At 45.0% G+C, this 72,089-nt stretch overlaps 1 long non-coding RNA gene across 1 annotated transcript; it reads left to right on the forward strand.

Annotated features, from left to right (window-relative positions):
* Positions 1 to 22,371: 22,371 nt before the first annotated feature.
* Positions 22,372 to 57,270, forward strand: LOC132536608 (uncharacterized). Its single transcript, XR_009548115.1, has 2 exons — positions 22,372 to 22,417; positions 57,150 to 57,270. It is a non-coding gene; the product is annotated as an uncharacterized LOC132536608 (long non-coding RNA).
* Positions 57,271 to 72,089: the final 14,819 nt, after the last annotated feature.

Here is a 72,089-nt window from a genome sequence, read left to right on the forward strand (position 1 = left end):
TCCCTGGTCCAGCCTCAGCCTGTCCTGTGTGCAGGGAACTGAAGTATGTCTATTTCTTCTTTGATTTACAGTTTTGGATAGGACACGGTGGACAAAAAGTACAAGAGTGAAGTAGATGATTTGACAGTTGTAGTTTGTGCTAAGAGAGATTTGTAGAGTGACAAGAGGTAAACGAATGGCGTATATGTATATGTATATGTATATGTATATGTATATGTATATGTATATGTATATGTATATGTATATGTATATGTATATGTATATGTATATGTATATGTATATGTATATGTATATGTATATGTATATGTATATGTATATGTATATATAGAGAGAGACAGCAAGACACTGATGTAGTCATTTTCTTTTTTTTAAATTTTTTATTTAAGAAAGGATTAGTGAACAAAAGCATAAGGTAGGAGGGGTACAACTCCACACAATTCCCATCACCCAATCCCCATATCCCACCCCCTCCCCTGGTAGCTTTCCCATTCTCTATCCCTCTGTGAGCATGGGCCCAGGGTCGTTGAGGGTTGCAGAAGGTAGAAGGTCTGGCTTCTGTAATTGCTTCCCCGCTAAACATGGGCGTTGACTGGTCGGTCCATACCCCCAGTCTGCCTCTCTCTTTCCCTAGTAGGGTGTGTCTTTGGGGAAGCTGAGCTCCAGGACACATTGGTGGGGTCTTCAATCCAGGGAAGCCTAGCCAACATCCTGGTGGCATCTGGAACCCAAGTAATGAAGCTGAAGGGTTGTCATTCCACACGTGAAGTCTCTGGATACAGTCTGAGGTGAATCATGTTAAGATGGCAATCGTTGCTTTGGTTAGGTTGTGATCGGCGGATGCAATATTATTTGGTTTGAATTGGGAGATGCATACGGGAAAGTGGGCCCTATCCAAGGGTGCCATGAACATAGGAGTACACACTTCTTTTTGGTTGGGTGTTATGGAGTCCTTGGGGTATAACCACAGGAGAGGAATTATTGGGTCATATTAAGGTCCATGTCTAGCCTTCTGAGAGTTTTCCAGACTGCTCTCCACAGAGGCTGTACCAATTTACATTCCCACCAGCAATGTAAAAGGGTTCCTCTGTCCCCACATCCTCTCCAGCATTTGTTGCTGCTGTCCTTTTTGATGTATGCCATTCTTACAGGAGTGAGGTGGTATCTTAGTGTTGTCTTAATTTGCATTTCTCTGACAATCAGTGACCTAGAGCAGTTTTTCATATGTTTGTTAGCCTTTTGGATCTCCTCTGTGGTGAATGTTTTGTTCATTTCCTCTGCCCATTTTTGGATGGGGTCATTTGCTTTTTTGCGGCTAAGTTTGCTGAGCTCTTTATATATTTTGGTGATTAGTTTATTGTCTGATGTCTGGCATGTGAAGATCTTCTCCCATTCTGTGAGGGGTCTCTCTGTTTGTTTAATAGTTTCTTTGGATGTGCAGAAGCTTTTCAATTTGATGTAGTCTCATTGGTTTGTTTCTGCTTTGGTCTTCCTTGCAATTGGGTTTGATTCATCAAAGATGTCCTTGAGGTGTATGTGGGAAAGTGTTTTACCAATGTTTTCCTCTAAGTATTTGATTGTTTCTGGTCTGACATCTAGGCCTTTGATCCATTTGGAGTTGATTTTTGTTTCTGGTGAGATAAGGTGGTTCAATTTCATTCTTCTGCATGTTTCAACCCAATTTTCCCAGCACTATTTATTGAAGAGAGCCTCCTTTTTCCATTTAATACTTTGGGCCCCTTTATCAAATATTAGATGCCCATAGGTGTTGGGATTTACTTCTGGGCTTTCAATTCTGTTGCACTGGTCTGTGTGCCTATTTTTGTTCCAGTACCATGCTGTTTTGATGATGATGGCTTTATAATATAGTTTAAGGTCTGGGAGTGTGATGCCTCCATTTCTGTTTCTTTTCCTTAAGATGGTTTTGGCAATTCTAGGTGTTTTCAGGTTCCAGATAAATGATAGTAGTGTTTGTTCTATTCTCTTAAAGAAGCCTGGTGGAACTTTGATGGGTATTGCATTACATTTGTATATGGCTCTGGGGAGAATATTCATTTTGATGATATTTATTCTTCCAATCCATGAGCATGGGTTATCTTTCCATTTCTTGGTATCAGTTTCTATCTCCTTGAGTAGCGACTCATAGTTTTCAGCATACAAGTCTTTCACTTCTTTGGTCAACTTTATTCCTAGGTATTTGATTGATTTTGCTGAAACAGTAAATGGGAGTGATTTCTGGATGTCTTCTTCTTCAGATTTAGTGTTTGCATAAAGAAATGCCACTGATTTTTGTACGTTGATTTTGTAGCCTGATACCTTGCTATATTGCCTAACAAATTCCAATAATTTTCTACTGGATTCTTTAGGACTTTCTATGTATACTATCATATCATCTGCAAATAGTGAGAGCTTGACTTCTTCCCTTCCAATCTGTATCCCTTTGATTTCTTTCTCTTGCCTGATTGCTATGGCAAGAACTTCCAATACTATGTTGAAGAGTAACAGTGACAGTGGACAGCCCTGTCTACTCCCCGATCTGAGGGGGAATGATTTCAGCTTCTGTCCATTGAGTATGATGTTGGCTGTAGGTTTGCTATATATAGACTCCACTATCTTGAGGAATTTCACATCTATTCCCATTTTTTGTAGAGTTTTGAGCATGAAAGGGTGTTGGATTTTGTCAAAGGCTTTCTCTGCATCTATTGAGATAATCATGTGGTTTTTGGCTTTGCTTTTATTGATGTGATGAATGACATTGATTGATTTACGGATGTTGAACCAGCCTTGCATTCCTGGGATGAATCCCACTTGGTCATGATGAACAATCTTTTTGATGTGTTGCTGTATCCGGTCGGCCAAGATCTTGTTTAATATTTTGGCATCTATGTTCATCAGAGATATTGGTCTGTAGGTTTCCTTTTTTGTTCTGTCCCTATCAGCTTTTGGTATCAGGGTGATGTTGGCTTCATAAAAGGTGGAAGGGAATATTCCTGTTTCTTCAATCTTATGGAATAGCTTAAGAAGTATGGGTATTAACTGTTTCCTGAAAGTTTTGTAGAATTCGTTTGTGAAGCCATCTGGTCCAGGACTTTTGTTGTTGGGGAGATTCTTAATAACGGTTTCAATTTCTTTGTCTGTGATTGGTGCATTTAGATTTTGTAGTTCTTCTTGGTTCAGTTTTGGAAGTGCATAGGTTTCTAGGAATTGTTCCATTTCTTCCAGATTCTCTAGCTTGGTGGCATATAGTTCTTTATAGAAGTTTCGCAGAATTCTCTGGATTTCTGTGGTGTCAGTTGTGATATCTCCTGTATCGTTTACAATTCTATTAATTTGAGTCTTCTCTCTGTTTTGTTTGGTAAGTCTGGCTAGGGGTTTGTCAATTTTGTTTAATCTTTCAAAGAACCAACATTTGGCTTCATTGATCTTTTGTATGGTTCTTTTATTTTCGATGTTGTTTATTTCTGCTCTAACTTTAGTGATTTCTGTCATTCTGTTTTCTTTAGGGTTCCTTTGTTCCTCTTCCTCTAAGTCCTTGAGGTGTGTAGTAAGTTCGTTCATTTGGGCTTCTTCTTGGTGTTTAATATGTGATTGTATGGCTATAGGTTTCCCTCTCAGTACTGCTTTCGCTGTGTCCCAAATATTTTTATAGGTTGTGTCTTCATTTTCATTAGTTTCCAGGAGCATTTTAATTTCCTGTTTGAGTGAGTCTCTGACCCAGTGGTTCTTAAGGAGCATGTTGTTTAGTTTCCAAATTCTATGTCTTTTAATAATCTTCCATTTGTTGTTAAAAGTTAGTTTTACTCCACTGTGGTCTGAGAAGATACTTGGGATGATTTCAATGCTCTTGAATTTATTGATGCTGTCTTTGTGGCCTAACATGTGGTCTATCCTTGAGTATGTGTTATGTGGATTTGAAAAGAAGGTGTATTCCAGTTTTTTGGGGTGGAGGAGTCTGAAAATGTCCAAGAGGTCTAGTCTGTCAATCTCTTCATTCAATTCTCTTGTATCTTTATTGGTTCTCTGCTTTGTTGATCTGTCTAAGTGTGAGAGTGAGGTATTGAAGTCTCCCACTATTGTTGTATTACTATTGATGTATTTTTGAAATTCTTTCAGTAGATGCTTAATGTATTTAGATGGTCCCTCGTTGGGTGCATAGATGTTAATAATTGTTAAGTCTTCTTGGCTGATTGATCCTCTAATCATTATGTAATTCCTTGCCTATCTTTTATTACTTTATTTAATTTAAAATCTATCGTGTCTGAGATGAGAATGGCTGTTCCTGCCGTTTTTTGTGGACCGTTAGCCTGTATGATAGTTTTCCATCCTTTCACTTTAAGTCTGTGTTTATCTTGTTGTGACAGATGGGATTCTTGCAAGCAGCATATGGTTGGGTTATGTTTTCTGATCCATCCCCCCACCCTGTGCCTTTTGATGGGTGAGGTTAAGCCATTGACATTTATTGATATTATGGATTTAATGTATTGTAGTGCCATTGTTCTAAAAAACGATTTGTTTACTCTGATATATTGTAAGTATTATAGTCATGTTCTTGTTTATAAGAGGTCTTTTAGTACCTCTTTCAGGGCTGGCTTGGTGATAGTTGCCTCCTTTAACTGTTGTTTGTCTAAGAAGGTTTTGATCCCTCCATCTAGCTTGAATGAAAGTCTAGCAGGATATATTATCCTTGGTTGAAACCCTTTTTCATTCAGGGCTCGATAGATATCTTGCCACTCCCTTCTGGCTTTTAGAGTTTGCGTTGAGAAATCTGCAGATAGTCTTATGGGTTTTCCCCTGTATGTGACTTTTTGTTTCTCTCTTGCAGCCTTTAGGATCCTTTCTTTATCCTTACTTCTTCTCATTGTGACTATGATGTGTCTTGGTGTCTTCAGGTCTGGGTTTATTCTGTTTGGTACTCTCTGGGCCTCTTGAACCTTGATATCCTTTCTGTTATTCAGGTCTGGGAAGTTTTATTGTATTATTTGCTCTAGAATGTTTTCTTCCCCTTCCTCTCTTTCTTCCTCTGGCAGGCCAATTATACAAATGTTACTTCTTTTGAGATCATCCCATATGTCTCTGTTGTTGTTTTCAGTGTCTCTCAATCTCTTTTTAAGCTCTTTCACCTCTTTCTTAGTTTCCTCTAACTCATCCTCTGTCTGACTAATTCTGTTTGCTGCTTCTGTTTGTCTGCTTTCCTTTGCCTCAGCTTCTTTCTTCATTACAGCTATTTCAGCTTTCAGTTCTCTAATTGTCTCAAGATAGTCAGTATTTTCCTTGGGGGTCTCAACCGTTGTTTCCCTAATACTGCCATTCCTTTCCTCCAATGTTGTTTTCATTTCTGTGATTAATAAGTTTATTATTGCTTGCATAATTTTCTTATCTATGGTTACTTCTGACTGATTTGTGGTTTCTTCTGGGCTATTGTCTTCATTCATTGGGGTAGCAGTTTTATTTGTTTTTAATCTACCCATTTTTATGTGTTTCTCTCTTTTTTAATGCTCTGTTGTTCCTCAGTTGTTGTGTTTTGAGCACAAGTAACACTGTACTAAATACCTTTATGACAATTGCACTCACCAACCTCCAGAATAACAGTAGCAACTGAAGTAAGTATTGAAGGAGTTTAATCATTACCAGTTAGCCAAATGGCCCCTTATTGGCTGGCCTGCTAAAGGCAGAAAATCCTATTGTTTACACGAGATGTGTCCGGAGCTCAAAGGCTAGCCGCTTCTCAATCCGCCATCTTCCGGGAAACCCCGCCCTCCAGACTTTTTTAAAGGATTTCTCAAAAATGAAAACTAGCTCCAAGTCCTTTGATCCAATGAGAGCTATACTCAAGAAGTCTTTGGATCCGCCCTCAGGGTCGTGGTGGACCCTGGAGACTCCCAAGAGGCAGCCCCCGAGCTAAAGTGCTCTCTCCGGGTCCTCTGCCCGACACTCTCTGCAACAGGCGGAGGAGCCGCCTTCCCAGGCGGGCGGAGGACAATGCCCGGCGCACTCGCCTTTCCCTGTGCTGCCTGGGAATTCTGTTGCCCCTCTAGTCCGTGTCACCTTTAAGCTAATTCTTAACCCGAATTAAATTGTAATCACTTCTTTGGTGTCCCCCCTTATTGACTGGCCTGCTAAAGGCAGAAAATCCTACCATTGCCAACGATGTGATCAGAGCACTCGCTGTTAGCGACTTCTCAGGCCGACATCTTCCTAACTCCCCGATGGGACACTTTTTTTTAGCAATGAAAAGAAATTCTCGTGGCAAGATAATAAATAAATGAAGAAATAAATAAAAGTGCATTTACATTAACTCTGTGGAAACACACAGGGACATATACATCTCTGTTACGTGTATTACTTATTCAGTTATGGATTGATAGCCTCAAGGGGTTATTGCCTCAGCTGAGTGCCTGCACCACGAATAATCCACAGCTCCTGCACTCCATTTGTTCCCCTTTCGCTGCCCTTGTTGCTTGGTCACTGTGGTGGTTATTGTTGCGGTTGTTATTGTTGTTACTCACCTTGCATCAGACAGAGAGAAAAGGAGAGAGCAGGGGAAATACAGAGTGGGAGAGAAAGATAGAGCCCCTAATGACCTGCTTCACCCCCTGTAAAGTGACTCCCCTGCAGGTGGGGGTCTGGGCGCCAGACCCCAGACCCTTCCACCTGTCCCCTCTTTTCGTGAGCGCCACAAGCCCTTAACCCTATGACATACTGCCAAACCACCCTGGATTTACTTTTGAAGGCAATATGACCTGCTTCGTTTTGAAACCTCATTATCCTGAGGGTCAGTCCTGGAGACAGTGTCATGACACGACACACGGAGATCTCTGGTATCAGAGAACACCTGGAACAGCAGCTGGGGCTCTAGTGCCAGGGCAACTCCCCATCCACCCTCCACGGAGTCCAACTGCCTGCATTTTGGTCCTTTTCCCTCCAAAAAAGATTTTTCCCTTTTTTCACCTAGAAACAGGCAGCAGACAGGTTACCCAGGCAGGGGGGGAAAATAAATAAAAAGCCTTTTTTTTTTTTAACCGTAGCAAATGACCATCTTCTGGGAAGTACAGGTTTTGAAACTGAAAACTCTGTCTGTCTGTCTCCTAGTCCACAGAAAGAGCCACTAGCCCAGCCAGATCTCACTCTCAGATGGGGTGTTTTTGCCAGTCAAAAGTCTGCACAGTGCACTAGGGATTGGACGGCCTGAGACCCAAATGTTACATTGTACATGGACTGTTTGCAGTTCTTGCTCCCCAGGACATTGGACTTTCTCAACTCCCTCCCCTACAGCATGAAAAAAAGACTCTTGACAATCTTAGAGCAAATGGAGTGGGGGCGAGTGGAGCTTGTTGCATGTCTGGGCTGCTGATGCCCAGGTGTCTGTGGCGGGCCGTGGAAGAGGCTGTAAGGGGGGTAGGGGGCAGAAGGAGACAGTTTGAGAGGCAGGCTGGATGGTGAGATGGCAGCTGGGCTGGCCCTGGGCCCCCAGGGCTGAAGGGCAGAAGCAAGGTGGCAGTAAAGTAGCACAGGGAGGCACACAGTAGATGTTATTTAGGGAGCTGGGGGACAGAGGGCAAGAGGAAAGGGGGCATCCTGGAGGAGTGGTCTGAACTAGAGAGAGGGGGGAGCTGGAGGCATGGAAGGTCCCAGGAACCAGGAACTGACAGGAACAGATTCCTGCACCCACCCACTGGATAGAAGTTTCAGCAGCCAGAGAAGCAGCCCTGGCTTGCCTAGGCCAAGGGCCCTGAGTGAGTCCTTATGAGGAAGAGTAAGAGGAGGAGGAGGACGAGGAGGAGGAGGAGTAGGAGGAGGAGGAAGAGGAGGAGGAAGAAGAGGAGGAGGAGAAGGAGGAGGAGGGCCAGGAGGGCAGCTGTCATTAGGCAACAGGATTAATAGAGGTCTCCATTGCGGAGGCATGTGTCCAGGCAGGCAACCAGAAAGAGCCACTAGCCCAGCCAGATCTCACGCTCAGATGGGGTATATTTGCCATACAAAGGTATGCACACCTCACTAGGGATTGGGTGGCTTGAGACCCAAATGTTACATTGTAGATGGACTGTTTGCAGTTCTTGCTCCCCAGTACATTGGACTGTCTCAACTCCATCCCCTACAGCATGAAAAAAAGACTCTTGACAACCTTGGAGCAAATGGAGTGGGGTCGAGGGGAGCTGGTTGCATGTCTGCGCTGCACAAGCCCAGGTGTCTGTGGGGGACCGTGGCAGAGGCTGTAAGGGGGCTAGGGGGCAGAAAGAGACTGTTTGAGAGGCAGGCTGCAGGCAGGGGACCCAGTGAGTGTGTGCAGGGCTGTGTGTGGGTGTGGTGGCAGGGGGTTAGGACAGGTCCCCCTGCTGAATGGTGAGATGGCAGCTGGGCTGGCCCTGGGCCCCCAGGGCTGAAGGGCAGAAGCAGGGTGGCAGTAAAGTAGCGCAGGGAGGCACACAGTAGATGTTAGTTGGGGAGCTGAGGGACAGAGGGCATGGGAAAGGGGGCATCCTTGAGGAGGGGTCTGGACTAGAGAGTGTGGTGAGCTGGAGGCACGGATGGTTCCAGGAACCAGGGACTGACGGGAAAAGATTCCTGCACCCATCCACTGGATAGAAACTGCAGCAGCCACAGCAGCAGCCCTGTATTGAATAGGGCAAGGGCCCTGAAGAAATCCCTCTGAGGATGAGGAAAAGGAGGAGGAGGAGGTGGAGGAGGAGGAGTAGGAGGAGGAGGAGGAAGAGGAGGAGGAAGAAGAGGAGGACAAGGAGGAGGGGCAGCTGTCAGTAGGCAACAGGATTAATAGAGGCCACCATTACGGAGGCATGTGTCCAGGCAGGCACCCACCAACCCTCAGGGGCAGCTCAGGCCCCCCAGGGACCTGGTGTGGGTATCTCTGGGGCAGGGACTGTCAGTAGTCAGCAAGACTGTGTGTCAGAGCTCATGGTGGAACATGGGCCTGGCGGAACTTGGTCCCCAGCCCTGGGCTGTCAGATGCCAGCCCCTTGCCCAGACACACACCAATCTGACCATATCCCCTTGGCCCGGCCGACCTGCACATGATTTGGCCTGGGGTTCGGACTCTGGTGGCTGGCCACCACCCCTCAGGTCAAGTTCAGGGTGAGGGTCATGGCTGCTTGTAAACTGGGTGGGCGGCGTCCCCGTGGCCTAGCAACCACAGGAGCCCTCTGTGATGTCCTAGCCCCTGGCATTCTGTGCTGGCCACACTGGAACTGGGCAGCCCAACTGCCCTGCCACTAGGTTAGTCAGCAGTGCCCAGATGCCTGGGCCCTAGCACAGAGGGACGGAAGGATGGGAAGATATTACTGACCTACGAGGGACCTCAGGGACCTCTGGCATCCAAGAGAAGACAGGTGGAGGTGTGCCCGGGATCCAGGGAGCCCAGGCAAGAGATGCCTGCATGCCTGCCTGCCTTCCTGGATGTCTGTATGCTGCCTTTGTCGAGGTAGTTTTCTCAGGTCCCCTCCACTCCTGTCCTCTCCTGTCCTCACCATCCATTCCACTCTACTCTCCTCTGCACTTTGCTACTCTCCTTTGTCTGTCCTCTCTTCCTGGTGCCCTGCTCAATAGCTCCAGCACTTGTGATGGTTCTCCAGTTACAGCTGTTCGCAATCCCTTCCACCCCCTACCTTCCCCTGATGTGACCCAGCTCACAGGGTCTCCAGCTCACCCCACCCACACCCACACCACCCAACACATTCCCTGCTTCAGCCCCTTTGCCCTATTCAGCCGAACTGGCCCCTTTGCAACCTAACTATGCATCGTTGTTGGTCTTCACCATTCAAGGAGGGATCTCCTTTTTTACTTAGCTTGGTTAACTGGTGGATGGATGGATGGATGGATGGTTGGATGGATGGATGGATAGCTGGATGGATAGCTGGATGGATAGCTGGATGGATAGCTGGATGGGTCGATGGATGGATGGATAGGTCAATGGATTGGTTTTGTACAGGCAGTGTACCATCTAGAGGTACTTGAGACCGCTGGTGTCAGAGCCGTTGTCTATGTGAAATGGAAAGCATGAATTAATAAATAACAAAAATGAATAACCACCTAAATAAATAAATAAATATAAAAACTGGGTTAAAAATACATGGCGTCCTTGGCTTTCTGCATATGGTATGCTGTGAGTATCTTAACAAGGAAAGCATTGTCCTGAGTAGCCCCTTTGAAGTAGTGGAATATTTCCTTTTCCTTTTTCTTTTTTGACTTTCTATTTTCTTGATTATTTATTGGAATAAAAAGACAGGAATTGAGAGGGAAGGGAGGCATAGAGAGTTTGAGACACAGAGAGAGACAGCTGCAGCACTTCTGCACCACTTGTAAAGATTTCCCCCATCAGGTGGGGACCAGGGTCTTGAAGTCCAGTCCTCCGGCATTGTAACATGAGTGCTTAACTGGGTGTGGCACCACCTGGTACCCTTGATGGGACACTGTTTTTCGCAAGGAAAAGAAATTCTCGTGGAAAGGTAATAAATAAATAAATGAATAAATAAATAAAAGTGCATTGACATTAACTAAGTGGAAACACACAGGGACATATACATTTCTGTTACCTGTATTACTTATTCATTGATTGATTGATTTCCTCAAGGGGTTATTGCCACAGCTCAGTGCCTCCGCCACGAATAATCCACAGCCCTGCACTCCATTTGTTCCCCTTTCGCTGCCCTTGTTGCTTGGTCACTGTGGTGGTTATTGTTGCGGTTGTTGTTCTTACTGACACTTGTATCGGACAGAGAGAAAAGGAGAAAGCAGGGGAAATACAGAGTGGGAGAGAAAGATGAGCCCCTAAAGACCTGCTTCTCCCCCTGTAAAGCGACTCCCCTGCAGGTGGGGGTCTGGGCGCCAGACCTTTGATCCTTCCAGCTGTCCCCTCTTTTCGTGAGCACCACAAGCGCTTAACCCTCTGACATACGGCCAAACCTCCCTGGATTTACTTTTGAAGGCAATATGACCTGCCTCGTTTTGAATCCTCATTATCCTGAGGATGATTCCTGGAGACAGTGTCATGATAGGACACATGGAGATCTCTGATATCAGAGAGCACCTGGAACAGCAGATGGGGCTCTAGTGCCAGGGCAGGAGCAAATCCACATCCACCCTCCATGGAGTCCACCTGCCTGCATTTTGGTCCTTTTCCCTCCAAGAAAGGTTTTTCTTTTTTTTCACTGAGAAACAGGCAGAAGACAGGTTACCCAGGCAGAGGAAAAATAAATAATAAAAAGCCTTTTTTTTTTTTAACCATAGTGAATGACCATCTTTGGGAAGTACAGGTTTTGAACCTGAAAACAATGTCTGTCTGTCTCCTAGTCCACAGAAAGAGCCTCTGGCCCAGCCTGAACTCACGCACAGATGAGGTGTTTTTGCCAAGCAAAGGTCTTCACAGCGCACTAGGGATTGGGCGGCCTGAGATCCAAATGTTACATTGTAGATGGACTGTTTGCAGTTCTTGCTCCCCAGATCATTGGACTGTCTCAAATCCCTCCCCTACAGCATGAAAAAAAAGACTCTTGACAGCCTTGGAGCAAATGGAGTGGGGTCGAGGGGAGCTGGTTGCATGTCTGCGCTGCTCAAGCCCAGGTATCTTTGGGGGGCCTTGGCAGAGGCTGTAAGGGGGCTAGGGGGCAGAAGGAGACTGTTTGAGAGGCAGGCTGCAGGCAGGGGAGCCCGTGAGTTTGTGCAGGGCTGTGTGTGGGTGTGGTGGCAGGGGGTTAGGGCTGGTCCCCCTGCTGGATGGTGAGATGGCAGCTGGGCTGGCCCTGGGCCCCCAGGGCTGAAGGGCAGAAGCAGGGTGGCAGTAAAGTAGCACAGGGGGGCACACAGTAGATATTAGTTGGGGAGATGTGGGACAGAGGGCTAGGGGAAAGGGGGCATCCTTGAGGAGGGGTCTGGACTAGAGAGTGGGGGGAGCTGGAGGCATGGAAGGTACCAGGAACCATGGACTGACAGGAACAGATTCCTGCACCCACCCACTGGATAGAAGCTGCAGCAGCCCTTTCTTGCCTAGGCCAAGGTCCCTGAATGAGTCCCTCTGAGGATGAGTAAGAGGAGGAGGAGGTGGAGGAGGAGGAGTAGGAGGAGGAGGAGGAGGAAGAGGAGGATGAATAAGGGGAGGAGGAGGAGGAGGGGCTGGAGGTCAGCTGTCAGTAGGCCAAGGGATTAATAGAGGCCTCCATTACAGATGCATGTGTCCAGGCAGGCACCCACCAACCCTCAGGGGCAGCTCAGGGCATCCAGGGACCTGGTGTGGGTATCTCTGGGGCAGGGACTGTCAGTCAGTCAGCAAAACTGTGTGTCAGTGCCCATGGTGGGACAGGGGCCTGGCGGACCTTGGTCCCCAGCCCTGGGCTGTCAGATGCCAGCCCCTTGCCCCGACACACACCAATCTGCCCATAGCCCCTAGACCCGGCCGACCTGCACCTGCTTTGGCCTGGGGCTCTGGCTCTGGTGGCTGGCCACCACCCCTCAGGTCAAGTTCAGCGTGGGGGTCATGGCTGCTGGTCAACTGGATGGGCAGGGTCCCAGTGGCCTAGCAACCACAGGACACCTCTGTGATGTCCTAGCCCCTAGCATTTTGTGCTGGCCACACTTGCACTGGGCAGCCCAACTGCCCCTAGGTCAGCCAGAAGTACCCAGACGCCTGGGCCCTGGCACAGAGGGACGGAAGGATGGGAAGACAGTGCTGACCGACTAGGGACCTCAGGGCTGGCAACAAAGAGAAGTGAGGTGGAGGTGTGCCTGGGATCCAGGGAGCCCAGGCCAGAGCTGCCTGCATGCCTGCCTGCCTTTCTGGATGTCTATGTGCTGCCTTTCTCCAGGTAGGTTTCTCAGGTCCCCTCCACTCCTGTCCTCTCCTGTCCTCTCCTGTCCTCTCCTCTCACCATCCACTCCCCTCTCCTCTCCTCTGCACTTTGCTTCTCTCCTTTGTCTGTCCTCTCTTCCTGGTGCCCTGCTCAACAGCTCAAGCATTTGTGATGGTTCTCCAGTGACAGCTGTTCGAAACCCCTTCCACCCCCTCCCTGCCCTTGACGTGACCCAGCTCACAGGGTCTCCTGATCACCCCACCCACACCCACAACCCCCAACACATTCCCTGGTTCAGCCCCTCTGCCCTATTCAGCCGAACTCGCCCCTTTGCAACCTACCTATGCATCATTGTTTGTCTTCATCATTCAAGGAGCGATCACCTTTTGTACTTAGCTTGGTTGACTGGTGGATGGATGGATGGATGAATGGATGGATAGCTGGATGGATAGCTGTATGGATAGCTGGATGAATAGTTGGATGGGTGGATGGATGGATGGACAGGTCAATGGATTGGTTTTGTAGAGGCAGAGTACCATCTAGGGGTACTTGAGACTGCTGGTGTCAGAGCCATAGTCTATGTCAAATGTAAAACATGAATTCATCAATAACAAAAATGAATAAGCACCTAAATAAATAAATAAATAAATAAATATAGAAACCGGGTTAAAAAATACATGGCGTCTTTGACTTTCTGCATATGTTATGCTTTGAGGATCTTAACAAGGAAAGCATTGTCCTGAGTAGCCCCTTTGAAGTAGTGGAATATTTCCTTTTCTTTTTTCTTTTTTGACTTTCTATTTTCTTGATTATTTATTGGAATAAATAGACAGGAATTGAGAGGGAAGGGAGGTATAGAGAGTTTGAGACACAGAGAGAGACACCTGCAGCACTTCTGCACCACCTGGAAATATTTCCCCCGGCAGGTGGGGACCAGGGTCTTGAAGCCCAGTCATCCAGCTTTGTAACATGAGTGCTTAACTGGGTGTGGCACCACCAAGAAAGTAGAAATCTACAGGGCTGGGATGGGGGTAAATAGCATAATGGTTATAGAAAGAGACTCTCATGCCTGTGGTTTCAAAAGTCTCAGGTTCAATCACTTGACACCAACCCCCCCCACCACCATCTGGTAACAGAGAGGGACTGAGAGAGAGAGAGAGAGAGAGAGAGAGAGAGAGTAATCTACACACAGAGACTAACCAGAGCACTACTCAGCTCTGGTTTGTGGCCTTGTGGAATGAATCTGGCTGGCACTTTGAGGTCTCAGGGGAAAAAGTGAAGGTCTTTTGTATAACCAAATGTTATACAACTTCTTTTGTATAAACCAAACCCCAACCCCTGCCCCCCTTTCCTTCTCCCCCCCATCAGGGTCTTGTTTTTTCCATAAAACAACAAGAGCTGAGACAGCATTGACAAGAATAACATTAACAACAACAATGGTAACAAGAAGGGCCAAAAATTGGGAAAAACAACCTCCAGGAGCAGTGGATATGTAGTGCAAGCAGCACTGAGCACCAGCCATAATACAAACAAACAGGCAAAAAAAGAAGAAAAAAAAAAGAAGAAAGAGAAAAGTAAAGAAAACAAGAGCTGAGCAGTGCTCTGGTAAAAATTAAAACATAACATTAGTGGGAGTCCGGCAATAGCGTAGCATGTTAAGCACGCTTGATGCAAAGCTCAAGGACGGAAGGAAGGATCCCGGTTCGAGCCCTTGGATCCCCACATGCAGGGGAGTTGCTTCACAGGCGGTGAACACCCTCCTAGAATGGCAACAACAGCAACAGCAACAGCAACAGCAGTGCAGGGGGAGTGTTCTAGGAAAGGAAAAGTAGATCTAAGCGTCCTTCCTCTCCCCCCCCACCCAGGTTTATGTCTGTGGTTCTGTGCCTACAGTATGAATCCACTGCTCCTAGAGGCCATCCCCGACCCCCCCACCCCCGCTTTGTATGGCCCTGGTTGTTCATCATTACTGTTGTTATTATTGCTGTCGTTGTTGTCGGATAGGACAGAGAGAAATCCGGAGAGGAGGGGAAGACAGAGAGGGGGAGAGAAAGATAGACACCTTGGGGTGGGGGTTGGGAGGGGGCTTGACTGTAGCGCTGTGGTTTGGGAGCACATGGTACAAAGTGCAAGGACCAGGGTGGGCATCCCAGGTCGAGAGCCTCTCGCATGGCGGTGGCGGTGGGGGGAGGCTCAAAGAATCTGTGAAGCAGGTCTGCAGGTCTGCTCCCGGCCATGTGTACTTAACCTTGTGCACTACCACCCGGGCCTCCCCAGTCCCTCCATTCTTTCCAGAGATAGAGAGAGAGACAGAAACAGAGATACAGAGAGAGACAGAGACAGAGTACAGGGTGTGAGAAAGACATGAAAACAACACACCACTGCCTTTGGAGTTCCATCTATTTTCTTTTTTTTAATATTTATTTTATTTATTTATTCCCTTTTGTTGCTCTTGTTGTTTTATTGTTGTAGTTATTATTGTTGTTGTCGTTGTTGGATAGGACAGAGGGAAATGGAGAGAGGAGGGGAAGACAGAGAGGAGGAGAGAAAGATAGACACCTGCAGACCTGCTTCACCTCCTGTGAAGCAACTCCCCTGCAGGTGGGGAGCCGGGGTTCGAACCAGCATCCTTATGCCGGTCCTTGTGCTTTGCGCCACCTGCGCTTAACCCACTGCGCTACAGCCTGACTCCCAGTTCCATCTCTTTTCATCCTCAGTGGTTCTCACTGTGGTTTCTTAGATTTCTTCCTATGAAATGAAAAGTTACATTGTGGCGGTCCAGAAGGTTGTGAGGTGGATAAAGTATTGGACTTTCAACTACAAGGAGGTCCTGAGTTTGACCCCTGGCAGCACATGTACCAGAGTGATGTCTGGCTCTTTCTCTGTCTCCCGTCGTATCTTTCTGCTTCAGAAATAAGTACAATCTTAAATAAAATAAAATTAAATGAAAATAAAGTGACAAACCTTTGTGTCCTGAACCCTATCACCATGTAAATGGATATTTTAGTGATGCCTCCATCAGAGGGCATGTGTCACATGGTGAGGGGACTCAAGGCAAGAAGGGAGAAAGTTAGAAAATAAATAATTTAAAAAGAGATGGTAGTGGTGGTGGTAGAGGAGGAGGAGGAGGAGGAGGAAGGGGGGCCAGTCAATGAATTAAAGTGAGGCAGTCAATTAATTAATTACTCAAAATTCAATTTTTTTCCGGGCTTGGGGTAGGTGTATTTAGGAAACTATATACCCCTCCCAAAGGGGAGAGGGGTGAATTCTTAGAAAAGAAAGGAGAGGCCTAATCCCTCCACCTTTTCTGTGTGTGTATGCCTGTGTTTGGGGGGGATGTCAATGTGTAAATGGCCTTTATACACACATGCACACACACACACACAAACACACACGCACCAACATCTGTGGAGTTCCACCTATTTTCATCTTTGTTGCTGTCTCGTACACTCTTAGAATTTCTCATTTTAAATGTAAAATGATGTTTTAGTCTGAACCTTTTCTGATCACATGCAAAGAAATGGCATTTTTCTGGGTTACTCTCATCCATCTCTCTCTCTCTCCCTCCCTCCCTCCATGCCCCCCCCAATGTATTTTATTAGAGATGGGACTTAGAACAAAAAAGTGTGTGTGTGAGAGAGAGAGAGAGAAGAGAGAGTTGTGTATATGCCTGTCTTCCACACTTTTCACCATTAACAAAGGAATAGGTTTATCACAGAGACTCTCATGCATGAGTCTCCCAAGTACCAGGTTCGATTCTCCACCCCCCCAACATAAAGGAGAGTTGAACAGTGCTGGGGTGGGGGGCAAGAAGGAGGATAAACAAGGGCAACAAAAGGGGGAAAAATGGACCCCGGGAGCAGAGATTCATGGTGCAGGCACGGAGCCCAGCAATAACCCTGGAGGGATAAGAAGGAGGAGAAGGAGAAGGAGGAGAAAGATAAATATATATAATATATATATATATATATATATTTCATTTCAATCATAGGAACGGAGGCATTGAAATAGGCAGATGGGAACACTGGTCTTTTCTGGTTTGACAGTGGTGTGCTTTGCCTTGGGACATCTGGGGCCTCTAGCCAGAAAAGACATGGTGGTATGCAGCAGGATCACAGGAGACCTCTCTCTCTCTCTCTCTCTCTCTCTCTCTCTCTCTCTTTCTCTGTTTCCTTCCTTCCTCCCTTCCTGCCTTCCTTCATGGGGGGTGTTGTTAATGGTTTACAGTCCACAGAAAAATACAACAGTTTGTACATGTACAACATGTCTCATCTTTCCACATAACTCTTCAACCCCCTCTAGGTTCTCCTCTCCCATCATGTCCCAAGAGCTGAACACTCCCCCCCACCTCGACCCCGACCCCCACCCCAGAGTCTGTTACTTCAGTGCCATAGATGACAGACTGACATCTTTCTCTCATTAGTATTTCAATGCTGGAAGCAAAGAGCTTGTTCATGGCTCCGCCTCCTCAGCCTCCGCCTCCGCCTGCATCTGTAGCCTCAGGTTCCCCCTCCCCCGCGGAAGAAATTTCTTTTATTCATTTATTTTATTTTTCATGGGGAAATGACCACTGACCACAAGTTGGGGAGATGGAGAGCAGGAGGTGTGTGCTTTCTAGAAACAGATAGTGTTTTTGTAAGGAGAATGAATGAATGAAGGAAGGAAGGAACTGGATCTTGCCAGTGTGGACCATCCTTTCAAAGGCTTCATTCAGATGCAGATAGTCCCAGCTTTGGGGCAGGATGGTCTTTTTTATCTTCCCTCAACACTCAACTGTTGTTGTTGTTTCCAAGCTGCAGAGAGAGGGGGAGGGGGGAATGAAATGTGCTTTCTTTTTTCTTTTCTTTTCTTTCGTTCTTTTTTTTTGTTTTTTAGTTTTTTGTTTGTTTGTTTGTTTTGTTGTTGTTTTCAAGTTGAGGTAGCTCGAACTGTTTTCCTGAGGCCAAAGTAGTCCAGCATGAAATTTAGTGGGGGGGGTGGGTGTTTGTAGAGGGAGGAGAAGGATAAATTAAAAAAGAAAGCAAGCAAGCAAGCAAAGAAAAGGTGAGTGAAAGAGCATAATGTTTATGCAAACAGACTCAAGCACTGAGACTCCAAGGTCCCAGGTTCCAGCCCCCACACCACCATAAGCCACAGCTGAGCAGTGCTGTTGGGAGAAGGAGAAGGAGGAGGATGAGGAGGAGGAGGAGGAGGAGAAGGACACAACCTGCTTTCTGTATTCTTTCCTCTTCTTTCACAATTAATGAAGCAGGGCTGCAGGTGTCTCTCTTTCTCTCCCCCACTCCCCCCACCCCTTCCCTCTCAATTTCTGGCTATCTCTATCCAAGACTTAAAGATAATTTAGTGATCCGGGAGGTGGCCTGATGGATAGAGCATGAGGCCCCCGAGTTCAACCCCCGGGTAACATATGTACCCCGGTGATGTCTGGTTCTTTCTGTCTCCTCCTGTCATTCTCATAAATAAATAAATAAATAAATAAATAAATAAGGGAATCAGTCAGGCATGAGCACAGCAGGTCAAGCGTGCACGTGGCACAAAGGGCAAGGACCACTGGTGTGAGGATCCCGGTTCAAGCACCCGGCTCCCCACCTGCAGGGGAGTTAGTTGCTTCACAAGCAAGCAGTGGTGAAGCAGGTCTGTCTGCAGATGTCTATCTTTCTCTCTCTGTCTTCCCCTCCTCTCTGTCCTATCCAACAATGGCGACGGAAATAAACCAAAGACAACAAAAGGGAATAAATAAGTAAATAAATAAAATATTTTGAAAAGATAATTTGTTTATCTTGAGAGAGAGAGAGAGATGCACAGCCTTCTATTCTCCTCTGACGCCCCACCCCCCCAACACACACACACACACAATCTGTTAAGCTCTCTCAGGCATGTAATAGACAATGAATATACTAAAATAGAATCAGACACGAGAGAAAGGGACCCCGGTGATACCAAGATTATGCAAAAGACTTTCATGTATTGGACTCCTCTGAGGTTACAACTTCAGTCAGTCCCTGGTGCCTTCACAAAACCTGTACGTGCAAGACAGGGAATCCTGTTCCTCAGTAGCTCTTGAGATGAACAACAGCAGAAATAAGGCTTTGTGACACACAACCCCCAGCTTTATTCATTCATACATTCAGCAAGCAAGCAAGCAAGCAAGCAATGTGTGTTGTTCCCCTCCCCCAGTTTTATTTTCTAAAGGAATGTGTGTGTGGTCTTGGACAGACATGATACATATTATATACAGACATTTATTTTCTGCTCATATATAAAAATATATAGATATATAAATCCAGTGAATAAAAATGGCGGGGGGTGAGGGAAAGGAAATTGGGGGCGGTGGCTACCTACCAGGTACCCTTTCTCTGAGGAATCCCCAACACTCTGCTCACCACCACCCTTCACCCTTCACTTCAGTCCACTCCACTCCACTCCACCCCAACCCACCCACTCATTTACAATGCAAATTTCTGGCCAGAATGATACAAAGTGTTGCTGAGCAGGGGTAGAGAGGATAATGGTTATGCTAAGAGACCCTCATTCCTGAGGCTCCACAACCATGGCCAGGAAGCCTGTGGCGATTCAAGGAGCCAGAGTGCAACATCATTCAGACTTCCGTTCCAACTCGCAAATTCTTCTGCCAGAGACTAAGTCCCAGGGGAGTGCTGGTCGACCCGCCTGCTCCACAAGGCGGCAGTCCAGGAAACTGGTGGCGGGGTGGCGCGGTGGCGGGATCCTGGGATCCTAAGGCGGACTTCATCCAGCGATTAAGTCCCAAGGGAGTTCTGGTCGACCCGCCGGCTCCACAACGAAGGCAGTCTGAGATTCGGGATCCGGGGGTGCCACGGTGGACTTCATCCAGATGCACAGTCGACCCTCGAGCCACTGCGTCAGCGACCAAGTCCCAAGGGACTGCTGGTCGACCCTCGTGCCGCTCCGCCAGCGACCAAGTCCCAAGGGACTGCTGGTTGACCCGCCGCCTCCACAACCGCGGCTCTATGATCCATCCAGTGGCCGCGCTGCGACAGCGGACTCTGCCGCCATCCGGAGTCGGGAGCGGGCTGCTGGTCGACCCCACGGCTGGTCTGGGAGGACGGGCGCGAGCACCGCGCCGACACCTAGAGGCGATTTGCCACCCCCCCCACACCCGCCTCCCGGGCAGCGGGTGGGCGGGTGGGCAAGAGCGCCCGCCAGGGCCCGGCGGCGGGCTGGGCGTTTGCGCGAACGCGCCTCCTCACTCGCGGAGTGCGCCGCGTCCCCCCCCCCTCCTCCTGAGCCCGGACACCCAGGCGGAGATGGATGGGAGAAGGCAGGGCAGGGGAGGGGCCGGACGGGATGGATGGATGGACCGACCCCGCCCCTCCACCTCCCCCCCTCCCCGAGAGTGTGGGAGAGAGTGAGAGCGAGACAAACCCTTGTGTCAAGGGCTGACTTTCAATAGATCGCAGCGAGGGAGCTGCTCTGCTACGTATGAAACCCTGACCCAGAAGCAGGTCGTCTACGAATGGTTTAGCACCAGGTTCCCCACGAACGTGCGGTGCGTGACGGGCGAGGGGGCGGCCGCCTTTCTGGCCGTGCCCCGCTTCCCAGGACGAGCGGCTCTCCGCACCGGGCCCCGGTCCCGAACGCGCGGCGGCGGGTGCGACGACCGGCCGGTCCGACCGGCTGGCCTCAAGCAGCCCGCCGAACGCCTGCCAGGGCAGCGCTGCGGCGGTCTCGCCAGGCCGGCAACACTCACTCCCCTAGTAAACTGCAGCTACGGCATGCGTCCAGAGAGTGGTATGCGCACAGGCCACCAGGGGCGCGACAGACCGGCTCGACAGCCAGGCTCCTGTAACTCTCGCCGGTCAAGCGCAGCCAGATCTCTCCCCTCTGCCTCTGCAGCCGGAACTCGGGAGGAGGCGGCGGCAATATAGAAGCGGCCGCCAGGGGGCACCCTACATTCATCCTCTTGAGCCGAGAAAGTGAAAGTCAGGCCGCCGGCGGTGGCGGCTTGGCGGCGGCGGACCCTGGCAGGACCGCGGTGGCGGCGGCGGCGAAGGCAGCGGCGGACGCCCGCGGACCCCGGGAGGATCGCCGAGACGGCGGCCCCCGGCAGGATCAGGGCGCGTGCGCGCGGGCACACACACACACACACACACACACACACACACACACACACACACACCGCCAAGCCGGACATGCATTCCTCAGTGCGTGACTGAGTGACAGAGGGAGGGAGTGCATGGAGGGCAGGGAAACGGGGGAGGTGGGAGGGAGGGAGCCAGGTGGGAGGGAGTCCATGAGCAAAGGTTAGTGACTGAAGCAGCGGTGCAGGCAGTGGTGGCAGGGCCCAGGCAGGAACCCGGCTCCTTGCATTTCTTTCTCTGTGTGCTTTACCGGGTGCACCCACACCCGGCCCCCCAATCTTTCTCTCTGAACTAGGGGGAGGTGTATTTAGAAAACTGTACATCCCTACTCCTAAAGTGTGTTGGGGGAGAGGGAACAGTAAGTGTTGGAGGGGTCAAGGTAGTTAGTCCCTCTATGGAGAGAGAGAGAGAGAGAGAAAGAGAGAGAAGAGGGGTGTGGGAAGGACACCTTTGGAGTTCCCTATGGTTTATTGGATTTCTTTCTTTTAAAGGAAAAGTTACAGTTTATGCTGAACCCCTTACAATGTATCCGGATTGTTATATTGAAGAGTAGATTTTAAAAAAAAAGGATGGGGGAAGGCAGGAGGGACTGTCCAGAATATTGCTGAATTCTGGCAACTGGTCTTGGTCTGTGGGGATCCCACCTGAGACCTCAGCTCCCTCTCTCAAATGAAAATACATGATAGATAGATAGATAGATAGATAGATAGATAGATAGATAGATAGAGTCGGGTGTTGGGTGGTGGCGTGGCACACTGGGTTAGGCACACATAGTATGCAATGGAAAAAAAATACACACACACACGCACATAAATATTCCCCTCCCAAGTTATTGCTGGGGCTCGGTGCCTGCACCAGGATTCCACTGCTCCTGGAGGCCTTTTTTTTCTTCCCCCCTCTCAGTTTTGTTGCCCTTGTTTATATATATTTTTGCCAGGAGCCATTTCTCTGCTTTATAGATGATAAGCTTTGAGACAACGGAACCCCTCAAGACAAATGTTAATTCCCCCCTGGGCAGGCCATTTCCCCTTAGGTAAACCATTTATCAGTAATCAAGTGAGTCAACACAAGTGAGTCAACACACAGTTTGGTTCCTGCCATTTGTTGCAAGGAACATTCCTCTTTGAAGTTTGCTCCCCCTTCCCCTCCTCCAGCATTCCCTCTCCTTCCCCAAAGCCTTAAAATGCCTGTATTCTCAATAAAATTTAGAGCTTGATCAGAAACTTGACTTGCTCTCGTTCTTCGTGTCTCTCGTCCCTATCATTTCAGAGCTCATTGGGTTCCTAGCCCCTGTTCACCGCCCTGCTGGCCGGGGCATTCTGGCGCCCGGAACGTGGGGCGAAGAAGCCTTCTGGACCTAGAAACTCCGCTGATAGAGAGGGTAGGCCTACCCGAATTAACCGAGTCACCGCAGCCCGAGAGGGGTAACGCAAAGTCTCACAGAGATCGCCACGGAAATACCCGCCCGTGAGACACATCTGGAGGAGAGTGTTCACAGCGGCTGAGGTAAGCAATACCATGGGGCATGAATTCAGCAAACTATTTATTCATTAAAGGACTCAAGGAGTCACTCAAGACACGAAGAAATAGGGTTAAAAAATTAAAGAAGTTTTTAGATTATATTGGAAATATTTGCCCCTGGTTCCCGCAGGAAGGCACTATAGATAAAAAGCGTTGGAGGAGAATTGGTGACTGTCTTAATGATCACTATCAGTCTTTTGGTCCTGAACGTGTACATGTTTCTGCCTTTTGTTACTGGAATTTAATTAATGATATCTTAAAAATCTATAATAATCACCCTGATATTAAAAACCTTATTAAAGAGGGTGAAAATGTCCTCCGGCAACTTTCTAGTCCACCGTCCAGGACAAAGTCCCCATCCCCATTCCCTTCTGTGATTATTGATCTTGATCCCCCAGTACCCAGTCAAAATAAAAGCCTCCCAGCACCAGATGAAAGTAAAAGCCCTGTTTCCCTCCCTACAGGTCCCTCCTCACTTACTAAAGTTCCCTTTATTGACCCTCCTATTGCTAATTCACATGAGAATGAAACCCAGCATTCTTTCCCCTGCCTCTATCCAGTTTTACAAAACCCCCCTCTCCTGAAGCACTTCCCGCAGAGAATGAGGCTTTGCTAGAAAAAGATGCTGCCAGATACTACAATCCCGATTGGTGTCCTCCTCCCTTTAATTCCCCTCCCTATATCCGTGCTCCCACTCTCCAGCCTGACCCTCTCCTTGACAATCCCTCTGTCAGGTGGGCACTCTCAGGAGTCCTTCCAGGAATTTCCACCCTCCACAAGGTCCTTGCTGACCGGAGAGAGCAGCTTCAATTAATGAAAGAAATAGCTGCAGTTACAGAAGAGCTTACATTTCTAGCCTCACCAAAAAACCTAAACCCAACCCCTAAAACTAAAACTAAAACTAAAACTAAAACTAAACCATCCAAATCAAACCCGGTTTTGGCTTTCCCTGTTACTCGGAGCCAGGCTCAAACTGGCTAGCCCTAACCCCTATGCTCTTCCTTGTCCAGACTGCCTCCCTACACCACCGCCCCTCCGTTTTGTGCTCCGGTCCTTGACTTGGCCAATAATACTGATTAGACCACTTTCTTTAAAACTGTAAAATGTACCTTAGCCCAGAAAAAAAAATTTCAAAAATTTTTCTCTGCACGGCTGCTGTAAACTAAGCCCCCTGTTCCACCCTCGCAGCCAATCACGGCACAGAGCCCCTGCTCCACAGATTGGCAAATTCAGTCAGTCAATCATTCCGCTAAGCCAAAAAGGCCCCTCCTTGGGGGGGGTTAGCGAGTCTGTGAGTTAGGAATCCAAAAACCAAAAGCGGTTTTTCAAAGGGAAAATTTTCCTTTCACCAAGAATGTATGTTTTAAGTCTGTGCTATCCTTGTTTTCATTAATGTGTGTTAACCCCTAAGTAACTAAAGTTTTTTTTTAAGTTTTAAATAAGATTTAGTTAAGCTAAATGTGGTTTTAAAGATCCAGACTCATAGAGTTGGCACACCTTTACCAGAGTAAAATATAGGACAGTTTCGTCCTTCTGATAGCTAATATCAGCATCAATTCATTACTTAAAAAGATTTTCTGAGATATCTAGGCATGGTAAAATGCCTCTGTAGTCTCTCTCACTCTTGTGAAAATTGTAGATATTACCAGCACCTCAATATCAACTGCCACTGTTTGTTAATTTAATTCCATGCTTGAACTGACTTTCTAATAACCCAGTCAGTGTAGAGCAGTGGCCTTGCCAGGAAAAAAAGGATTAAATGTGCTATTCCTGGCCTGATTAAAAAAAAATATTCAACAGATGTGATTCAACAAAATTATTTAGTGTAAAATGGTCATCTGAAATAAATGTTAACAGTAAAAAATTATTTTAACATTTCAGCTATAAGGTTTATGTTAGCTTTTTAAGTTACCTATCTAAATCAAAGTGAAAGATCAATTAAGTTGTGTACCCACCCTTGTTCATAACTGCCCTAAGGGTGTGATAGCTTTGTGATAAACAAAGGTCCTTAACAAACAAAGTTTAACATTTTACTTAAAATTGTTTAAGTGATTTCAAAAAAAAAACTTTTAAAATACTTTCTCAACTAAACAGGCAAAACTGGCTTGGGTTAGTAAAAGATAACACAATAGTTATGTTAATTATTTACATGCCAGAGGCTCTTGAGCTGGTTTTCCTCTTTATATCTTTCTGCTTTTAAAAATTATCTGGTTTGTTTTAAGACACTGCCAGAGGTTTATTATTGATAAATTAAGGTAATACATTGTGCTTTTGGTCTGATAGAAGATTTGTTTTGGCAAATCCTGATTTAACAAAATTAATATTTTGAACATTTAAACTATGAGGTTTTATTTTAGCCTTTTAAGTTGTCATATTAGAGTTGTAAGGAACAAAATCTATTAAGAGTTTTATATCTATGCTTACTCATGATAGCCTTGTGATGAGTAAAGATCTTAGTAAACTAAAGTTATAATAGTGTACTTAAACTGTCTAATCAGTTTAAAATAATGCTAAAAAATGGTAAATATTTTATCATGTCAACACATTAGGTATTGACTTTCTATAACATATTGGTTTATTCTAATAAAGAGCCTTCTAAAATCATATTTAAAAAGTCAATTCTAACCATTAGATCATCAATTAACTTGTTACAAGTTCTCTCCCTAAGTAAATAATTATAGGTACATCTGCACATAAAGAACTGACTGCTCATATGGTAAGATTTAAAACTAAACATTTCTAATTTTTTATGTATGGGTGTGTGATGACTCCTAAAGTCACCCATATCCTAAATTTTTTCTCATTTTTTTTCAAATATTTATTTTATTTATTTATTCCCTTTTGTTGCCCTTGTTGTTTTATTGTTGCAGTTATTGTTGTTGTTGTCGTCATTGTTGGATAGGACAGAGAGAAATGGAGAGAGGAGGGGAAGGCAGAGAGGAGGAGAGAAAGAGACACCTGCAGACCTACTTCACCGCCTGTGAAGCGACTCCCCTGCAGGTGGGGAGCCGGGGTTCAAACCGGGATCCTTATGCCGGTCCTTGTGCTTTGCCCCACCTGCGCTTAACCCGCTGCGCTACAGCCCGACTCCCGATTTTTCTCATTTTTTAACAAGCCTCTTAAAATTTTAACGCTTGACCTGCCATAGTGAGAGCACTTTACTGGCTCCTGCATTATTTAATTAAGATCTTGCTATTCAGACTTTTAAGATTCATCTCCATTGATGAAAGCCAATGCTCTCTGACAGATTGATGTAATTCACCTGCCCATGTTTAGTAAACAAAAAAAAAAAAACTTTTTCTCTCAGTTGATATTTTTTCTAAATTTATGTGGGCTACAGCTCAAACAAGAAAAACTAAAACCCTTAAGCTTAATTAATAATAAAAAAAGAAGGGTAATGCACCCTCCAGTATTCAGTTGGCTAAAGTGTCAATGAAGTAACATACTAAATCTTTTTAATATTTACAAAAATTTGAATTGTCCATTTATTATATCTCATAGACAAAGCCACCCACTTTTCCAGTCACAGAGACATATTTCCTTTTTCTCTTTTTTCAACACTGGATGTCCATGTTTGTTTTCCTTTTATTATGGTGGATGACATTGCTCTTGCAAAATCCACAGAGTCCCTGTTGGCAAGTCCTTACCACAAAGGACGCCATGGCAGTACATACTCCAGCTAACCTCACCAGCTTATCCAAGTCTTCTCTTTCTGCTGACCTACCACTGCTGACTTCATCTTTGCTTGCTTATTGACTGCTCACTTTTCTCAAAATATTCCTCAATGTTCAAGGAACCTCACCTTGACTTCTAATGTGTATGCACCTCCTCTGTGTTTTGGTAAGCACCATCCTATATTTTCATGTCAATTCTTCTCTACCTGGTCCTTGCCTCCTAGTTTTGCTTGTTCCACAGCTGACCAGAAGAAAATTTCATCAGTTGGCGCTGACCAGAAGACCAGACGTGCTGTGTTTCTTCCCCTGGACATCACATCCACTGACTGCTTCCCTTAGACTTGCTGGTGGCATGCTAGGACACTCTATATATTCCTCCCATAAATTTTCTGACAAATTACAACAGGTTATAGACTCCACCACAAATAGTCTTGAGTCACTACAGAGCCCCTTATGAGACCCTTATTAGTCTTTTGTTAATGATTACCTTAAGGACCCTTTATTTTTAATAAGATTACTGATTTTATAAAACAGTAGATTGACTCCTTGGCATTAAAACCTTTGCAAATACATTATCACAGACTTGATTTGGCTGACAGAGGCCTGGCTTAACCTGAGGATGACAGACCCCCTTTTCGGATGGCATAAAACTCAGAATTATGCATGGAGACATCCAACCTTGGCAGGGCAAGGACACCAGTAAGGAGTGTAAGGCAAAGCACTGCAGGGGGAGGACCCTATTGTCCGCCTCTGAGTCCCCCGTGAAGCAAACCTGATTTGCATGGAGGTTGGTGTCAGCAACAAAAATTGTTTCCCTAGAAACTGTGGCTCTGCCTCCCCTCCCCAAAAAGACACCAAGAGCCTTATAAGATGCGGGAAGGTTGGTTTTGCACCCACCCCACGGGAGGATTCAGGTCAATACTTCACTCCTCTGGTTAAGCCCACCAAACCTGCTGTCAGGGACTCTGCTCCTCACCCACATTGCCTGCCTCAATTTTAAAATTATAACAAAGGGAGGATATGCCAGGAGCCATTTCTCTGCTTTATAGATGATAAGCTTTGAGACAACGGAACCCCTCAAGACAAATGTTAATTCCCCCCTGGGCAGGCCATTTCCCCTTAGGTAAACCATTTATCAGTAATCAAGTGAGTCAACACACAGTTTGGTTCCTGCCATTTGTTGCAAGGAACATTCCTCTTTGAAGTTTGCTCCCCCTTCCCCTCCTCCAGCATTCCCTCTCCTTCCCCAAAGCCTTATAATGCCTGTATTCTCAATAAAATTTAGAGCTTGATCAGAAACTTGACTTGCTCTCGTTCTTCGCGTCTCTTGTCCCTATCATTTCAGGTCTCATTGGGTTCCTAGCCCCTGTTCACCGCCCTGCTGGTCGGGGCATATTAAAAAAAAAAAAGAAAAGTCAGTTAATCAATCAAAAATAAATGTTTTTAAAAATTGTATTTATTCCATTTTATAAATAAAACTTAAGAAATTATGTATTTGTGAGAAAGGAGAAATTTACAGGGCCAGGGTGGGGGTAAATAGCATAATGGTTATAGAAAGAGACTCTCATGCCTGAGGTTTCAAAAGTCTCAGGTTCAATCACTGGACACCATACCCCCCAGCCACCAACTGGTGACAGAGAGAGATAGAGAGAGAGAGAGAGAGAAATCTACACACAGAGACCAACCAGAGCACTACTCAGCTTTGGTTTGTGGCCTGTTGTGGAATGAATCTGACTGGCACTTTGAGGCCTCAGGGGAAAAAGTGAAGGTCTTTTGTATAACCAAAGGTTATACAACTTCTTTTGTATAAACCAAACCCCCACCCCTGCCCCCATTTTCTTCCCCCCCCCATCAGGGTCTTGTTTTTTCCATAAAACACAAGAGCTGAGACAGCATTGACAAGAATAACATTAACAACAACAAGGACGGTAACAACAAGGGCAAAAATATGGGAAAAACAACCTCCAGGAGCAGTGGATTTGTAGTGCAAGCAGGCACTGAGCTCCAGCCATAATACAAACAAACAGGCAAAAGAAGAAAAAAAAAAAAAAGAAAAAGAGAAAAGTAAAGAAAACAAGAGCTGAGCAGTGCTCTGGTAAAAATCAAAACATAACATTAGTGGGAGTCCAGCAGTAGCACAGCGGGTTAAGAGCACTTGATGCAAAGCTCAAGGACTGGCAGACCCCTGTTCTGAGGATCCCGGTTCGGGCCTCTGGATCCCCACCTGCAGGGGAGTCTCTTCACAGGCAGTGAACACCCTCCTAGAATGGCAACAGCAACAGCAGTGCAGGGGGAGTGTTCTAGGAAAGGAAAAGTAGACCTAAGCATCCTTTCTCTCCCCCCCCACCCCCCACCCAGGTTTATGTCTGTGGTTCCATGCCTACATTACTAATCCTAGAGGCCATCCCCCCCTGCTTTGTATGGCCCCGGTTGTTCATCATTACCTTTGTTATTATTGCTGTGGTTGTTGTCAGATAGGACAGAGAGAAATCCAGAGAGGAGGGGAAGACAGAGAGGGGGAGAGAAAGATGGGGGTTGGGGGGGAGCTTGACTGTAGCCCTGTGGTTTGGGAGCACATGGTACAAAGTGCAAGGACCAGGGTGGGCACCCCAGATCGAGAGCCTCTCGCGTGGTGGGTCAAGGTGGGGGGAGGCTCAAAGAAGCATGAAGCAGGTCTGCAGGTATGCTCCCTGCCATGTGTACTTAACCCTCTGCACTACCACCCGGGCCTCCACAGTCCCTCCATTCTTTCCAGAGAGAGAGAGAGAGACAGAGGCAGAGTACAGAGTGTGAGAAAGACATGAAAACAACACACCACTGCCTTTGGAGTTCCATCTCTTTTCATCCTCAGTGGTTCTCACTGTGGTTTCTTAGATTTCTTCCTATGAAATGAAAAGTTACATTGTGGTGGTCCAGAAGGTTGCGAGGTGGATAAATAAAGTATTGGACTTTCAACTACAAGGAGGTCCTGAGTTTGACCCCTGGCAGCACATGTACCAGAGTGATGTCTGGCTCTTTCTCTGTCTCCCGTCGTATCTTTCTGCTTCAAAAATAAGTACAATCTTAAATAAAATAATATTAAATGAAAATAAAGTGACAAACCTTTTTGCCCTGAACCCTATCACCATGTAAATGGATAGTTTTAGTGATGCCTCCATCAGAGGGCATGTGTCACATGGTGAGGGGACTCAAGGCAAGAAGGGAGAGAGTGAGAAAATAAATAATTTAAAAAGGGATGGTAGTGGTGGTGGTAGAGGAGGAGGAGGAGCAGGAGGAGGACAGGGCACACAGTCAATGAATTAAAGTGAGGCAGTCAATTAATTAATTACTCAAAAATCAATTTTTTTCCGGGCTTGGGGTAGGTGTATTTAGGAAACTATATACCCCTCCCAAAGGGGAGAGGGGTGAATTCTTAGAAAAGAAAGGAGAGGCCTAATCCCTCCACCTTTTCTGTGTGTGTATGCCTGTGTTTGGGGGGGATGTCAATGTGTAAATGGCCTTTATACACACATGCGCACACACACACGCACCAACATCTGTGGAGTTACACCTATTTTCATCTTTGTTGCTGTCTCGTACACTCTTAGATGTTCTCATTTTAAATGTAAAATGATGTTTTAGTCTGAACCTTTTCTGATCACATGCAAAGAAATGGCATTTATTCCGGGTTACTCTCATCCATCTCTCTCCCTCCCTCCCTCCCTGCCCCCCAAAGTATTTTATTAGAGATGGGACTTAGAACAAAAAAGTGTGTGTGTGTGTGTGTGTGAGAGAGAGAGAGAGAGAGAGAGAGAGAGAGAGAGAGGAGAGAGAGAGTTGTGTATATGCCTGTCTTTTGGTAGGTCACCCTCTTCCACACTTTTCACCATTAACAAAGGAATAGGTTTATCACAGAGACTCTCATGCCTGAGTCTCCCAAGTACCAGGTTTGATTCTCCACCCCCCCAACATAAAGGAGAGTTGAGCAGTGCTGGGGTGGGGGGCAAGAAGGAGGATAAACGGGAGTCGGGCTGTAGTGCAGCGGGCTAAGCGCAGGTGGCGCAAAGCACAAGGACCAGCATAAGGATCCCGGTTCGAACCCCGGCTCCCCACCTGCAGGGGAGTCGCTTCACAGGCGGTGAAGCAGGTCTGCAGGTGTCTATCTTTCTCTCCTCCTCTCTGTCTTCCCCTCCCTCTCTCCATTTCTCTCTGTCCTATTCAACAACGACAACAACAACAATAACTACAACAACAATAAAAAAATACAACAAGGGCAACAAAAGGGAAAAAATAAATAAAATAAATATAAAAAAAAATTAAAAAAAAAAGAAGGAGGATAAACAAGGGCAACAAAAGGGGGAAAAATGGACACCGGGAGCAGTGGATTCATGGTGCAGTCAGGGAGTCCAGCAATAACCCTGGAGGGATAAGAAGGAGAAGGAGAAGGAGGAGGAGAAAGATAGATATAATATATATATATTTCATTTCAATCATAGGAACGGAGGCACTGAAATAGGCAGATGGGAACACTGGTCTTTTCTGGTTTGACAGTGGTGTGCTTTGCCTTGGGACATCTGGGGCCTCTAGCCAGAAAAGGCATGGTGGTATGTAGCAGGCTCACAGGAGACCTTTCTCTCTCTCTCTCTCTCTTTTTCTCTGTTTCCTTCCTTCCTCCCTTCCTTCTTCCTTCCTTCATGGGGGTGTTAATGGTTTACAGTCGACAGAAAAATACAACAGTTTGTACATGCACAACATGTCTCATCTTTTCACATAACTCTTCAACCCCCTCTAGGTTCTCCTCTCCCATCATGTCCCAAGAGCTGAACACTCCCCCCGCCCTTACCCCACCCCCACCCCAGAGTCTGTTACTTCAGTGCCATAGATGACAGACTGACATCTTTCTCTCATTAGTATTTCAATGCTGGAAGCAAATGCTTGTTCATGGCTCCGCCTCCTCCACCTCCACCTCAGCCTGTGTCTGTAGCCTCAGGTTCCCCCTCCCCCGCGGAAGAAATTTCTCTTATTCATTTATTTTATTTTTCATGGGGAAATGACCACTGACTACAAGTTGGGGAGATGGAGAGCAGGAGGTGTGTGCTTTCTAGAAACAGATAGTGTTTTTGTAAGGAGAATGAATGAATGAATGGATGGACGGATGAATGAATGAACTGGATGTCACCAGTGTGGACCATCCTTTCAAAGGCTTCATTCAGATGCAGATAGTCCCAGCTTTGGGGCGGGATGTTCCTTTTTTATCTTCCCTCAACACTCAACTGTTGTTGTTGTTGTTTCCAAGCTGCAGAGAGAGGGGGTAGGGGGGAATGAAATGTGCTTTCTTTTTTCTTTTTTTTTCTTTATTTTGCTTTTTGGTTTTTTTTTTGTTTGTTTGTTTTGTTGTTGTTTTCAAGTTGAGGTAGCTCGAACTGTTTTCCTGAGGCCAAAGTAGTCCAGCATGAAATTTAGTGGGGGGGAGGGTGTTTGTAGAGGGAGGAGAAGGAAAAATTAAAAGAGAAAGCAAGCAAGAAAAGAAAGGGTGAGTGAAAGAGCATAATGTTTATGCAAACAGACTCAAGCACTGAGACTCCAAGGTCCCAGGTTCCAGCCCCCCACACCACCATAAGCCACAGCTGAGCAGCGCTGTTAGGAGAAGGAGAAGGAGAAGGAGGAGAAGGACACACCCTGCTTTCTGTATTATTTCCTCTTCTTTCACAAGTAGTGAAGCAGGGCTGCAGGTGTCTCTCTTTCTCTCCCCCACTCCCCCCACCCCTTCCCTCTCAATTTCTGGCTATCTCTATCCAAGACTTAAAGATAATTTAGTGATCCGGGAGGTGGCGTGATGGATAGAGCACTGAACTCTCAAGCATGAGGCCCCCAAGTTCAACCCCCGGTAACATGTACTGGTGTGATGTCTGGTTCTTTCTGTCTCCTTCTGTCATTCTCATAAATAAATAAATAAATAAATAAGGGAGTCAGTTGGGCGTGAGCACAGCAGGTCAAGCATGCACGTGGCACAAAGGGCAAGGACCACCGGTGTGAGGATCCTGGTTCAAGCACAGGCTCCCCACCTGCAGGGGAGTTAGTTGCTTCACAAGCAAGCAGTGGTGAAGCAGGTCTGTCTGCAGATGTCTATCTTTCTCTCTGTCTTCCCCTGCTCTCTGTCCTATCCAACAATGGTGACGAAAATAAACCAAAGACAACAAAGGGAATAAATAAGTAAATAAATAAAATATTTTTAAAAGATAATCTGTTTATCTTGAGAGAGAGAGAGAGAGAGATGCACAGCCCTCTCTTCTCCCCTGATGCCCCACCCCCCTACACACACACACACACACACACAATCTGTTAAGCTCTCTCAGGCATGTAATAGACAATGAATATACTAAAATAGAATCAGACACGAGAGAAAGGGACCCCGGTGATACCAAGATTATGCAAAAGACTTTCATGTATTGGACTCCTCTGAGGTTACAACTTCAGTCAGTCCCTGGTGCCTTCACAAAACCTGTAGGTGCAAGACAGGGAATCCTGTTCCTCAGTAGCTCTTGAGATGAACAGCAGCAGAAATAAGGCTTTGTGACACACAACACCCAGCTTTATTCATTCATACATTCAGCAAGCAAGCAAGCAAGCAATGTGTGTTGTTCCCGTCCCCCAGTTTTATTTTCTAAAGGAATGTGTGTGTGGTCTTGGACAGACATGATACATATTATATACAGACATTTCTTTTCTGCTCATATATAAAAATATTTAGATATATAAATCCAGTGAATAAAAAGTGGCGGGGGGTGAGGGAAAGGAAATTGGGGGCGGTGACTACCTACCAGGTACCCTTTCTCTGAGGAATCCCCAACACTCTGCTCACCACCACCCTTCACCCTTCACTTCACTCCACTCCACTCCACTCCACCCCAACCCACCCACTCATTTACAATGCAAATTTCTGGCCAGAAAGATACAAAGTGTTACCAAGCAGGGGTAGAGAGGATAATGGTTATGCTAAGAGATCCTCATTCCTGAGGCTCCACAATCATGGCCAGGAAGCCTGTGGCGATTCAAGGAGCCAGAGTGCAACATCATTCAGATTCCCATTCCAACTCGCAAATTCTTCTGCCAGAGACTAAGTCCCAGGGGAGTGCTGGTCGACCTGCCTGCTCCACAAGGTGGCAGTCCAGGAAACGGGTGGTGGGGTGGCAGGGTGGCAGGATCCTGGGATCCTAAGGCCGACTTCATCCAGGGATTAAGTCCCAAGGGAGTTCTGGTAGACCCGCCGGCTCCACAACGAAGGTAGTCTGAAATTCAGGATCCGGGGTCCAGGGGTACCAAGGCGGACTTCATCCAGATGCCCGGTCGACCCGCGAGCCACTCCTCCAGCGACCAACCCACCGGCTCCACAACGAAGGCGGTCTGGGGTCCGGGGTCCGGGATCCGGGATCCGGGGTCCGGGACCCGGGGTCCAGGGTCCGGGGTCGGGGGGTGCCAACGATGGACTTCATCCAGTCACCCGGTCGACCCGCCAGCCACTCCGGCAGCGACCAAGTCCCAAGGGACTGCTGGTCGACCCACCAGCTCGACAACGAAGGCAGTCAGGGGTCCGGGATCCGGGGTCCAGGGGTGCCACGCGGACTTCATCCAGAAGTCAGTAAAATAAGTATATAAGTAAAATATTAATGATTGAAGACAGAGTGTGTGAGAGCATGTGAGAGTTAGAGACAGAGAAGGCGAGAAGAGAAATAGATGAGTTGGAAAGACACCAGAATTCAAAAACCTCCTACACTGTATTCATTGATGACAAATTCAAAGCTGGCTTGTAGAGATTGTAAGGCAGCAGCTCTCATGCCCACAGACCCCAGACAGCCCCAGCCTTCACCATATGCTGTACTACCAGACCTGTCAGTAATGTGTGTGTGTCTGTCTGTCTGTCTGTGCCTGTGTGTGCTCAGAGCTCACCTATAGTAGTCTCAGAGCATGGGTGGGAAGGTAGCCAGCCTCACCTGCAACTCATGTACAGAGAACTTAGGTGGTCAGGGCAAGCCAGCTAGCCCAGATTCTGGCTAAGCAAGAAGGCACATGCAAAGGGACTCTCATGTCTCCCTCTCTTGAGTTCCCGATTCAATCTCATGCCTCACTATCATCCAAACACTGTCAAAGGGGTAAGCTGGGGCACGCTTCAGAATTCAGGGGCAGGCCCTGTCCAGTCACATTTGGCTGCCTACTCAGCCTCCAGACTCTCAGTCCACTGCTCAGGGCAGCAGATTACAAGCCCAGAATGAACCCAGAAAGAGCTGTGTTTCAACATAGATGGGAACTGTGTTTGACCAAACAATAGTGGATGAACCCGGCACCTTACAACTATCCTTTGGGTCCGGCTAAGGCAATTGCTCCTGTAGCCTCACAATCCCTGATTACGGTGTCCTGGTGTCCACACATCACATTCAGAGAGATTCCCAGAAGTAGGCATGCATGAGTGTCCCATACAAAGTCGCTCTGCTTGCAGGAAGCACAAACTCCCAGGGCCCTTGCTATGGAGAGACAAAAGGAAGATGGATGCCTCCATTGGCTGAATTAGGAGTTTTCAGTGGAGATCACAGCCCCGCCCCTCACCTGAGGGCCTGGCTGCTGCTAATAAAGGCAATTGGAAACACCTGTTACCACTTGGGCCCTGAGGACATACTCAGGAATCCCTCCAGGAGCTAGCAGGCTGGCAGACCTCCTCATCCCAGGATAGCTGTGCTCCTAGTTGGTAGGGCCTTCGGTCAGAGGTGAGAATATTCCCTAGATACAAGAATGAACATCAGGTTTCAAAAGGATTTGAAACCCCAGGAGGCACTTGGAAAAGAGATTGCACAGCCATCAAAACACCCTCTTTCTGAACACTGGAAGCTTCCGTTTTGCGTGGAAAATATGGACACTGGTGTGTCCATCAGAACCACAGATCCTTTACATTCGGCTTAATAGAGGGAAAGCACAATGTGGGTGCCAGGGTGGTAGAGTTTCACTTCTCTTGACCTTGGCTCTCATGGAATAAGGACAAGGATGTGGTGCAGGAAATGGAGGAGGGCTGCATTTAGGCTGAGTGTCAGCCACAGGACCCTGGAGAATGGGAGTCAAGCACGGAGGACCTGGACAGCTGCAGCTGGAGTTGGACATATGCCTATTACCTGCAGCAGGAACGCTGACTCCGAAGTTCTCCTCTGTACTATGCCATATGCATGAGACTAAGTAATCCAAAGGGCAAAGAAAGGAAAATTTCAACACCAGGAAGATCGAGTTCACTATGCATGCTTAGTGAACTCGACTATCACTGACTGCTATCACTGACTTCCACGAAGGGTCCGAGGAAGAAGGCACATAGAGACAGTCAGAGAGACAGAATGACAGTGACTGAAAAGGACAAATTCTGGCCCTGTGTTGATCAGTGCCAGAGCACTGAAGACAAACCCTCCATTCCCATGCATAATTCTTACAAGTGGCATTGTTATTTTATGTTTGTGAGGAAAGGTTACACTTAGAACATCTAGGTCTTAGCCACTCTGAGAAGCAACACGTGGCCTGCAGCCCACTCTCCAAAACTGCCCTTCTCTCTCCAAATTGGAAGTAGTTTTAGTGATGCTCCAGCCAAATGCAGGCTGGCGTATTTTATCTCCCCGGTCCTGCATCACCCTGTCCTGTGTGCAGGGTACTGAACTATGTCTATTTCTTCTTTGATTTACAGTTTGGGGATAGGACTCGGTGGACAAAAAGAGCAAGAGTGAAGTAGATGACTTGGCATCTGTAGTTTGTGCTGAGACAGATTTATAGAGTGACAAGAGGTAAACGAATGGCTCTGTGAGATGTCTCTCATGACTCTGGCTCAGAAGGGCCAGGTGTATCTGCATTACTACCCTAATCCAGAGCTGTGCAGGTCTCTAGCTAAAAAACATTTTCAGATCTCTACATGTAATATATATATATATATATATATATATATATATATATAGAGAGAGAGAGAGAGAGAGAAAATGAGACAGAGAGACAGAGAGACAGAGAGAGACACTGATGTAGTCATTTTCTACAATGTATTTGATATGACATTCAGACAATTGATTGCTAAAACTTAGAGAGAAACTGTGCATCAGGAAAAGAATTGTCCAAAGGAGTAAAATCTCAAAATCATTAGCTATATGCAGCTCCAATGGGACAGAACGATACAGGCTTGAGAAGGAACTCATCAAGGAGACTCTCCACATGGACAGGCACCACAAGTTTCCTAGTCTGGCAACAGACACAGTGCATCTGGTAGTTCCCAGTGCAAGCCTCAGGGCAAAAACCTCTCCCTCTTCAGTGTTTTTACATCTGAAAAGAAGAAATGTGACCAAGGGCCAAACAGAGCTACAGGGTGTCAATATTGAGCTTTAAATCAGAATGTAGGAAGTATTTGCAAAAAAATCACTTTATTATAAACTCTGAGTGATACTGGCATGGAAATGAGGAGAAAGAATATGGCTTGTGTCAAAAAGACTTACAAACTGAGGCTCCAGTAGCCTAGGAGAAATCGCCAACACAACAAGCCAGAGGTCAGCAGTGCTCTGGTAACTCTCTTTGTATATCTGGGCCTGTCAGTAAAATAAGTATATAAGTAAAATATTAATGATTGAAGACAGAGTGAGTGAGAGCATGTGAGAGTTAGAGACAGAGAAGGCGAGAAGAGAAATAGATGAGTTGGAAAGACACCAGAATTCAAAAACCTCCTACACTTTGTTCATTGATGACAAATTCAAAGCTGGCTTGTAGAGATTGTAAGGCAGCAGCTCTCATGCCCACAGACCCCAGACAGCCCCAGCCTTCACCATATGCTGTACTACCAGACCTGTCAGTAATGTGTGTGTGTGTGTGTGTGTGTGTGTGTGTGTATCTGTCTGTCTGTCTGTGTGTGTCTGTGTGTGCTCAGAGCTCACTTGTGGTAGTCTCAGAGCATGGGCGTCAAGGTAGCCAGCCTCAACTGCAACTTATGTACAGAGAACCTAGCTGGTTAGGGAAAGCCAGCTAGCCCAGATACTGGCTAAGCAAGAATGCTTACGCATAGAGACTCACATGTCTTGCTCTCCTGAGTTCCCGATTCAATCTTATGCCTCACTATCATCCAAAAACTTCAAACGGGGGAAGCTGGGGTACACCTCAGAATTCAGGGGCAGGACCCTGTCCAGTCACGTTTGGCTGCATACTCAGCCTCCAGGCTCCTAGTCCTCTTCTCAGTGGAAGCAGATTACAACCCAGAAAGAACTCAGAAAGAGCTGTGTCTCAACATAGATGGGAACTGTTTTTGACCTAATAATAGTGGATGAACCCAGCCCCTTACACCTCCACTTTGGGTCCTGCTAAGGCAATTGCTCCAGTGGCCTCACAATCCCTGATCACAGTGTCCTGGTGTTCACACATCACACTCAGAGAGATTCCCAGAAGTAGGCATCCATGTGTGTCCCATACAAAGTCGCTCTGATTGCAGGAAGCACAAAATCCCCAGGCCCTTGCTATGGAGAGACAAAAGGAAGATGGTTGCCTCCATCGGCTGAATTAGGAGTTTCCAGTGGAGATCACAACCCCGCCCCTCACCTGAGGGCCTGGCTGCTGCCAATAAAGGCAATTGGAAACACCTGTTACCACTTGGGCCCTTAGGACATACTCAGGAATCCCTCCAGTAGCTAGCAGGCTGGCAGACCTCCTGACCCCAGGACAGCTGTGCTCCTAGTTGAGAGGGCCTTCTGGCCAGAGGTGAGAATATTCCCTAGATACAAGAAAGAACTTCAGGTTTCAAAAGGATTTGAAACCTCAGGAGGCACTTGGAAAATACATTTCTCAGCCATCAAAAAAACCCTCTTTCTGAATCCTCGAAGCTTCCATTTTGCGTGGAAAATCTGGACACTGGTGTGGCCATCAGTACCACAGATCCTTTACATTTGGCCCAATAGAGGGAAAACACAATGTGTGTGCCAGGGGGATAGTTTCACTTCTCTTGACCTGGGCTCTCATGGAATAAGGACAAGGATTCGGTGCAGGAAATTGAGGAGTGCTGCATATAGACTGAGTGTCAGCCTCAGGGACCTGGAGAATGGGAGTCAAGCACAGAGGGCCTGGACAGCTGCAGCTGGAGTTGGACATATGCCTATTACCTGCAGGAGAATCGCTGTCTCCTCAGTTCCCCAATGTACTACGCCATATGCAGGAGACAGAATAATCCAAAGGGCAAAGAAAGGAAAATTTCAACACCAGGAAGTCTGAGTTCACGATGCATGCACTGACTTCCTTAAGGGCCCAGTGAAGAAGGCACGTAGAGACAGTCAGAGAGACAGGATGACAGAGCCAGAAAAGGACTGAAATTCTGTCCCTGTGTTGATCAGTGCCAGAGCACTGAAGACAAACCATCCATGCCCATGCATACTTCTAACAAGTGGCATTATTATTTTATGTTTGTGAGGAAATTTACACTTAGAACATCTAGGTCTTAGCCCACTCTGAGAAGCAACACTTGGCCTGTAGCCCACTCTCCAAAACTGCCCTCGCCTCTCCAATTTGGAAGTAGTTTTAGTGATGCTCCAGCCAAGATGCAGGCTGGCGTATTGCATCTCCCTGCTCCAGCCTCAGACTGTCCTGTGTGCAGAGAACTGCACTCTGTCTATTTCTTCTTTGATTTACAGTTTTGGGATAGGACTCGGTGGACAAAAAGAGCAAGAGGGAAGTAGATGATTTGGCAGCGATAGTTTGTGCTGATATAGATTTGTAGAGTGATAAGAGGTATATGAATGGCTCTGTGAGATGTCTCTCATGACTGTGGCTCAGAAGGGCGAGGTGTATCCTCATTACTACCCTAATCCAGAGCTGTGCAGGTCTCTAGCAAAAAATATTTTCAGATCTATAAGGTTATATATATAGAGAGAGATTGAGTGAGACACTGATGTAGTCAATTTCTACAATGCATTCGATATGACATTCAGACAATTGATTGCTAAAACCTGTATAGAAACTGTGCATCAGGAAAAGAATTGTCCAAAGGAGTAAACACTCAAATTCATTAGCTATATGCAGCTCCAACGGGACTGAGTGAAAAACCTTGAGAAGGAACTCATTAAGGAGACTCTCCACATGGACAGGCACCACAAGTTTCCTAGTCAGGCAACAGACACAGGGCAGCTGGTAGTTCCCAGTGCAAGACTGAGGGCAAAAACCTCTCCCTCTTCAGTGTTTTTACATCTGAAAAGAAGAAAAGTGACCAAGGGCCAAAGAGAGCTACAATGGTGTCAATATTGAGCTGTAAATCAGAATGTACCAAGTGTTTTTCAAAAAAATCACTTTATTATAAACTCTGAGTGATACTGGCATGGAAATGAGGAGACAGAATATTGCTTGTGTCAGAAAGACGTACAAACTGAGGCTCCTGTAGCCTAGGTGAAATCGCCAACACAACAAGCCAGAGTTCAGCAGTGCTCTGGTAACTCTCTTTGTATACCTGGCCCTGTCAGTAAAATAAGTATATAAGTAAAATATTAATGAGTGAAGACAGCGTGTGAGAGAGCATGTGAGAGTTAGAGACAGAGAAGGCGAGAAGAGAAATAGATGAGTTGGAAAGAGACCAGAATTCAAAAACCTCCTACATTGTGTTCATTGATGACAGGTTCAAACCTGGCTTGTAGAGATTGTAAGGCAGCAGCTCTCATGCTCGCAGACCCCAGACAGGCCCAGCCTTCACCATATGCTGTACTACCAGACCTGACAGTAATGTGTGTGTGTGTGTCTGTCTGTCTGTCAGTGTGTGTCTGTGTGTGCTCAGAACTCACCTATAGTAGTCTCAGAGCATGGGTGGCAAGGTAGCCAGCCTCACCTGCAATTTATGTACAGAGAAACTAGCTGGTTACGAAAAGCCAGCTAGCCCAGATTCTGGCTAAGCAAGAATGCATATGCAAAGGGACTCTCATGTCTCCCTCTCCTGAGTTCACGATTCAATCTCATGCCTCACTATCATCCAAACACTGCCAACGGGGGAAGTTGGGGTACCCCTCAGAATTCAGGGGCAGGACCCTGTCCAATCACGTTTGGCTGCATACTCAGCCTCCAGGCTCCCAGTCCACTTCTCATGGCAGCAGATTACAAGCCCAGAAAGAACCCAAAAAGAGTTCCAACATAGATGGTAACTGTTTGACCAAACAATAGTGGATGAACCCGGCCACTTACACCTACCCTTTGGGTCCGACTAAGGCAATTGCTCCTGTGGCCTCACAATCCCTGATCATGGTGTCCTGGTGTCCATACATCACACTAAGAGAGATTCCCAGAAGTAGGCATCCATGAGTGTCCCCTACAAAGTTGCTCTGCTTGCAGGTAGCACAAACTCCCTGGACCCTTGCTATTGAGAGACAAAAGGAAGATGGATGCCTCCATTGGCATAATTAGGAGTTTCTAGTGGAGATCACAGCCCTGCCCCTCACCTGAGGGCCTGGCTGCTGCTAATAAAGGCAATTGGAAACACCTGTTACCACTTGGGCCCTGAGAAAATACTCAGGAATCCCTCCAGGAGCTAGCAGGCTGGCAGACCTCCTGACCCCGGGATAGCTGTGCTCCTAGTTGAGAGGGCCTTCTGGCCAGAGGTGAGAATATTCCCTAGAAACAAGAAAGAACTTCAGGTTTCAAAAGGATTTGAAACCCCATGAGGCACTTGGAAAAGACATTTCACAGTCATCAAAACACCCTCTTTCAGAACCCTGGAAGCTTCTGTTTTGCGTGGAAAATCTGGACACTGGTGTGGCCATCAGTACCACAGATCCTTTACATTCGGCCCAATAGAGGGAAAGCACAATGTGTGTGCCAGGGGGATAGAGTTTCACTTCTCTTGACCTGGGCTCTCATGGAATAAGGACAAGGATTCGGTGCAGGAAATTGAGGAGGGCTGCATATAGACTGAGTGTCAGCCTCAGGGCCCTGGAGAATGGGAGTCAAGCACAGAGGGCCTGGACAGCTGCAGCTGGAGATGGACATATGCCTGTTACCTGCAGCAGGGTCGCTGTATCCTCAGTTCCCCACTGTACTACGCTATATGCAGGAGACTAAATAATCCAAAGGGCAAAGAAAGGAAAATTTCAACACCAGGAATCCCGAGTTCTCGATGCATGTACTGACTTCCAGTAAGGGCCCAGTGAAGAAGGCACATAGAGACAGTCAGAGAGACAGAATGACAGTGACAGAAAAGGACTGAAATGCTGGCCCTGTGTTTATCAGTGCCAGAGCACTGAAGACAAACCCACCATGCCCATGCATATTCTTACAAGTGGCATTGCTATTTTATGTTTGTGACAAAAGGTAACACTTACAAAATCTAGGTCTTTGCCCACTCTGAGAAGCAACACTTGGCCTGCAGCCCACTCTCCAAAACTACCCTCGCCTCACCAATTTGGAAGTAGTCTTAGTGATGCTCCAGCCAAGATGCAGGCTGGCATATTGCATCTCCCTGGCCCAACCTCAGACTGTCCTGTGTGCAGGGAACTGCACTATGTCTATTTTCATTGATTTACAGTCTTGGGATAGTCTTGGGCCAGGTGTATCCACATTACTACCCTAATCCAGAGCTGTTCAGGTCTCTAGCTAAAAAAATATTTTCAGACCTCTACATGTTATATATATATATATATATATATATATATATATATATATATATATATGTATATATATATATATATATATATATATAGAGAGAGAGAGAGAGAGAGAGAGAGAGACACTGATGTAGTCATTTTCTACAATGGATTCGATATGACATTCAAACAATTGATTGCTAAAACCTGGAGAGGAGCTGTGCATCAGGGAAAGAATTGTCCAAAGGAGTAAAATCTCCAAATCATTAGCTATATGTAGGTCCAACGGGACCGAGCAAAAAAGGCTCGAGAAGAAACTCACCCAGGAGACTCTCCTCATGGACAGGCACCACAATTTTCCTAGTCAGGCAACACACAAAGGGTAGCTGCTAGTTCCCAGTAAAAGCCTCAGGGCAAAAACCTCTCCCTCTTCAGTGTCTTTAGATCTGAAAAGAAGAAAAGCGACCAAGGGCCAAGGAGGGCTACAATGGTGTCAATATTGAGCTGTAAGTCAGAATGTGCTATGTGTTTTGCACAAAATCACCTGTGCCACAGTGATTCTGTTGTTCTTTCCCTCCCTCCCTCCCTCAAACACTCACACACACATAAACACACACACACACACACACACACACTGTCACAGTCACAGACACATCCATCGAGGCACTGGCATGATATATATATATAATGACTGGTATATATATATATGTTTATATATATGTACATATATGTATGTGTTTCATTATTAAAAACTATGAGGTATACTGGCATGGCTATGAGGAGACAGAGTATGGCTTTTTCCCAGACAGACTTACAAAGCTTAGGCTCAAGAAACCTAGGCGAAATCGCCAACAAAACAAGCCAGAGCTCAGCAGTGGCCTGGTGACTCACTTTGTATATCTGTGCCTGTCAGTAAAATAATATATAAGTAAAATATTAATGAGTGCAGACAGAGTGAGGTAGAGCCTGTGAGAGTCAGAGACAGAAAAGGGAAGAAGAGAAATAGAAGAGTTGGAAAGAGACCAGAAGTTAAAAACCTCCCGCACTGTATTCATACATGCCAGTTTCAATCCTGGGTTATAGAGACTGTAAGGCAGCAGTCTCATGTCCAGACAACCCCAGACAACCCCAGCCTTCACCATATGTGTGTAGTATTTATGACAGGAAATGTATTGTGAGTGTAAACTTCCCTTCAATTATAAGAGAAAAATCTATCAAACAGAAGAAATGACCTCTAATGGAATATAGGACTAAATAAATAAATATGCAAATAAATGGGGATGATCAAGGAGGATTTGAAAAAAAATAATAAATAAAGCACAAGAAGACCTGATTACAGCAGAAACATGAAACCATCTGCTGGGAAACAGAGGGCTGCTTCAAAAATTCCGAGACTCTTCAGACTCCAGGGAAATTAAGATTTCAGGAGAATGAAAAGAAACACATATGTATTCAAGCTTACACTAGAGAAAGGAGGCAAGTTCTGTACTATGATAATTTCAATAAGGATGCTGATAGAAATGCTATTAGAAATGCTACTGGAAAGTTCTATTATTTATAACTGTATTGAATCCTGCTCCAGCTATGTGGCCAATTATTCATAAAAAAGAAGCTGTTATAAATGTGTTAATTCATATTAAGACCAATTACATAGTTTGGCAATTCCAAAAATGACAGATATATATATGTATATTTATATATGTATATTTATATATGTATATGGATGTATATATTTATTGTAAAGTCTGAGAGATACTGCCATGGATATGAGGTGACAGAATATGGCTTGAGTCAAAGAGACTTACAAAGCTGAGGCTCAAGTAGCCTAGGTGAAAACACCAACAAAAAAGCCAGAGCTCAGCAGTGCTCTGGCAACTCTCTCTGTATATCTGGGCCTGTCAATAAAATAAGGATATCAGTAAAATACTACTGAGTGCAGACAGAGTGAGTGAGAGCCTGTGAGAGTCAGAGACAGAGAAGGCAAGAAGAGAAATAGAAGAGATGAAAAGAGACCAGAATTCAAAAACCTCCTACACTGTGTTCATTAATGACAGGCTCAAACCTGGCTTGTAGAGATTGTAAGGAAGCCGCTCTCATGCCCACAGACCCCAGACAGCCCCAGCCTTCACCATATGCTGTACTACCAGACCTGACACTAATGTGTGTGTGTGTCTGTGTGTGTGTGTGTGTGTCTGTCTGTGTGTGTCTGTGTGTGCTCAGAGCTCACTTGTAGTAGTCTCAGAGCATGGGTGTCCAGGTAGCCAGTCTCACCTGCAACTTATGTACAGAGAACCTAGCTGGTCAGGGCAATCCAGTTAGCCCAGATTCTGGCTAGGCAAGAATGCCAGAGAACTATGTGGAAGCCCAGGACCCCATTTTGAGCCCCTGGTCACCACTTGCCCAGCTAGGGAAAAGCTGGGCTAGTGGCAAATAAGAGCTGCAGCTGTCTCTCTTTCTCTCTTCTTGCTTGGGCCCTGCTATCTCAATTTATGACTGTTTCCTTCTCCTCAATAAGAAAGTTACAAATGATGTACAGAAATACAGGGAAATTGGGAAAAATCAACCCTGTAGACACTATTACATGTAACTGTTGACTGTAAACCATTCATCCCCCAAGAAAGAACAGAATAAATATTTGTGAGGTTAAAAACACTGTAGGTTAAATAGGGAACATTTATTAGAGCCATGCAATACTAATCCATTGTGCATTGGATGTCACTGTCAAAAACAGTGCAGTAGTAGTTGTAGTAGTGTGTAGTATCTGCAAAAGGAAATGGATTGTGTGTCCAAAATTCCCTTCAATTATAAGAGAAAATCTATCAGGCAGAAGAAATGACCCCTCATGTGATATCGGAATAAATATATAAATAAATATGAAAATATATGGGGATGATCTAGGAGGATTTGAAAAAAATAAAAAATAAAAACAAAAACCACAGGAAGACCTGAATGCAGCAGAAATATAGAAAATGTCTGCTGAGAAACAGAGGGCTGCTTCAAAAATTCCCTGACAATTCAGGGTCTAGGCAAATTAAGAATTCCTGTGAATGAAAAAAACACATACATATTGAAACTTACACTAGAAATTGGAGGCTAATTCTGTGCTATGATAATTACAATAAGGATACTGATAGAAAGGCTATTGGAAATGCTCCTGGAGGTTTATAATTTATAATTGTATTGAAACCTGCTCCAACTATGTGACCAATTATTTATGAATAAAGAGGCTGTTATAAATGTGGTAATTCTGCATTAAGATCAAATAAAAAGGTCAACAATTCTAAAAATGACTGATATATATATATGTACCTATATGTATGTGTTTCTTTATTATAAACTATGAGGTATACTGGCATGGATATGAGGAGACAGAGTATGGCTTGTGCCAGAGAGACTTACAAAACTGAGACTCCAGAAACCTAGGTGAAATCGCCAACAAAACAAGCCAGAGCTCATCAGTGCCCTGGTGACTCTCTTTGTATATCTGGGCCTGTCAGTAAAATAATGTATAAGTAAAATATTAATGAGTGCAGACAGAGTGAGTGAGAGCCTGTGAGAGTCAGAGACAGAGAAGGCAAGAAGAGAAATAGAAGAGTTGGAAAGAGACCAGAAGTCCAATACCTCCCACACTGTGTTCATACATGACAGGTTCAAACCTGGGTTGTAGAGATTGTACGGCAGCAGTCTCATGTCCACAGACTCCAGACAACCCCAGCCTTCACCATATGTGTGTAGTATTTACCACAGGAAATGTATTGTGAGTGTAAACTTCCCTTCAATTATAAGAGAAAAATCTATCAAGCAGAATAAATGACCCCTCATGTAATATAGGACTAAATAAATAAATAAATAAATAAATAAGCAAATAAATTTGGATGATCTAGGAGGATTTGACAAAAATGAAAAATAAAAACAGAAAGCACAAGAAGACCTGATTAGAGCAGAAACATAGAAACCATCTGCTGAGAAACAGAGGGCTGCTTCAAAAATTCTGAGACACTTCAGAGTCCAGGGAAATTAAGACTTCAGGAGATTGAAAAGAAACTCATATGTATTGAAGCTTACACTAGAGAAAGGAGGCAAGTTCTGTACTATAATAAGTATAATAAGGATGCTGATAGAAATTCTATTAGAAATGCTACTGGAAGGTTCTATTATTTATAGTTGTATTGAATCCTGCTTCAACTATGTGGCCAATTATTAATGAAAAAGGAAGCTGTTATAAATGTGTTAATTCTGATTAAGATCAATTACATAGGTTGATAATTCCAAAAATGACATATATATATATGTATATTTATATATGTATATATATATGTATATGGATTTATATCTTTATTATAAAGTCTGAGACATACTGCCATGGATATGAGGAGACAGAATATGGCTTGTGTCAGAGAGACTTACAAAGCTGAGGCTCCAGTAGCCTACGTGAAATCACCAACAAAACAAGCCAGAGCTCAGCAGTGCTATTGCAATTCTCTTTGTATATCTGGGCCTGTCAATAAAATAAGGATATCAGTAAAATACTACTGAGTGCAGACAGAGTGAGAGAGAGCCTGTGAGTGTCAGAGACAGAGATGGCAAGAAGAGAAATAGAAGAGTTGGAAATAGACCAGAAGACAAAAGCCCCATAGACTGTGTTCATTCATGACAGGTTCAAATCTGGGTTGTAGAGATTGTAAGGCAGCAGCTCTAATGCCCACAGACCCCAGAAAACCCATGCCTTCACCATATGTGTGTAATATTTTCCCCAGGAAATGTAATGTGCGTCAAAACTTCCCTTCAATTATAAGAGAAAATCTATCAAGCAGAAGAAATGACCCCTCATGTGATACCTGACCAAATAAATAAATATGCAAATAAATGGGGATGATCTAGGAGGACTTCAAAAAATAAAAAAATGAAAACAAAAACCACAAGAAGACCTGATTACACCAGAAACATAGAAACCATCTGTTGAGAAACAGAGGGCTGCTTCAAAAATTCCCTAACACTTCAGGATCCAGGGAAATTAAGATTTCCAGAAAAAGAAAACAAACACATATGTATTGAGGCTTACACTAGAAAAAGAAGGGAAGTTCTGGGCTATGATAATTACAATAAGGATGCTGATAGAAACACGATTAGAAATGCTACTGGAAGGTTCTATTATTTATATTTGTATTGAATGCTGCTCCAACTGTATGGCCAATTATTTCTGAAAAACTAGGCTGTTATAAATGTGGTATTTCTGAATTAAGGTCAAATACATATGTCAACAATTCTAAAAATGACAGATATATATATATGTATATATATTTATATATGTATATATATATATATCTTTAATATAAACTCTGAGTGATACTGGCATGGAAATGAGGAGACAGAATATGGCTTGTGTCAGAAAGACTTACAAACTGAGGCTCCAGTAGCCTAGGTGAAATCGCCAACACAACAAGCCAGAGGTCAGCAGTGCTCTGGTAACTCTCTTTGTATATCTGGGCCTGTCAGTAAAATAAGTATATAAGTAAAATATTAATGAGAGAAGACAGAGTGTGTGAGAGCATGTGAGAGTTAAAGACAGAGAAGGCGAGAAGAGGAATAGATGAGTTGGAAAGAGACCAGAATTCAAAAACCTCCTACATTGTGTTCATTGATGAAAGGTTCAAACTTGGCTTGTAGAGATTGTAAGGCAGCAGCTCTCATGTCCATAGACCCCAGATGCCCCAGCCTTCACCATATGCTGTACTACCAGACCTGACAGTAATGTGTCTGTGTGTGTGTGTGTCTGTCTGTCTGTGTGTGTCTGTGTGTGCTCAGAACTCACCAATGGAAGTCGTGGAAAATCTGGACACTGGTGTAGACATCAGTACCACAGTTTCTTTACATTTGGCCCAATAGAGGGAAAGCACAATGTGTGTGCCAGGGGGAGAGTTTCACTTCTCTTGAACTGGGCTCTCATAGAATAAGGACAAGGATGCGGTGCAGGAAATTGAGGAGGGCTGCATGTAGGCTGAGTGTCAGCCTCAGGGCCCTGGAGAATGGGAGTCAAGAACAGAGGGCCTGGACAGCTGCAGCTGGAGATGGACATATGCCTGTTACCTGCGGCAGGATCGCTGTCTCCTCATTTCCCCAATGTACTACACCATATGCAGGAGACTGAATAATCCAAAGGGCAAAGAAAGGAATATTTCAACACCAGGAAGTCCAATATCACGATGCATGCACTGACTTCCAATAAGGGCCCAGTAAAGAAGGCACATAGAGACAGTCAGAGAGACAGAATGACAGTGACAGAAAAGGACTGAAATTCTGGCCCTGTGTTGATCAGTGCCAGAGCACTGTAGACAAACCCTCCATGCCCATGCATACTTCTTACAAGCGGCATTGTTATTTTATGTTTGTGAGGAAAGGTTACACTTAGAACATCTAGGTCTTAGCCCACTCTGAGAAGCAACACTTGGCCTGTAGCCCACTCTCCAAAATTGCCCTCGCCTCTCCATTTGTAAATAGTCTTAGTGATGCTAAAGCCAAGATTCAGGCTGGTGTATTGCATCTCCCTGGTCCAGCCTCAGACTGTGCTGTGTGCAGGGAACTGCACTGTGTCTATTTCTTCTTTGATTTACAGTTTTTGGATTGGACTCGGTGGACAAAAAGAGCAAGAGGGAAGTAGATGATTTGGCAGTGGTAGTTAGTGCTGAGAGAGATTTGTAGAGTGATAAGAGGTATACGAATGCCTCTGTGAGATGTCTCCCATGACTGTGGCTCAGAAGGGTCAAATGTATCTGCATTCTTACCCTAATCCAGAGTTGTGCAGGTCTCTAGCTAAAAAATATTTTCAGACCTCTACATGTTACATATATATATGAGAGAGAGAGAGAGAGACACTGATGTAGTCATTTTCTACAATGGATTCTATAGGACACTCAAAGAATTGATTGCTAAAACCTGGAGAGAAACTGTGCATCAAGAAAAGAATTGTCCAAAGGAGTAAAATCTCAAAATCATTAGCTATATGCAGCTCCAACGGGACAGAGTGAAAAAGGTTTGAGAAGGAACTCATCAAGGAGACTCTCCACATGGACAGGCACCACAAGTTTCCTAGTCTGGCAACACACACAGGGCAGCTGTTAGTTCCCAGTGCAAGCCTCAGGGCAAAAACCTCTCCCTCTTCAGTGTTTTTACATCTGAAAAGAAGCAAAGTGACCAAGGGCCAAAGAGAGCTACAATGGTGTCAATATTGAGCTGTAAATCAGAATGTACCAAGTGTTTCACAAAAAAATCACTTTATTATAAACTGTGAGTGATACTGGCATGGAAATGAGGAGACAGAATATGGCTTGTGTCAGAAAGACTTACAAACTGAGGCTTCAGTAGCCTAGGTGAAATCGCCAACACAACAATCCAGAGCTCAGCAGTGTTCTGGTAGCTCTCTTTGTATATCTGGTCCTGTCAGTAAAATAAGTATATAAGTAAAATATTAATGATTGAAGACAGAGTGTGTGAGAGCATGTTAGAGTTAGAGACAGAGAAGGCGAGAAGAGAAATAGATGAGTTGGAAAGAGACCAGAATTCAAAAACCTCCACACTGTGTTCATTGATGACAGGTTCAAACCTGGCTTGTAGAGATTGTAAGGCAGAAGCTGTCATACCCACAGACCCCAGACATACCCAGCCTTCACCATATGCTGTACTACCAGACCTGACACTAATGTGTGTGTGTGTGTGTCTGTCTGTCAGTGTGTTTCTGTGTGTGCTCAGAACTCACCTATAGTAATCTCAGAGCATGGGTGGCAAGGTAGCCAGCCTCACCTGCAATTTATGTACAGAGAACCTAGCTGTTTAGGGAAAGCCAGCTATCCCAGATTCTCGCTAAGCAAGAATGCATATGCAAAGGGACTCTCATGTCTCCCTCTCCTGAGTTCCCGATTCAATCTCATGCCTCACTATCATTCAAACACTGCCAACGGGGTAAGCTGGGGCACCCCTCAGAATTCAGGGGCAGGACGCTGGCCAGTCACATTTCACTGCATACTCAGCCTCCAGGCTCCAAGTCCACTTGTCAGGGCAGCAGATTAGAAGCCCAGAAAGAACCCAGAAAGAGTTCCAACATAGATGGGAACTGTTTTTGACAAAACAATAGTGGATGAACCCGGCCGCTTATGCCTCCCCTTTCGGTCCGGCTAAGGAAATTGCTCCTGTGGTCTCACAATCCCTGATCATGGTGTCCTGGTGTCCAAACATCACACTCAGAGAGATTCCCAGAAGTAAGCATCTATGAGTGTCCCATACAAAGTCGGTCTGCTTGCAGGAAGCACAAACTCCCTGGGCCCTTGCTATGGAGAGACAAAAGGAAGATGGATGCCTCCATTGGCTGAATTAGGAGTTTCCAGTGGAGATCACAGCCCTGACATCACCTGAGGGCCTGGATTCTGCTAATAAAGGCAATTGGAAACACCTGTTACCACTTGGGCCCTGAGGACATACTCAGGAATCCCTCCAGGAGCTAGCAGGCTGGCAGACCTCCTGACACTGGAATATCTGTGCTCCTAGTTGGGAGGTCCTTCTAGCCAGAGGTGAGAATATTCCCTAGATACAAGAAAGAACTTCAGGTTTCAAAAGGATTTGAAACCCCATGAGGCACTTGGAAAAGACATTTCACAGCCATCAAAACACCCTCTTTCAGAATCCTGGAAACTTCCATTTTGCGTGGAAAATCTGGACACTGGTGTGGCCAACAGTACCACAGATCCTTTACATTCGGCCCAACAGAGGGAAATCACAATATGTGTGCCAGGGGGATAGAGTTTCCTTCTCTTGAGCTGGGCTCTCATGGAATAAGGACTAGGATGCTGTGCAGGAAGGTGAGGAGGGCTGCATTTAGGCTGAGTGTCAACCTCAGGGCCCTGGAGAATGGGAGTCAAGCACAGAGGGCCTGGACAGCTGCAGCTGGAGATGGACATATGCCTGTTACCTGCAGTAGGAATTGCTGCCTCCTCAGCTCCCCAGTGTACTACGCCATATGCACGAGATTAAATAATCCAAAGGGCAAAGAAAGAAAATTTCAACACCAGGAAGACCGAGTTAACTATGTATGCACTGACTTCCAATAATGGCCCAGTGAAGAAGGCACGTAGAAACAGTCAGAGAGACAGAATGACAGTGACAGAAAGTACAGAAATTCTGGCCCTGTGTTGATCAGTGCCAGAGCACTGAAGAGAAACCCTCCATGCCCATGCATACTTCTTACAAGTAGCATTGTTATTTTATGTTTGTGAGGAAAGGTTACACTTAGAACATCTAGGTCTTAGCCCACTGTGAGAAGCAACACCTGGCCTGCAGCCCACTCTGCAAAACTTCCCTCGCCTCTCCAATTTGGAAGTAGTCTTAGTGATGCTCCAGCAAAGATGCAGGCTGGTGTATTGCATCTCCCTGGTCCAGCCTCAGACTGTCGTGTGTGCAGGGAACTACACTATGTTTATTTCTTCTTTGATTTACAGTTTTGGGATAGGACTTGGTGGAAAAAGAGAGCAAGAGGGAAGTAGATCATTTGGCAGTGGTAGTTTGTGCTGAGAGAGATTTGTAGACTGATAAGAGGTATAGGAATGCTGTTTTGATGATGATGGCTTTATAATATTGTTTAAGGTCTGGGAGTGTGATGCTTCCATTTCTGTTTCTTTTCCTTAAGTTGGTTTTGGCAATTCTAGGTGTTTTCAGGTTCCAGATAAATGATTGTAGTGTTTGCTCTATTCTCTTAAAGAAGCTTGGTGGAACTTTGATGGGTATTGCATTAAATTTGTATATGGCTCTGGGGAGAATATTCATTTTGATGATATTTATTCTTCCAATCCATGAGCATGGGATATATTTCCAATTCTTGGTATCTGTTTCTATTTCCTTGAATAGTGACTCATAGTTTTCAGTATACAAGTCTTCTCTTCTTTGGTCAACTTTATTCCTAGGTATTTGATTGATTTTGCTGAAACAGTAAATGGGAGTGATTTCTGGATGTCTTCTTCTTCAGATTTAGTGTTTGCATAAAGAAATGCCACTGATTTTTGTACATTGATTTTGTAGCCTGATACTTTGCTATATTGCCTAATAACTTCCAGTAATTTTCTACTGGATGCTTTAGGTCTTTCTATGTATACTATCATATCATCTGCAAATAGTGAGAGCTTGACTTCTTCCCTTCCAATCTGTATCTCTTTGATTTCTTTCTCTTGCTTGATTGCTATGGCAAGAACTTCCAATACTATGTTGAAGAGTAATGGTGACAGTGGACAGCCCTGTCTAGTCTCCGATCTGAGGGGGAATGATTTCAGCTTCTGTCCATTGAGTATGATGTTGGCTGTAGGTTTGCTATATATAGACTCCACTATCTTGATGAATTTCCCATCTATTCCCGTTTTTTTGTAGAGTTTTGAGCATGAATGGGTGTTTGATTTTGTCAAAGGCTTTCTCTGCATCTATTGAGATAATCATGTGGTTTTTGGCTTTGCTTTTATTGATGTGGTAAATGACATTGATTGACTTACGGATGTTGAACCAGCCTTGCATTCCTGGGATGAATCCCACTTGGTCAAGATGAACAATCTTTTTGATGTGTTGCTGTATCCGGTTGGACAAGATCTTGTTAAAACCCAGTGGTGAGGGGTAGACATGTAGCTTCCTGGGCCAGTGGGGGTTGGGAGTGGGCGGGAAGGATGGGTCACAGCCCTTTGGTGGTGGGAATGGTGTGATGATAATATTAAGTGATGATAATATTAACTATCGATTGTCTTTTTGAACCCTAAGACAGCAGGAAACTCACATCTTCACTATAGAGCCCCTACTTCCCCCAGTCCTGGAACCCTTGGATAGGGCCCACTTTCCCGTATGCATCTCCTAATCTAAACCAAATAATATTGCATCCGCCGATCACAACCTAACCAAAGCAATGATTGCCACCTCAATATGCTTCACCTCAGACTGTATCCAGAGACTTCACGTGTGGAATGACAACCCTTCAACTTCATTACTCGGGTGAGACCTTTCCTTTTATAGTACACTCTAATTTCATTTCAGTTAGTTCACTTTCTAACAAAGTCCCATAATCTAGATATACACCAGTTTCTGTGTGAGAGAGCTTATGTGCACATGTATCCATAAACTACTGCAAAATATATACCTGAAAGCAGAAGTACACTAGGGTTTGCAGTGAGTACCTCCCTAAAACTTCCTCTCCACTATTCCAAGCTTGGGATCCATGATTGCTCAACAAACTTTTTGGCCTCATATGTTAACTCTTTTTTCAATCACCAGGTTTCAGATGCCACCAGGATGCTGGCTAGGCTTCCCTGTATTGAAGACCCCACCAATGTGTCCTGGAGCTCAGTTTCCCCAGAGACACACCTTACTAGGGAAAGAGAGAGGCAGACTGGGAGTATGGACCGACCAGTCAACACCCATGTTCAGCGGGGAAGGAATTACAGAAGCCAGACCTTCTACCTTCTGCAACCCTCAATGACCCTGGGTCCATGCTCCCAGAGGGCTAGAGAATGGGAAAGCTACCATTGGAGGGGGGGATTATGGGGATTGGGTGGTGGGAATTGTGTGGAGTTGTACCCCTTCTACCTTATGTTTTTGTTCACTAATCCTTTCTTAAATAAAAAATTAAAAAAAGAGCTATAGGAATGGCTCTGTGAGATGTCTCTCATGTCTGTAGCTTAGAAGGGCCAGGTGTATCCGCATTACTACAATAATCCAGCGCTGTGCTGGTCTCTAGCTAAAAATATTTTCAGACCTCTAAATGTTACATACATATATATATATATATATATATATATATATATATATATAGAGAGAGAGAGAGAGAGAGAGAGAGAGACTGATGTAGTCATTTTCTACAATGGATTCGATATGACATTCAAACAATTGATTGCTAAAACCTGGAGAGAAACTGCATCAGGAAAAGAATTGTCCAAAGGAGTAAAATCTCCAAATCATTAGCTATATGCAGATCCAAAGGTACCAAGCGAAATAGGGTCGAGAAGGAACTCATCCAGGAGACTCTCCACATGGACAGGCACCACAAGTTTCCTAGTCTGGCAACACACACAGGGCAGCTGCTAGTTCCCAGTGCAAGCTTCAGGGCAAAAACCTTTCCCTATTCAGTGTCATTACATCTGAAAAGAAGAAAAGTGACCAAGAGCCAAGGAGACCTACAATGGTGTCAATATTGAGCTGTAAATCAGAATGTGCCAAGAGTTTTGCACAAAATCACCTGTGCCACAGTGATTCTGTTGTTCTCTCTGTCTCTCCCTCACACACACACACACACACAAACACATACTCTCACAGTCACACACTCACACATTCACAGAGGCACAGGCACAAACGGAGTTATACACATGCGCACTGGAAAGCTTCTGCAAGGCAGGTCCCTGGGCTGAACCCTGCTTCTCACTTCCTGGAAGCACACCCAGCCTTTTAAGGACAGCTCTGAGCTCTCAAAGTCAGGCTTCCTTCAAATGGCCCTCTCACAGGGCGCCAGCCATGCTCTGATAGGCCAGAGGCCTAGACCAAGTCCAGAACCCCTCCCAGCAATCTCATTGGCCAGTGTGCTTGGACATGCCCAGGAGGGTCAGGGCCCCTAGTGAGTGATTGGCCAGCGGCCTTGAGCACCACCAACACGGACTTGGAGCACGCTCATTGGGCAGCCTCTGGAAGGCCCGCCCACCAGCCACATCAGCTCGACTCTGATTGGCCTGTTGTTCCAGGGACACGCCCCCAGCCAGCCAGAGAATGTGAGAGTTAGAGAAGGCGAGAAGAGAAATAGATGAGTTGGAAAGAGACCAGAATTCAAAAACCTCGTACACTGTGTTCATTGATGACAGGTTCAAACATGGCTTGTAGAGATTGTAAGGCAGCAGCTCTCATGCTCACAGACCCCAGATAGCCCCAGTCTTCACCATATGCTGTACTACCAGACCTGACAGTAATGTGTGTGTGTTTGTGTGTCTGTCTGTCAGTGTGTGTCTTTGTTTGCTCAGAGCTCACCTGTAGTAGTCTCAGAGCATGGGTGTCAAGGTAGCCAGCCTCACCTGAAACTTATGTACAGAGAACATAGCTGGTCAGGGCAAGCCAGCTAGCCCAGATTCTGGCTAAGCAAGATTGCCAGAGAACTACGTGGAAGCCCAAGACCCCATTTTGAGACCCTGGTCACCACTTACCCAGCTAGGGAAAAGCTGGGCTAGTGGCAAATCAGAGCTGCAGCTGTCTCTCTGTCACTCTTCCTGCTTGGGCCCTGCTCTCTCAATTTATGACAGTTTCCTTCTCCTCAATAGGAAAGTTACAAATGATGTACAGAAATACAGGGAAAGTGGGAAAAATTACCCCCATAGCCAATATTACATGTAACTGTTGACTGTAAACCATTCATCCCCCATGAAAGAACAGAATAAATATTTATGAGGTTAAAAACTTTGTAGGTTAAATAGGAAACATTCTTTTGAGCCATGCAATACTAATCCATTGTGCATTGGATGTCACTGTCACAAACATTGCAGTAGTAGTTGTAGTAGTGTGTAGTATCTGCAAAAGGAAATTTATTGTGTGTCCAAAGTTCCCTTCAATTATAAGAGAAAATCTATCAGGCAGAAGAAATGACCCCTCATGTGATATCGGACTAAATATATAAATAAATATGCAAATATATGGGGATGATCTAGGAAGATTTGAAAACATAAAAAAATAATAAAAACAACAGGACTACATCAAATTGAAAAGCTTCTGCACATCCAAAGAAATTATTAAACAAACAGAGAGTTCCCTCACAGAATGGGAGAAGATCTTCACATGCCAGACATCAGACAAGAAACTATTCACCAAAATATATAAAGAGCTCAGAAAACTTAGCACCAAAAAAGCAAATGACCCCATCCAAAAATGCGCAGAGGAAATGAACAAAACATTCACCTCAGAGGAGATCCAAAAGGCTAACAAACATATGAAAAATTGCTCTAGGTCATTGATTGTCAGAGAAATGCAAATTAAGACAAAACTAAGATACCACCTCACTCCTGTAAGAATGGCATACATCAAAAAGGACAGCAGCAACAAATGCTGGAGAGGATGTGGGGACAGAGGAACCCTTTTACATTGCTGGTGGGAATGTAAATTGGTACAGCCTCTGTGGAGAGCAGTCTGGAAAACTCTCAGAAGGCTAGACATGGACCTTCCATATGATCCAGTAATTCCTCTCCTGGGGTTATACCCCAAGGACTCCATAACACCCAACCAAAAAGAGGTGTGTACTCCTATGTTCATAGCAGCACAATTCATAATAGCTAAATCCTGGAAGCAACCCAGGTGCCCAAGAACAGATGAGTGGCTGAGAAAGCTGTGGTATATATACACAATGGAATACTATGCAGCTATCAAGAACAATGAACCCACCTTCTCTGACCCATCTTGGACAGAGCTAGAAGGAATTATGTTAAGTGAACTAAGTCAGAAAGATAAAGATGAGTATGGGATGATCCCACTCATCAACAGAAGCTGACTAAGAAGATCTGAAAGGGAAACTAAAAGCAGGACCTGATCAAATTGTAAGTAGGGCACCAAAGTAAAAACCCAGTGGTGAGGGGTAGACATGCAGCTTCCTGGGCCAGTGGGGGGTGGGAGTGGGTGGGGGGGATGGGTCACAGTCCTTTGGTGGTGGGAATGGTGTTTATGTACACTCCTAGCAAAATGTAGACATATAAATCAGTAGTTAATTAATATGAGAGGGAGGAAATCAGTTGTATGTCTCAAAGTTTCTCAAAAGACAAACTGAATCTTTTTAATATATAGGCTATGTATTTGATATGCGGACTCTCTCAAAAGCCTAGACCAAGTAGATTAAAAGCATCCAATAGCACAGCTATATACAAGATACTGGATAATGTACAGCAAACCATAACAAAGGGACTTTTCAAAGTTAACCCAATGCCCCGGCCAGCAGGGCGGTGAGCAGGGGCTAGCAACCCAATGAGACCTGAAATTATAGGGACAAGAGACGCGAAGAATGAGAGCAAGTCAAGTTTCTGATCAAGCTCTAAATTTTATTGAGAATACAGGCATTATAAGGCTTTGGGGAAGGAGAGGGAATGCTGGAGGATGCCAGGAGCCATTTCTCTGCTTTGATAGATGATTAGCTTTGAAACAATGGAAGCCCTCGAGACAAGTTTCATTTCCCCCTGGGCAAGCCATTTCCCCCTCAGGTGGACCATTTATCAGAAACAGTGACACAACACATAGTTGTGGTAGCAAACATGATTTCATCCATTGTATGTTGCAAGGAACATTCCCCCTTTGAAGATTGCTCCCCCTCCTCCTCCTCCAGCACTTCCCCCTCCTTCCCCAAAGCCTTATAATGCCTGTGTTCACAATAAAATTTAGAGCTTGATCAGAAACTTGACTTGCTCTCGTTCTTCGCGTCTCTTGTCCCTATCATTTCAGGTCTCATTGGGTTGCTAGCCCCTGCTCACCGCCCTGCTGGCCGGGGCATTCTGGCGCCCGAGCGTGGGGCAAAGAAGCCTTCTGGACCTAGAAACTCCGCTGATCGAGGGGGTAGGCCTACCCGAATTCACAGAGTCACCGCGGCCGAGGGGGTAACGCAAAGACTCGCAGAGATCGCCACGGAAATACCCGCCCGTGAGTCGCATCTGGGGAAGAGTGTCACAGCGGCTGAGGTAAGCAAAACCATGGGACATGAATTTAGCAAACAAGACTTATTCATTAAAGGACTCAAGGAGTCACTCAAGACGCGAGGAACTAGGGATAAAAAGAAAGAATTAAAGAAGTTTTTAGATTATATTGCAAATATTTGCCCCTGGTTCCCCCAGGAAGGCACTATAGATGAGAAACGTTGGAGGAGAATTGGTGACTGTCTTAATGATCACTATCAGTCTTTTGGTCCTGAACGTGTACCTGTTTCTGCCTTTTGTTACTGGAATTTAATTAATGATATCTTAAAAATCTATAATAATCACCCTGATATTAAAAACCTTATTACAGAGGGTGAAAAGGTCCTCCGGCAACTTTCTCGTCCGCCGTCCAGGACAAAGACCCCATCTCCATGCCCTTCTGTGGTTATTGATCTTGATCCCCCGGTACCCAGTCAAAATAAAAGCCTCCCAACACCCGATGAAAGTAAAAGCCCTGTTCCCCTCCCTACAGGTTCCACCTCACTTACTAAAGTTCCCTCCATTGACTCTCCTATTGCTAATTCACATGAGAGTGAAACCCAGCATTCTTTCCCCCGCCTCTATCCAGTTTTACAAAACCTCCCACAAAACCCCCCCTCTCCTGAAACACTCCCCGCGGAGGATGATGCTTTGCTAGAAAAAGAGGCTGCCAAATATCATAACCCTGATTGGCATCCTCCTCCCTTTAATCCCCCTCCCTATATTCATGCTCCCACTCTCCAGCCTGACCCTCTCCTTGATAACCCCTCCGTCAGGAGGGCACGCTCAGGAGCCCTTACAGGAATTTCCACTCTCCGCAAGGTCATTGCTGACCGGAGAGAGCAGCTTCAATTAATGAAAGAAATAGCTGCAGTTACAGAAGAGCTTACATTTTTAGCCTCACCAAAAAACCCAATCCTTAAAACTAAAACTAAAACTAAACCATCCAAATCTAAACCGATTTTAGCTTTTCCTGTTACTCGGAGCCAGGCTCAAACTGATCCTGAAAATGAGGACTCTATAGAAATAGAAAATCCTGAAGACCCTCCAGGTTCAGATGATGATAATGATGATAATCTTCCAGAACCCCCCGCACCCTCTAAAACTGAAGATGACAAAGCCCAATCTAATTCAGATGATGATAATGATGATAATTGTTCTCAAAGACATAAAAACTTAAATCATCATGGTAATGGTTCTCAGAGATACAAAAATCTAAATCTTATGTACTTAGAAAAACTAAAAGCGGCGGTTGCTAACTATGGACCGACTGCTCCCTTTACTATAACCTTGTTAGAAGGATTTAGTGATAAATGGCTTACTCCTAATGATTGGAATCGGCTGGCTCGTGCTGCTCTTAGTGGAGGAGACTATGTCTCCTGGAGAATTGAATTCATAGAAAACTGTAGGGACATGGCTCAGCGTAATGAGAGAAAAGACTCCTCAAAAACTTGGACCCTTAAAAAACTTGTTGGTGAGAGCCCTTATAATTCCAATGAAGCTCAAGCCCGTTTCCCACCCGGCTTGCTCACCCAGATACAACAGGCTGGCCTAAAAGCATGGAAACGTCTTCCCCCTAAGGGATCGACCACCACTTCCTTGGCAAAAATTAGACAAGGCCCAGAAGAGCCCTATAGTGATTTTATCAGCCGCCTAATTGAGGCAGCAGAAAGGCTTTTCGGAGGTGAAGAAACTGATAATCCTTTTGTTAAACATTTGGCTTTTGAAAATGCTAACCCAGCTTGTCAAGATGCCATCCGTCCTTACAGGCGTGGCACTCTTGCTGATTATGTTAAGCTTTGCTCTGGCATCGGCACTACGCATGCTCTTGGGCTCGCCATCGGGGTCGCCCTCCGTAATAATAATTTTGCTGCAGGCGCCGGCCAGCATAAGACTTGCTTTAACTGCAAACAGCCTGGTCATTTTATGAGAGAATGCACGGCTACTGCCCAAATACAATCTCCTGTGTCAGAGGTTCCTTGAACATTGAGGAATATTTTGAGAAAAGTGAGCAGTCAATAAGCAAGCAAAGATGAAGTCAGCAGTGGTAGGTCAGCAGAAAGAGAAGACTTGGATAAGCTGGTGAGGTTAGCTGGAGTATATACTGCCATGGCGTCCTTTGTGGTAAGGACTTGCCAACAGGGACTCTGTGGATTTTGCAAGAGCAATGTCATCCACCATAATAAAAGGAAAACAAACATGGACATCCAGTGTTGAAAAAAATCAGGATTTGCCAAAACAAATCTTCTATCAGACCAAAAACACAATGTATTACCTTAATTTATCAAGAATAAACCTCTGGCAGTGTCTTAAAACAAACCAGATAATTTTTAAAAGGAGAAATATATAAAGAGGAAAACCAGTGCAAGAGCCTCTGGCATGTAAATAATTAACATAACCATTGTGTTATCTTTTACTAACCCAAGCCAGTTTTGCTTGTTTAGTTGAGAATGTATTTTAAAAGCTTTTTTTTTTAAAATCACTTAAACAATTTTAAGTAAAATGTTAAACTTTGTTTGTTAGGATCTTTGTTTATCACAAAGCTATCACACCCTTAGGGCAGCTATGAATAAGGATGGGTACACAACTTAATTGATCTTTCACTTTGATTTGGATAGGTAACTTAAAAAGCTAAGATAAACCTTATAGCTGAAATGTTAAAATAAATTTTTACTGTTAACATTTATTTCAGATGACCATTTTACACTAAATAATTTTGTTGAATCACATCTGTTGAATAAAAAATTTTTTATCAGGCCAGGAATAGCACGTTTAACCCTTTTTTTCCTGGCAAGGCCACTGCTCTACACTGACTGGGTTATTAGAAAGTCAGTTCAAGCATGGAATTAAATTAACAAATAGTGGCAGTTGATATTGAGGTGCTGGTAATATCTACAATTTTTCACAAGAGTGAGAGAGACTACAGAGGCATTTTACCATGCCTAGATATCTCAGAAAATCTTTTTAACTAATGAATTGATGCTGATATTAGCTATCAGAAGGACGAAACTGTCCTATATTTTACTCTGGTAAAGGTGTGCCAACTCTATGAGTCTGGATCTTTAAAACCACATTTAGCTTAACTAAATCTTATTTAAAACTTAAAACAAACTTTAGTTACTTAGGGGTTAACACACATTAATGAAAACAAGGTTAGCACAGACTTAAAACATACATTTTTGGTGAACAGAAAAAATTTCCCTTTGAAAAACCGCTTTTGGTTTTTGGATTCTTAACTCACAGACTCACTACCCGCCCAAGGAGGGGCCTTTGTGGCTTAGGGGAATGATTGACTGACTGAATTTGTCAATCTGTGGAGCAGGGGCTCTCTGCTGTGATTGGCTGCGAGGGCGGAACAGGCGGGCTTAGTTTACAGCAGCCGCACAGAGAAAAATCTTTAAAATTCTATTTCTGGGCTAAGGTACATTTTACAGTTTTAAAGAAAGTGGTCTAATCAGTATTATTGGCCAAGTCAAGGACCGGAGCACAAAACGGAGGGACGGTGGTATAGGGAGGCAGTCTGGACAAGGAAGAGCCTAGGGGTTAGGGTTAACCAGTTTGAGCCTGGCTCCGAGTAACAGGGAAAGCCAAAACCGGTTTTGATTTGGATGGTTTAGTCTTAGTGTTAGGGATTGGGTTTAGGTTTTTTGGTGAGGCTAAAAATGTAAGCTCTTCTGTGACTGCAGCTATTTCTTTCATTAATTGAAGTTGCTCTCTCCGGTCAGCAAGGACCTTGCGGAGAGTGGAAATTCCTGTAAGGGCTCCTGAGCATGCCCTCCTGACAGAGCGATTGTCAAAGAGAGGGTCAGGCTGGAGAGCAGGGGCACAGATATAGGGAGGGGAATTAAAGGGAGGAGGACACCAATCGGGATTGTAGTATCTGGCAGCCTCTTTTTCTAGCAAAGCCTCATTCTCTGCGGGAAGTGCTTCAGGAGAGGGGGGGTTTTATGGGAGGTTTTGTAAAACTGGGTAGAGGCGGGGGAAAGAATGCTGGGTTTCACTCTCATGTGAATTAGCAATAGGAGAGTCAATGGAGGGAACTTTAGTAAGTGCAGTGGGACCTGTAGGGAGGGGAATAGGGCTTTTACTTTCATCAGGTGCTGGGAGGCTTTTATTTTGACTGGGTACCGGGGGATCAAGATCAATAACCACAGAAGGGCATGGAGATGGGGACTTTGTCCTGGACGGTGGACTAGAAAGTTGCCGGAGGACCTTTTCACCCTCTGTAATAAGGTTTTTAATATCAGGGTGATTATTATAGATTTTTAAGATATCATTAATCAAATTCCAGTAACAAAAGGCAGAAACAGGTACACGTTCAGGACCAAAAGACTGATAGTGATCATTAAGACAGTCACCAATTCTCCTCCAACGTTTCTTATCTATAGTGCCTTCCTGGGGGAACCAGGGGCAAATATTTCCAATATAATCTAAAAACTTCTTTAATTATTTTTTAACCCTATTTCTTCGTGTCTTGAGTGACTCCTTGAGTCCTTTAATGAATAAATAGTTTGCTGAATTCATGTCCCATGGTTTGCTTTCCTCAGCCGCTGTGACCCTCTTCCCCAGATGCGACTCACGTGCGGGTATTTCCGTAGCGATCTCTGCGAGTCTTTGCGTTACCCCCCTCGGGCCGCGGTGACTCTGTGAATTCGGGTAGGCCTACCCCCTCGATCAGCGGAGTTTCTAGGTCCAGAAGGCTTCTTTGCCCCACGCTCGGGCGCCAGAATGCCCCGGCCAGCAGGGCGGTGAGCAGGGGCTAGCAACCCAATGAGACCTGAAATGATAGGGACAAGAGACGCGAAGAACGAGAGCAAGTCAAGTTTCTGATCAAGCTCTAAATTTTATTGAGAATACAGGCATTATAAGGCTTTGGGGAAGGAGAGGGAATGCTGGAGGAGGGGAAGGGGGAGCAATCTTCAAAGAGGAATGTTCCTTGCAACAAATGGCAGGAACCAAACTGTGTGTTGACTCACTTGTTTTGACTCACTTGATTACTGATAAATGGTTTACCTAAGGGGAAATGGCCTGCCCAGGGGGGAATTAACATTTGTCTTGAGGGGTTCCATTGTCTCAAAGCTTATCATCTATAAAGCAGAGAAATGGCTCCTGGCAACCCAATTAACAAATAATGTGATGATAATAACTATCGATTATCTGTTTGAACCCTAAGACAGCAGGAACCTCACATCTCCACTATAGAGCCCCTAATTCCCCCAGTCCTGGAACCCTTGGATAGGGCCCACTTTCCCGTATGCATCTCCCAATCCAAACCAAATAATATTGCATCCGCCGATCACAACCTAACCAAAGCAACGATTGCCACCTCAACATGCTTCACCTCAGACTGTATCCAGAGACTTCACGTGTGGAATGACAACCCTTCAACTTCATTACTCGGGTGAGACCTTTCCTTTTATAGTACACTCTAATTTCATCTCAGGTAGTTCACTTTCTAACAAAGTCCCATAACCTAAATATACACCAGTTTCTGTGAGAGAGAGCTTATGTGCACACGTATCCACAAACTACTGCAAAATATATACCTGAAAGCAGAAGTACACTAGAGTTTGCAGTGGGTACCTCCCTAACACTTCCTCTCCATTATTCCAAGCTTGGAATCCATGATTGCTCAACAAATTGTTTGGCTTCATATGTTAACTCTCTTTTCAATCACCAGGTTCTAGAAGCGACTAGGATGCTAGCCAGGCTTCCCTGGATTGAAGACCCCACCAATGTGTCCGGGAGCTCTGCTTCCCCAGAGACACACCTTACTAGGGAAAGAGAAAGGCAGACTGGGAGTATGGACTGACCAGTCAACGCCCATGTTCAGTGGGGAAGCAATTACAGAAGCCAGACCTTCTACCATCTGCAAACCTCAATGACCCTGGGTCCATGCTCCCAGAGGGCTAGAGAATGGGAAAGCTATCATGGGAGGAGGTGGGTTATGGGGATTGGGTGGTGGGAATTGTGTGGAGTTGTAACCCACCTACCTTATGTTTTTGTTCATTAATCCTTTCTTAAATAAAAAATTAAAAAAAAAGAAATGCTACTGAAAGGTTCTATTATTTATATTTGTATTTAATGCTGCTTCAACTATATGGCCAATTATTTCTGAAAAACTAGGCTGTTATAAATGTGGTAATTCTGAATTAAGGTCAAATACATAGGTCGACAATTCTAAAAATGACAGATATATAAATATATATGTGTGTGTATATATATATATATATATATATATATATATATATATATATATCTTTATTATAAACTCTGAGTGATACTGGCATAGAAATGAGGAGACAGAATACGGCTTGTGTCAGAAAGACTTACAAACTGAAGCTCCATTAGCCTAGGTGAAATCACCAACACAACAAGCCAGAGCTCAGCAGTGCTCTGGTAACTCTCTTTGTATATCTGGGCCTGTCAGTAAAATAAGTATATGAGTAAAATATTAATGAGTGAAGACAGAGTGTGTGAGAGCATGTGAGAGTTAGGGACAGAGAAGGCAAGAAGAGAAATAGATGAGTTGGAAAGAGACCAGAATTCAAAAACCTCCTACACTGTGTTCATTGATGACAGGTTAAAACCTGGCTTGTAGAGATTGTAAGGCAGCATCTCTCATGCCCACAGACCCCAGACAGCCCCAGCCTTCACCATATGCTGTACTACAAGACCTGACAGTAATGTGTGTGTCTGTCTGTCTGTGTGTGTGTGTGCTCAGAGCTCACCTGTAGTAGTCTCAGCGCATGGGTGTCAAGGTAGCCAGCCTCACAAGCAACTTATGTACAGAGAACCTAGCTGGTCAGGGCAAGCCAGCTAGCCCAGATTCTGGCTAAGCAAGAATGCATATGCAAAGGGACTCTCATGTCTTGTCTCTTGAGTTCCCGATTCAATCCCATGCCTCACTATCATCCAAACACTGCCAAGGGGGGAAGCTGGGGCACCCATCATAATTCAGGCGCATGAACCTGTCCAGTCACGTTGGCTGCCTACTCAGCCTCCAGGTTCTCAGTTCACTGCTCAGGGAAGAAGACTACATGCCCAGAAAGTACCCAGAGCTGTGTTTCAACATAGATGGGAACTGTGTTCGACCAAACATTAGTGAATGAACCCGGCCCCTTACCACTACCCTTTGGGTCCAGGTAAGGCAATTGCTCCTGTTGCCTCACATCCCTGATCATGGTGTCCTGGTTTCCACACATCACACTCAGAGAGATTCCCAGAAGTAGGCATCCATGATTGTCCCATACAAAGTTGCTCTGCTTGCAGGAAGCACAAACCCCAGGGCCCTTGCTATGCAGAGACAAAAGGAAGATGGATGCCTCCATTGGCTGAATTAGGAGTTTCCAGTGGAGATCACAACCCCGCCCCTCACCTGAGGGCCTGGCTGCTGATAATAAAGGCAATTGGAAACACCTGTTATCACTTGGGCCCTGAGGACATACTCAGGAATCGCTCCAGGAGCTAGCAGGCTGGCAGACCTCCAGACACCAGGGTAGATGTGCTCCTAGTTGGGCGGCCCTTCTGGTTAGAGATGAGAATATTCCCTAGATACAAGAAAGAACCTCAGGTTTCAAAAGGATTTGAAACCCCATGAGGCACTTGGAAAAGACATTTCACAGCCATCAAAAAACCCTCTTTCTGAACCCTGGAAGCTTCCGTTTTGCGTGGAAAATCTGGACACTGGCGTGACCATCAGTACCACAGATCATTTACATTTGGTCCAATAGAGGGAAAGTACAATGTGTGTGCCAGGGGGATAGAGTTTCACTTCTCTTGACCTGGGATCTCATGGAATAAGGACAAGGATGCTGTGCAGGAAATTGAGGAGGGCTGCATTTAGGCTGAGTGTCAGCCTCAGGGCCCAGGAGAATGGGAGTCAAGCACAGAGGGCCTGGACAGCTGCAGCTGGAGATGGAAATATGCCTGGAACCTGCAGCAGGAATGCTGTCTCCGCATTTCTCCAATGTACTACACCATAGAGCACGAGAATAAATAATCCAAAGGGCAAAGAAAGGAAAATTTCAACACCAGAAAGTCTGAGATCACGATGCATGCACTGACTTCCAGTAAGGGTCCAGTGAAGAAGGCACGTAGATACAGTCAGAGAGACAGGATGACAGAGACAGAAAAGGACTGAGATTCTGGCCCTGTGTTGATCAGTGCCAGAGCACTGAAGACAAACACTCCTTGCCCCTGCATACTTCTTACTAGTGGCATTGCTATTTTATGTTTGTGAGGAAAGGTAACACTTAGGACATCTAGGATTTAGCTACTCTGAGAAGCAACACTTGTCTGGCAGCCCACTCTCCAAAACTTCCCTCGCCTCTCCAAATTGGAAGTAGTCTTAGTGATGCTCCAGCCAAGATGCAGGCTTGCGTATTGCATGTCCCTGGTCCACCCTTAGCCTGTCCTGTCTGCAGGGAACTACACTATTTCTATTAATTCTTTGATTTACAGATTTGGGATAGGACTCGGTGGACAAAAAGAGCAAGAGGGAAGTAGATGATTTGGCAGCGGTAGTTTGTGCTGAGATTTTTAGAGTGATAAGAGGTATACAAATGACTCTGCGAGATGTCTCACATGACTGTGGCTCAGAAGGGCCAGGTGTATCCGCATTACTACCCTAATCCAGATTTGTGCAGGTCTCTAGATAAAAAATATTTTCAGACCTCTACATGTTACATATATATATAGAGAGAGTGCGAGACACTGATGTAGTCATTTTCTACAATGGATTCTATAGGACACTCAAAGAATTGATTGCTAAAACCTGGAGAGAAACTGTGCATCACGAAAAGATTGTCCAAAGGAGTAAAATCTCAAAATCATTAGCTATATGCAGCTCCAACGGGACAGAGCGAAAAAGGCTTGAGAAGGAACTCATCAAGGAGACTCTCCACATGGACAGGCATCACAAGTTTCCTAGTCTGGAAACACACACAGGGAAGCTGCTAGTTCCCAGTGCAAGCCTCAGGGCAAAAACCTCTCCCTCTTCAGTGTTTTTACATCTGAAAAGAAGCAAAATGACCAAGGGCCAAAGAGAGCTACAATGGTGTCAATATTGAGCTGTAAATCAGAATGTACCAAGTGTTTTGCAAAAAAATCACTTTATTATTAAACTCTGAGTGATACTGGCATGGAAATCAGGAGACAGAATATGGCTTGTGTCAGAAAGACTTACAAACTGAGGCTCCAGTAGCCTCAGTGAAATCGCCAACACAACAAGCCAGAGCCCAGCAGTGCTCTGGTAACTCTCTTTGTATATCTGGGCCTGTCAGTAAAATAAGTATATAAGTAAAATATTAATGAGTGAAGACAGAGTGTGTGAGAGCATGTGAGAGTTAGAGACAAAGAAGGCTAGAAGAGGAATGATGAGTTGGAAAGAGACCAGAATTCAAAATCCTCCTACATTGTGTTCATTGATGACAGGTTCAAACCTGGTTTGTAGAGATTGTAAGGCAGCAGCTCTCATGCCCACAGACCGCAGACAGCCCCAGCCTTTACCATATGCGGTACTACCAGACCTGACAGTAATGTGTGTGTGTTTGTCTGTCTGTCTGTCTGTGTGTGTCTGTGTGTGCTCAGAGCTTTCCTATAGTAGTCTCAGAGAAAGGGTGACAAGGTAGCCAGCCTCACCTGCAACTTATGTACAGAGAACCTAGCTGGTCAGGGCCAGCCAGCTAGCCCAGATTCTGGCTAAGCAAGAATGCATATGCAAAGGGACTCTCATTTCTCGCTCTCCTGAGTTCCCGATTCAATCTCATGCCTCACTATCATCCAAACACTGTCAACGGGGGAAGCTGTGCACCCCTCAGGACGCTGTCCAGTCACATTTGGCTACCTACTCAGCCTCCAGGCTCTCAGTCCACTGCTCAGGGCAGCAGGTTACAAGCCCAGAAAGAACCCAGAAAGAGCTGTGTTTCATCATAGATGGGAACTGTGTTTGACCAAGCAATAGTGGATGAACCCGGCCCCTTACACCTACCCTTTGGGTCCGACTAAGGCAATTGCTCCTGTGGCCTCACAATCCCTGATCATGGTGTCCTGGTGTCCACACATCACACTCAGAGAGATTCCCAGAAGTAGGCATGCATGAGTGTCCCATACAATGTCGCTTTGCATGCAGGAAGCACAAACTCCCAGGGCCCTTGCTATGGACTGACAAAAGGAAGATGGATGCCTCCATTGGCTAAATAAGGAGCATCCAGTGGAGATCACAGCCCCGCCCCTCACCTGAGGGTCTGGCTGCAGTTAATACATGCAATTGGAAACACCTGTTGCCACTTGGGACCTGAGGACATACTCAGGAATCCCTCCAGGAGCTAGCAGGCTGGCAGACCTCCTGAACCTGGGATAGCTGTGCTCCTAGTTGGGAGGGCCTTCTGGCCAGAGGTGAGAATATTCCCTAGATACAAGAAAGAACTTCAGATTTCTAAAGGATTTGAAACCCCATGAGGCACTTGGAAAAGACATTCCACAGCCATCAAAACACCCTCTTTCTGAACCCTGGAAGCTTCCGTTTTGCGTGGAAAATCTGGACACTGGTGTGGCCATCAGTACCACAGATCCCTTACATTCGGCCCATTAGAGGAAAAAAAACAATGTGTGTGCCAGGGGGATAGAGTTTCACTTCTCTTGACCTGGGCTCTCATGGAATAAGGACAAGGATTCGGTGCAGGAAATTGAGGAGGGCTGCATTTAGGCTGAGTGTCAGCCTCAGGGCCCTGGAGAATGGGAGTCAAGCACAGAGGGCCTGGACAGCTGCAGTTGGAGATGGACATATGACTATTACCTGCAGCAGGATCACTGTCTCCTCAGTTCCCCTCTGTACTAAGCCATATGCATGAGACCATATAATCCAAAGGGCAAAGAAAGAAAAATTTCAACATCAGGAAGACCGAGTTCATGATTTATGCACTGACTTCCAGTAAGGGCCCAGTGAAGAAGGCACGTAGAGTCAGTCAGAGAGATGAATAACAGTGACTGAAAAGGACAGAAATTCTGGCCCTCCATTCCCATGCATGCTTCTTAAAAGTGGCATTGATATTTTATGTTTGTGAGGAAAGATTAAACTTAGAACATCTAGGTTTTAGCCCACTCTGAGAAGCAACACTCGTCCTGCAGCCCACTCTCCAAAACTGCCCTCGCTTCTCCAATTTGGAAGTAGACTTAGTTAGGCTCCAGCCAAGATGCAGGCTGGCATAATGCATCCCCCTGGTCCAGCCACAGACTGTTCTGTGTGTAGGGAACTGCACTGTCTATTTCTTCTTTGATTTACAATTTTGGGATAGGACTCGGTGGACAAATAGTGCAAGAGGGAAGTAGATGATTTGGCAGCGGTAGTTTGTGCTGAGAGAGATTTGTAGAGTGATAAGAGGTATACGAATGGCTCTGTGAGATGTCTCTCATGACTGTGGCTCAGAAGGGCCAAGTGTATTCGCATTATTAACTTAATCCAGAGCTGTGCAGTTCTCTAGCTAAAAAAATATTTTCAGACCTCTACATGTTACATATATATATGTATATATATATATATATATATATATATATATATATAGAGAGAGAGAGAGAGAGAGAGAGAGAGAGAGAGACTGATGTAGTCATTTTCGACAATGGATTCGATATAACATAGGGACAACTGATTGCTAAAACCTGGAGAGAAACTGTGCATCAGGAAAATAATTGTCCAAAGGAGTAAAATCTCAAAATCATTAGCTATATGTAGCTCCAATGGGACAGAGTGAAAAAGGATTGAGAAGTAACTCATCAAGGAGACTTTCCACATGGACAGGCACCACAAGTTTCCTAGTCTGGCAACAGACACAATGCATCTCCTAGTTCCCAGTGCATGCCTCAGGGCAAAAACCTCTCTCTCTTCATTGTTTTTACATCTGAAAATAAGAAATGTTACCAAGGGCCAAAGAGAGCTACAGGGTGTCAATATTGAGCTGTAAATCAGAATGTACCAAGTATTTGCAAAAAAAAATCACTTTATTATAAACTCTGAGTGATACTGGCATGGAAATGAGGAGACAGAATATGGCTTGTGTCAGAAAGACTTAACAAACTGAGGCTCCAGTAGCCTAGGTGAAAGCGCCAACACAACAAGCCAGAGCTCAGCAGTGCTCTGGTAACTCTCTTTGTATATCTGGGCCTGTCAGTAAAATAAGTATATAAGTAAAATATTAATGAATGAAGACAGAGTGTGTGAGAGCATGTGAGAGTTAGAGACAGAGAAGGCAAGAAGAGAAATAGATGAGTTGGAAAGAGACCAGAATTCAAAAACCTCCTACACTGTGTTCATTGATGACAGGTTCTAATCTGGCTTGTAGAGATTGTAAGGCAGCAGCTCTCATGCACACAGACCCCAGACAGCCCCAGCCTTCACCATATGCTGTATTACAAGACCTGACAATAATGTGTATGTGTGTGTGTGTCTGTGTGTGTGTGTGTCTGTCTGTCTGTCTGTATGTGTGTCTGTGTGTGCTCAGAGCTCACCTGTAATAGTCTCAGAGCATGGGTGTTAAGGTAGCCAGCCTCATCTGCCACTTACGTATAGAGAACCTAGCTGGTCAGGGCAAGCCAGCTAGCCCAGATTCTGGCTAAGCAAGAATGCCAGAGAACTATGTGGAAGCCCATGACCCGATTTTAGCCCCTGGTAACCACTTACCCAGCTAGAGAAAATCTGGGCTAGTGGCAAATCAGAGCTGCAGCTGTCTCTCTGTCTCTCTTCCTGCTTGGGCCCTGCTCTCTCAATTTATGACTGTTTCATTCTCCTCAATAAGAAAGTTACAAATGATGTACAGAAATACATGAAATGGAATTGGAGTATTACACCAAAATAAAAGACTCTGGGGTGGGTGGGTGGGTGGGGAGAATACAGGTCCATGAAAAATGAAGAATGAAATAGTGGGGGTTGTATTGTTAAATGGGAATCTGGGGAATATTATGCATGTAAAAAAAAAAGGAAGAAGAAGTAGAAACGCAAAGCAGAAATTGACTGAGTTTAGAGTATGGAACCAAAGTAAGAAAGCAGAAGTATACTAGAGTTTGCAGTGAGTACATCCCTAATACTTCCTCTCCACTTTTCCAAGCTTTGGGTCCATGATTGCTCAACAATTTGTTTGGCTTTGTATGTTAACTCTCTTTTCAGTCACCAGGTTCCAGGTGTCATCTGGATGCCGGCCAGACTTCCCTGGATTGAAGACCCCACCAATATGTCCTGGAGCTCAGCTTCCCCAGAGACCCACCCTACTAGGGAAAGAGAGAGGCACACTGGGAGTATGGACCGACCAGTCAACGCCCATGTTCAGCGGGGAAGCAATTACAGAAGCCAGACCTTCTACCTTCTGCAACCCACAATAACCCTGGGTCCATGCTCCCAGAGGGATAGAGAATGGGAAAGCTATCGGGTGAGGGGGTGGGATATGGAGATTGGGTGGTGGGAACTGTGTGGAGTTGTACCCCTCCTACCCTATGGTTTTGTTAATTAATCCTTTCTTAAATAAAAAAAAAGAAATACAGGGAAAGTGGGAAAAATTACCCCCTTAGCCACTATTACATGTAACTGTTGACTGTAAATCATTCATCCCCCAAGAAAGAATAGAATAAATATTTGTGAGGTTAAAAACACTATAGGTTAAATATGGCACACTCTTTAGAGCCATGCAATACTAATACATTGTGCATTGGATGTCACTGTCAAAAACAGTGCAGTAGTAGCTGTAGAAGTGTTTAGTATCTGCAAAAGGAAATGTATTGTGTGTCAGAAGTTCCCTTCAATTATAAGAGAAAATCTATCAAGCAGAAGAAATGACCCCTCATGTGATATCGGATTAAATATATAAATAAATATGCAAATATATGGGGATGATCTAGGAGGATTTGAAAAAAATAAAAAATAAAAACAAAAACCACAGGAAGACCTGATTACAGCAGAAATATAGAAAACGTCTGCTGAGAAACAGAGGGCTGCTTCAAATATTCCTTGACAATTCAGGGTCCAGGCAAATTAAGAATCCATGAGAAAGAAAAGAAACACATACATATTGAAGCTTACACTAGAAAATGGTGGCAAGTTCTGTGCTATGATAATTATAATAAGGATACTGACAGAAAGGCTATTGGAAATGCTCCTGGAAGGTTTCTAATTTATAATTGTAGTGAATCCTGCTCCAACTATATGACCAATTATTTTGAATAAGGAGGCTGCTATAAATGTGGTAATTCTGCATTAAGATCAAATAAAAGGTCAACAATTCTAAAAATGACTGATATATACACACACACACACACACACACACACACACACACACACACACACACACACATATATATATATACACACATATATGTATGTGTTTCTTTATTATAAACTATGAGGTATACTGGCATGGCTATGAGGAGACAGAGTGTGGCTTGTGCCAGAGAGTCTTACAAAGCTGAGGCTCCAGAAACATAGGTGAAATCGCCAACAAAACAAGCCAGAGCTCATCAGTGCCCTGGTGACTCTCTTTGTATATCAGGGCCTGTCAGTAAAATAATAAATAGGTAAAATATTAATGAGTGCAGACAGAGTGAGTGAGAGCCTGTGAGTGTCAGAGAAAGAGAAGGCGAGAAGAGAAATAGAAGATTTGGAAATAGACCATAAGTCAAAAGACCCCTAGACTGTGTTCATTCATGACAGGTTCAAACCTGGGTTGTAGAG

The sequence above is a fragment of the Erinaceus europaeus genome, unplaced genomic scaffold (genome assembly GCF_950295315.1).
Source record: "Erinaceus europaeus unplaced genomic scaffold, mEriEur2.1 scaffold_363, whole genome shotgun sequence".
Lineage (NCBI taxonomy): Eukaryota > Metazoa > Chordata > Mammalia > Eulipotyphla > Erinaceidae > Erinaceus > Erinaceus europaeus.